The sequence below is a fragment of the Corvus cornix genome, chromosome 3 (assembly GCF_000738735.6).
Source record: "Corvus cornix cornix isolate S_Up_H32 chromosome 3, ASM73873v5, whole genome shotgun sequence".
In the NCBI taxonomy this organism is placed as follows: domain Eukaryota; kingdom Metazoa; phylum Chordata; class Aves; order Passeriformes; family Corvidae; genus Corvus; species Corvus cornix.
Genome location: NC_047056.1, coordinates 27,388,824 through 27,460,912, shown reverse-complemented (window position 1 = coordinate 27,460,912; position 72,089 = coordinate 27,388,824). Strand labels below are relative to the sequence as shown.

The 72,089-nt window shown below is 41.9% G+C and overlaps 1 protein-coding gene across 3 annotated transcripts; it reads right to left on the bottom strand.

Annotated features, from left to right (window-relative positions):
* Positions 1–28,915: 28,915 nt before the first annotated feature.
* On the bottom strand, positions 28,916–63,267 carry SOCS5 (suppressor of cytokine signaling 5). Of its 3 annotated transcripts, XM_039568517.1 has the most exons (4): positions 41,268–46,284; positions 40,226–40,320; positions 39,050–39,141; positions 28,916–36,668 (listed from the first exon to the last, which is right to left on the bottom strand). In XM_039568517.1, exon 4 carries the CDS (start codon positions 36,654–36,656, stop codon positions 35,046–35,048), a length of 1,611 nt encoding a protein of 536 aa, XP_039424451.1. In that variant the 5' UTR covers positions 36,657–36,668; positions 39,050–39,141; positions 40,226–40,320; positions 41,268–46,284; the 3' UTR covers positions 28,916–35,045. The 3 variants fall into 3 exon arrangements, with proteins under 3 accessions (XP_039424451.1, XP_039424452.1, XP_039424450.1); XM_039568518.1 differs by lacking the exons at positions 40,226–40,320; positions 41,268–46,284 and adding an exon at positions 63,168–63,267; XM_039568516.1 differs by lacking the exons at positions 40,226–40,320; positions 41,268–46,284 and adding an exon at positions 62,871–62,957.
* Positions 63,268–72,089: the final 8,822 nt, after the last annotated feature.

Below are 72,089 nucleotides of genomic sequence, written 5' to 3'. Positions count from 1 at the left end.
ACACCTCCCTTGCCTTCCCTGTGCAATCTCATCCCCAGGCTTGCCCTGGAGGGGAGAGCAGTATTGCCCCTTGCCTCACCTGATGTAGCACAAGCTTCGGCCCTGGACTCCCCTGGGGCTGTTCAGCAGGGCCCTGGCTCTGGCCTCTTGGAGGGCTGCAATGCAAACCTGCACTTCAGCTGCTGATTTAATATTCCACTCCTCTGCTCCCTCTCCTTTTTCTGCACATCAGCTCCACTCCTCCCATGCATTTCTCACTTTCCAGCTCTGTCTTTCCTTTATCTCCTTCCCATACCTCACCTTGCTATTCACCCTTTTTACCAAGGCAGATCACAGTTACGTAGTCATGGGAGTCACCCTTCACTGCCAGATCCTCTCTATGGAAGTGCAACACGGAGTGTCACCTACATTTCAGCGACATGTTTTACTGCAGCTGCAAACTGCAGTCTCAAGATCAAGGGCTGGGGTCCGAACCGCTTCTTCCAACACCCATCCAACCTGAAGTTGTTTTAAAAATGTATTTCACTGGCAAGAGGTATAATACAAGGTAGCAAAATACCACTTCCTCCATTAATGCCTGTGGAGTTGTAACATTCTTGCCATAATCTGCCAGCAGATGTACCATAGGTATTGAGAAAGAGCTCAGAGACTCAAAAGCATCAGGAAACGACCACTTTCTGGGGTACAGAGTCAGCTTGTTTTGTACAAGCCGTCTGGCTTACTAAGACAGTCTTGTCTTAGACTTGCCAGCCAAGCGATATGAGCTACTGATGTACGTCTGGAAAATATTTATGATAAAAATTATGGTAGCAAAAAGAATAGCAAGTAAGTAGCTGATCCAGCTGGCATGCAAATTGTGCATAATGTTTATCAGCACAAATATGTTCATCAGCACTACCACCTAGTCCTTCTGGAGAACAGTAGGTACTCAGAGATTTTCATGACCATTAAGCAGTTGGGTTTCCTGTAGCCCTGATAATAAATTTATTCCTGCCTTCAGTAAAACAGGAGAGGGTGTTTAACCATCTATCATACTGTCTGTCAGAGCAGCATCAGAATTTTTTCCATCTCAGAGTGCATCAGGGCAAGTGAGGCACTTGAGGCCTTGGACTTCAACTGGTATTTCACCAAGATAGTGCAACATCTTGGGAGTTCATCAAGCCCCTGGCACTGGGTAGAAGAGTGCTCAGCAAAGTCAACATTGTCAGAAAACAGAGCAACTGGGCATCACTTTAAAGTACGTCCCTCCCCTGACATCCCTCCTCTGCCTAAGCAAGCTCTACACACTGCAGCAGCCAAGTTGCACTGCAGAAGGGACTTTCCCAGAGCAAAGGCAATGCCAGCCTGCGTCAAGTGAGCACTGTGCAGGTGCAAAAGGCTGGAGGGAATTGGAAAGCAGACTGACGCAGCATCATCTGGTAAACTTATGTTTCCGTAGGAAACCAGGCTAATAACAGCCCCAGTCTTCCATGTCTGTTGAACAAAATAATTAGTCTAGGAACTGCTATATTAGAGCATACCTTAATGTTGCTGAGGGAGGAGAAGCCAGCTCCCAGTCACCTTCCACAGTACTGTGGAAAGGTTTGAAGGCAACATTTAGTGAGATCTAAATCAATCAGGATCTGCTTTAGCATCTGCCCCTTCTGAAATATCCTGACACCCACTCTGTCAGCAAAGACCGGCAGAGCATTCGTTCTCCCTCACCAGCACAGCAGACCCCAGCCACACTAGTTTTTCACTGTAGGCCTTTCCAATCCTCTGACAGTCCTAGTGTCTCAAAAGACTGTTTTAAAAGGGCCAGATAAGTATGAGTCATGTCACCAAAATTATGATTTGGTTTTAAGTCCATTAATTCTGTGCTCAGTTCCTCGACGGACAAGGTCTGCTAGTATGACCCAGTTCCTTGTATTCCCCTCTCTTCCCATAATAAAACAGGAATAAAACCTCCCTTTCCACCTCATTTCATATAAATGTTACATCTTTGTCTCAGAACAGCTTGGTCAGCTTTAGGATCCAAGACCAGTTTTGTGCCCGCCCTGCTCAGGCTTTCTAGAAATGACTTTGTTCCAATGTGGGTCACCCAGACTGTGGGATAACTGGAAACTTCAGTGTTTATTAGTTTTCATTTTCAGTGCTGAGTGATTTTTAAAGGAATAATTGTTTCCAGATGTCATGCATATTTTGCTCTGAAGGAATACTACAATCTCTGTTAAGGTAACAAAGCTGAAAAGGTTGTTTTTCCCCATCCAAGTGGCTCTCTCAAGAGGATTTGGGAACACTGTGTCTCCCATGTGGACCCTGCAAATGCAGGTAAGAATGAGACACAAGATCTCTGAAAAACACTCTTGGTCGTATGACACACTTCATAAAGCTGAAATGTTGAATTTGCATCTGTGATACCATTTTTGGGTTGCTCTGTAGGGAGATCATTGTACTGGGGTGTTACAGCAAAGTCCAGTCAAAACCAGCCAACCTTAGAAGATTTAGATCTCCACTTCTACAGGAGCATCCTCACACTAGATGAAAACACACTTCTGATGATGCCAAGTCCTTTCTGACTTCAGAGTGCAAATGCTGGAAAAGGTAGAAGCACTTGAAGAAGAGGCACAAGTTAAAAATAAAACTGCCATTCATTCTCAGTCTTGACTGGTTTAAAATGCGTTTCTTTAGTCAGATGATTCTGTGCTTTTACTCTTAAAAGATGTGCATGCCTATGAGTAAGTATAGAATTTATGTAGTATCAGTCAAAGATAAGGTCAGAGCCCAGAAGAAATACAATGTTATACCTTACAGGAATGAGCAGTTACATTATCCAAACTTTGAGAGGATGCTCTGAATTACTCCTGAGCAGTTGCAAAGTTACATCTGTTTGGGTGCTCTACTTTCAAGAGCCTGCTCTATCACACTAGGTATTACCTAACGAGGGCTCCTGACTCTGTCAACCTAAATTTCCAGTTCCAGACAATATTATTTCCATAAACATAATTGCTTGTTGAAAGGCAGATGTGTTCTACACATCTGACACAGCACCAGTGTGAGCAAGATTTCACGTGAGGCCCATGGAAAGAAGGATGGGAAGAGAGCACTTTCTCCAGGATACAACAAAGGAACATATTTTGGACACAGGTAGACCAGCTAAAACACTCATACCAATATGGAAATGACTGATGAAGACAGAATAATTCCATTTAATTGTCTATGAAGTGCTGCAGGTTTGCTTATGTGCAAGGAAACCTTGTATGACACCCAACTAGACTCGTAAATTTCTGAAAAATGCTGGACAGCTGAGAGTGAAATGTGGCAGCTTTGGGAAAAAAATCAGTATATAAGTTGGTAACAGAAAGCTTTAGTAAGACTTAAATGCACTATTTGAACCTTTCTGCAATCGACTGATTCATTTTCTATTTTTCAAAACATTTTTTCAATCCTGTGGAATGCAATAAATGCATCATTTGATTAGTAAAATCTATGATTTTTTCTCAGTTTCTTTTACATCTTGTATCAAGAAAAAATTCAAATGAAGTCCCCACAAAATGAAAAATTAAGTTATCTCTCTGCTTTACAACTGAGAGTAGGCGGTGTTGAAAACTATCCTAATAACACAGGACAAGACTGACAGCACTAAAAAAGGGGCTAGAAAAAAAATAGAGCTAGAAATAAACTGGCCTCTGCATCACAGCATTCCATAAGAGGTATGAAAATATGTTCCTTTTTCTACAGAAATAGATTATACAGAACACCATAATTTTGAGTACAACACCTACTTCAAAACAGCCCAAAAAGCTGTAATACCTAAAATAAGAAAATGACCAAACTTATGTCCACGTTCAGCAAAACTCCAAAATTCATTCCAATGCAGTAACACATGAATAGTTAGTAAGTACAAGCTAAAATATATTGAGGATGGCAAAGAAATATGGGTCTAGCTTAAAGGCTTGCCTGGGTAAGTCAGAAGGACATCCAGGAAAGTTTAAGTCTGTGTTTAAGAGATTCTATGAATAGGAATAATTGATTTTAGTTGAGGGCATGCAAATCTGAAGCATCACAAAATTTGTAGTACTGCTGGGAACAGGCTGTAGCCTCCAAATCTGCACCCCTAAATGCACTCTAAACAGTAAACAACTCAAATATTAATAGAGTTTGGGAGATGATATGCTAAGTGTTCAACCAACTGATTGTATCAAAGAATTATTGCAGATGGTGGTAGGGCCACCTGTTAGCACAAGCTGTCCCTTCACATTCTCCTCTTTTCAGCTGTTTATAACTTTGTAAAGATATAGACTATTTTTTGCTAAATGTCTGATGCAATTAGATGTTTCTTTGCAATCAAAGAAGACCTCTGTATATTACCAAGACAAGCTTCTGAAATGTACTGTTTTGCCCAGGTTGAAGTTGTGCACAATTTCACCAATTTTGTTGAAAAGTCCTATTGATTCCAAAATATTAAAGCCTGGGAGCAGGATTTGGCACAGACTACCATAGCAAAGCATGCCCTTTTTGCCATCTCCACACACACTGTCCCAAACCTGACCATGCCGTGGTGAAAGTGATCATAGTTCATGCAGGGCCAAGAGACCCTTGTCTCAAGGTGCAGGGATAAATCTTCTGATATCCAGCTGCACCAGAACGATGCACAGCTCTTCTCCATGTAAAGGGATTGAATTTACTTTTATTAATTTAATCTGATTATTTTCATTCTGATATTCCAAAGTGCTCATGTGCTTCAAGCTCTTTAAATTATGTTATGACATGATATAAAGGTCATCGAACCACCCACAAAACCTTCACACACAAGCACTTAATAATAAATACATAAAAAATCACTGTGCCACCTAAATATTCCTCTAAATACTTGCATTTTAACTAAAAGCAATGTAAGAAATAGCCTACAAAGAGAAAAAAAAAAAAAAAAAAGAATTTTCTTTTCCTTAACAGCCAAAAGGCCCCACATTAGGACAGTCCATGGTGACCACAACTCATGCTTGTGTAACAGGCACTTGCTCTGCATTAGATTTGTTTCCACAGGTCCCATAAGCACAAGCAGTGCCAGGAGAAACTATGCTGTGGCTCAGTACCAGGGATACACATTGCTTTTGCACATTTTAAACAATACTCAGCACTTTTTTATCTGTAGCTGCACTAACAGGTGTTATTGCAGCATCTGGAAAATGTACTATGTAAAGATCCGATTCAAATTCATGGTTAGGCTAATTTTAAAAGTAAGTCTCCACTTTAAAACAGAACTAAGTCTTGTCAGTGCCCAAATCCTGCAACATGGTTAATTTTAAGAGGCAGAAATCCTATGAGATCTGATATTTTGCAAGATTTCCCATCCACATGCCTTCCAGCTTGAGAAGCAATTCACTACCACAGCTATGGGCACGAATCCAAGCTTCAAAGATACAGCGTGGACTAATCTCTATTTTAATCCCTGCTCCTCTTCTGCTGGGTATTACAAAACACAAGTTTCTGGTTTTGAAGCTTCTGACATTATCACTCTAAGTTTGGAGTTGATACCAGCTCAGCTGGGAATGAAATACTGAACAACCTTACCTGGCAATTAGCTTTCCTTGCTTTTCTGATTTCCATGAAGAAGGCAGCATTGCCCTGCCCAGCCCACATGGATCAGCAATGCTGGCAGCTGGTGGAAAGAAGAGATCACTGTCCTGCAGGGGTGATGTCCCTCTGGGATCTCCCTCTCTCCAGCTGTGACTTCCAGGGTTCTCTTATCACTACAGTAGAACATCTCAGAAATGCTCTAAACCTGCATTTGCTAAGGCAGAAGCAGTGCCTTGAGCACTGCAAGACTGCCAGGTAAAACGGCTGACATCATCAATATCCAGACACCTGTTAAAACAAACAGTGATGAGTTCTGTATGCCGGCACTCCATAGGCCAGATGGAGACTGATAGAACATCTCTAAGTATCCTTTGATACAGTATAATAGCAGCTTGTTCAGATTGAGTTCCTTTGCAATGGAGATGAGACCTTTTTTTATAAGATGCAGGGCACAATGGGACTTCAAAAATCTCTTGTAGCTTCTAAGTTTTTCTGCAACACAGTAGATGAAGTTGTGGAGGAGCAGAATAATTCCAAGAATGCATCAGTGATTCAGTGCCCCATGCTCTGAGCAAACAGGCCCCTAGAGATGATGCAGGCTAGTGGTCTGACAACATCTCCAGCCACACAGGAGTGACACAATGCTCATTTCCCTGAGGACCTGGCAAATGACATTTCCTGCAAGGCTCTTTGGATTCCCCTCTGGGCAGGGACAGGTTCTTCTAGCACAGAGGTTTCTGAGCCCAAAAAGGAGCCCTGCTTTGGCTTCCCTGACTTATTCAGCAGCCCTCTGGAAACATGTGGCAGGGAGGGAAGCTGCTTTTCCTGACACCATTCAGCTGCCAAAAGCAGTAACCCCTCCACAGTGCTCCTGCAGCCTTGCGTGGCCCTGGGGCCACAGAGCAGGAGCCTTGTGGGCATGAACCTGCCCCTGATTCATCCCCTGAGCAAAACCCACTAGTGAAAGGTGGTGAGAGCAACCAGGGCAGGGGTGGTAAGCAAATCTATGACCCCTTAGGAGAGGCCTGTGCCATCAGAAATGTAGAAGGGTGTCTTTCAGTTAAAAGGGACATGCAGTGTTCATCTAATCCAGTTGCTTCACCAAACACGCTATCTGACATACAAAATAATAAGCAGAAACCTTATTTCTGATATTTCCTCACTTCTAAGTCTCAGAACTTGCAACTAAACCTACTCAATCTGTAAATTTGCGTATGTCATTTATTAGATTATTTATAATCTTTCTCGCTGCTGAAGGGTTAACATGGTGTCCTTATATCCTGATGCTTATAAATAATTAAGGACACAGCAGAATTCTTCACTAAAATCTACTGTAGTCTTTTCCAGAACTGATTTCTAATCTTTTCCAAGACAGCTGCACAATTTAATATTTAAAAAAAAAGTGCTGAACCATATTTCACAACTTGCCAGCTGCCTGCCAAGGCAGAGGGGTGCATGGTTCTGGCAGGGAGGGCACAGTCTCAGCACCAGCCTGCTTGGAGAACCTAGCTCTGCTCAGTGCCAGTGCCTCAAGCAGCAGTGCCTCAGGAAGGACCATTTCCCAGCCCATCCAAAAGGACATAGGCATTTACTGGTCTGGCCACAGGGAGGGGGTGAGTGCTGCAATGGGGAGGCTCCTGCACAAGTTTGGAGTGGGCAAAGAAGGCACAACTGAGAAGGAATGGCCACCTCAGCCCCTCTCCTTCATTACAGCTCTGCACCTTCCCCTACCTGTAGGTCATAGGGAGAGGTGACAATGGGCACTGAGGGAATTAGTTGGCTGAGCAAGCTGGTGGGCAGAAGGTCCAAAAAGCTGACTTGTAAAAAAAAAAAACCAGCCTAGAAAGGTTAATCATGAGACCCACATATCAGAAATGCCTTCCTCTCGAATGGTAAAGCCACTGACACACTTTTTCTTCTCCTGCTTTGTCATTTACCTCGCAAATCAATCCATCTGCTTTCAAACCAAATGTGCCAAGTAAATATGAAGATTATTAGGAAGCCTTTTTATTTCCCTAGAGCAAATTAAACAGCTGGAGGTTACATTTTTTTTAATATTGCCATGCCGTTACCAGGCGTAACAAAAGGCAGTTGGCTGCACACACAGCCCCGCAATGTTTCACTGGGCTGATGCAGCAAAATCAAGGAACTTGTGCCTTGCACCCAGCTGCAAATGCCGGAGACGCACCGCTGATTTTATGGCAACTGTCACACCAGGAGAGCTGATCCTCCCAGACAGTGGAAGTACACAATTAGGTCACGTTAAACATCGAGAAAATGCCACAGCAGTTCCACATGCCAACTACAAGTGAGTGACACTGGAAAACAGTTCCCAGCTGGCAAGAGCCATCCCAGCATCAGTGCATAATAAACTGCTAAAAGTTTACAGATGAAGTCTGAGGGTGCAGAAGCATGAGCAATCACCCAAACAGAGGGATTCATAACATTTTCCCACAAGGCAGAGAAGTGAGACAGGCAAGCACCAAAGACAGGTTTATTCCCCCTGGGAAGCCACCACTACCTCCTGTTCACAGAAACAGAGGGGCTGGATACCACATTCCTTCAGGAGGGTTTTCTTTAGGGCCAGAATAACAAGATGAAGCAGTGATGCTCACAGCAGAAGCTTCAGACTTGTGTAGGCTTTTTTTTCCATGTACAACACCAAGCTCCTTGCCCTACCACAGGAGCAAAAGTGTTTGCAGTGTCCTTACCATTGCACCCACACACTACAAAGTACGTCCTTGGCCAGAGGTGGACTAGCGAGAAAAGCACAGCCCAGTCTGCTTACAGAAAGCCTTTTGCATCCTGTCAGCACCACCTACGTTCAGCTTAGTCCAGTCTTGCAAACCTGAAATCAAAGGTAGTTATGAAAGGCAGATGTTGTCACAGATAACAGACATTCTGTTGCACAATATTTGGTGCTTGCCACAAATTGCACTGAAAAGACTTCTATGCCATTGCCACAACAGTGGTAATTACTTAAAACATGAATAAAAGGGCTCTGTACAGGAGGGCAGTGCTGCATGGGGAGAGAACACACCACACCATGTAAACTTCAACACTGTGAGAAGTGTCAGTCTATGTCTTTTTACTCCCATATACTCCCATGTATCTTGAAACTACTTGTGGAGTCTACTGATTACAAAAGCATGCTTAATCTTGCCTGTGATCAAAGACATAGCCATGATGCAGCAGCAAGCAGTGCACCTCAGGGAAACGTCACACAGTTTTTGGGATGCTAAGTGGGCAGCACAGCTTTCTCAGCACATGAATTAACACCTCAACTCTTTAAAAGTTTCCATTTTACCAGTTTCTTCACCAGGCTTTTTCAGTAGAAACACTAGTTGTCATGATCAGCAGTCCTGTTGCAATATCTCCTCTGCATGCATCCTCACAGAGCATCCCCATGGTTCTCTCCCAAACACAAGAGCAAGGCTATTCTTTACACTTTTAGGTCAGCCCTTTAGCACAGGCCAAGAGCAGCATCTCATCCCAAAAGCAGCTGTTAGAAAGGCACAGGCAGATACGGATGCAGGAAGTAACCTCCTGAGGTACTGCTGCTGCAGTGCCCATGGCCAGGGTCTGAGAGCAAAGCCATGCACCAGCACATGCTAAGAACAAAGCTGAGGGCTTAGAGGAAACAACCAACCTCCAAGATATTTTGAATTGTGAAACTTAATTTGAGTTACAACCCAGAACAAAGACGTAAAAGTTATGACACCCTCATAAATCAGATTTAGTCTGGTCTGTCATGGCACAAGATTACAATGTCACACTTTCACAGAATGGTTAAAGATTGGAAAGGGACCACTGGAGGTCACCTAGTTCCCGGACATGCAAAGGTTATTGAGGATTGTGTCCAGATACCTTCTGAATACCTCCAAAGAGGGAGACTCCACAACTTCTCTAGGCAATCTGTTCCAGTGCTTGGTCATCCACACAGTAAAGTTCTTGCTCATGTACATCAGTTTCTGTCCGCTGCCTTTCGTACTATTGTTGGGCAAAACCCAACCAGAACCTGGCTCCATCCTCTTGGCACTCTCCCTTCAGATACTGATAAACTTTGATGAGGTTCCCTCTCTGTCGTCTCTTCTCGAGGCTGACCAGGGCCAGCACCCTCAGCCTTTCCTCACACATGAGATTCTCCTTAACCATCTTTGTCACTCTAAGCTGGACCCTCTCCAGAGGCTCCATGTCTCTCCTGTCCTGAGGAGCCCAGAACTGCACACAGCACTCCAGCTGTGGCCTCAGCAGGGCCGAGCGAAGGCGCGGGGTCCGTCCCTCCCGGGGAGGCTCCGGCGGCCTGTGGGAGGGCCGGGCAGGAGCGGGGCGCGCCGGCCGCTCCCTCTCGCGGCCGCGGGGCCGCGCTGGGCTCGCAGCGCTGCGGCTGCCGGGCCCTCGCTCCCGGCAGGGCCCGGCCTGGGCCCCACCGCCCGTGCGGGAGCACCGGCCGCCGGACCCGCCTCCCGGGACACAGCCCCGCTCCCGCCCGACCCCTGCCCCGCTTACAACACCTCGAGCCCTACGTGACAGCTGGGCTTCGCAGGACCGAGCGCGATGGAAAAAGGGAATCCAGCCGAAATACGCACGCCTCACACTCCCAAGCTGTAGGGTGGGGTCTGATGAGAGCAAGAGCTCCTCAAGACAGGCCCAGCCTAACCTGGGGGAGACCTGGGACAGAGGAGCTTGAATGTCCCCTACCTGGGAAAGCAACAAAAAGCCTTAACCAAAAATTATTTAATTAGTTCCTAGTCAGCATAAGTTTTCCTCCCTAATTCCCCATGCCCTCCCCACGACCCCAGCCAGCCTGGGTTTTGTAGAGTAATTTTAGGGCTCCGTGTTTCTGACCAGATCTCATCTACTGTGACATGTGACAGAGCCCAGTGAGTGGAAGGCTCCAGCCCACAGATCCCCAAGAAAATCTAAGATTTCCTTGCTGCTCATGCAGTTTTCTCAGACTGTTTGTCAAAAGTTATTGGTGGCTATTTTTTAAATGAAAGGAGTAGAGAGAAAATAGCTTGGAGGCATATTGGGCTAGCAGATTGTTCAGACTCTGTACAGGGACAATAAAGCTTTTAGGATCCTTTGATTGACATATATAATGAAGGTAGCTGTCAAACTTTTGTGCAGCAATTTTATTTTGTATTGACAAGCTATTTCACTGGCCAGGGTTTTGCATCAAAGGAATAATTCACATTGTTGTGGTGCTGCTATTTACAGAGCCTAGAGGACAGTGGCATCACTACAACATAAATATTAATATTCAAATTTCTTTTGAACTACATAACTCTGTATGCAACCTATCCTACGTGCACATCTTCATACGGGGAGAAAGGCATTGTTCTGCAGAGAGGAGGGGGCCTGGAGCTGCTGGGGGTTGTTGTTCATTCACTGATTCATCATGTAGCCTTTGAAAAGCCACTTAGTCACTCTGCAGTTGAATGTTTCTCTCTGGGGAGCAGAGAACAAAGCCTCAACACAAACTGCCATCACTGTTACCAGTCAGAGTGGCAGAGCTCACAGAGCCAGCATGGGGTCAAGGGGCTGCTCTGAGCAGCCCTTGTGTGCACAAAGCCCAGGACAGCTGTGCTCTTCCCAAAGAAGCTTCTTTCTCCTGCCAAAGCAGTGGCAGGGTCAGCTTGGGCTACCTAAGACAGCAGTTGCTGCTTGCCCACTACCTTTCTTTGATTATGAACAATAACTTGCCAAGAAATCACTAGCCTCAGAGAAAACAGGCAGAAAGCAAACGAGAGGGCAAAGCAAAACATAAAGGAGAGGGGGGAAAAAAAACCACATAAGCAAGGATGACTCTCACACTGTATTTGCTATGCAGTCAAGCCCACAAGTGGGTTGTGTATCTGAAGGTGGAAATACAAAGACATGTCCTGCTCCCTGGGGAAAGGTAAGCAACTTCTCAAATGATCTTTAGAGGCTATTATTAGTCTCGCACTAGCACTGACATACCCTGTGCCCAAAGCAACAGCATGCACACACTGTGTCCATAAAAAGAGATATTCACAGCCCTGCAGCTCATAGAAGTGCTGTGCCCGTGCTCTGGTACCAGTATCATTTAAAACGAAACAAAACAAAAAAAAGTTTGAGTTGCAAGTGAGCGCATGGAAGAACTTGCACGGCAAGAATTTGGAAAGAGCACGGTAATCCAGCTTGGTCAATGGGCACACAATTTTTTAAGAGTGTACCAGGTTTGTTTGTTCAGTCATTCCTATATTCATTTTCAAGTCCAGAGACAGGAGCTTCATGTCTAGCCCCAAAATAACAGCATTGTCTGAGACAAAGCCAACTTGGTAAGGGGTACCAGAGCTTTTCCCAGCCCGTTTATGTAATAAAGCATTATATACAACTGTTGGAAAACATACCAGTTTAAAAATCTTTTATCTATGACTTTAGCCAGGTTTGCTCATCTTTGCCCCAGGGGAAGGGAACTGAAGCTTCTTTCCAGGGCATTGTTTCTCTAGGTGAGGCCTGATGGGCTTAGCACTTCAACAGATTGGGAGTAGCCCCAACAAGATAAGGCCATCGATGGAACATCAACAGAACACGTCAGCGGCCATCTAGGAACATCTACCCCAGACTCTGCCTCCGGCAAACGAGACTGATAAGAAAATCAAGCAATGAAGATCTAATTAACATCAGAAGCGGAAGAAATCCGGATCTAATAGGAGAGCAGATACTAGGAACTACACAACTTGAGACCAATGAACACTGACCCAATTCGTTTCTATGAGTTTTGACTGCAAAAAAGATCTGAAAATTCTAGTAAAGGTCATGTGTCATGGAACGATTCTCTCTGCACACCCGGGCTATGTGCGGATGAGATGATTTCTGTGGTACATCCTGGCCAGAGAAGAAAGTAGTGCCTTGACTCTCTAACATTAAAAATGTCGTTGGAGGGCTTTTTGTTTTTCCTGCAGTTTCAGTGACACAACCAGGAAGCAGAACAGGAGCTTTATGTCCCTGTTACTTGGGTCCTAAAATACAGAGAAAGAAGACAGGGCAGAGAGCAAAGAAGAAAAACAGAGCTTTGTCCTCATTCACATGATAGCCCTGTAAGGCTTTAACCCAAAAGATAGAACTGTATAGTGAAACATCTATGGGGGACTCCCTTGCCTGGCACAGAGGGGTTCTGCAGATAGACTTCCAGGGTGGGGAAAGAGTACCAAGTCGGCAACACAAATTACTTCAGGCCAAACTCCAACACATAACTAGAGATTCCATAGATACATCCAGCCTTAAGCCCAGGAGCAATACAGGTGGGGAGAACGGAGCCTGGGGGATTTAAACTACCTATTTAAGCAGTTCAAGGTAGCTGGAAGTAGCACTGGTGCCTCTGGGTTTCTCTGTTCATTATTTAAGGTGAACATAAAAACACAGAGTGCAGGAGCCCAAGGATGTTCCTCACTGGCTTCAAGCTGGCAGTTTGCTAAAAGCAGCGCTCGTTGGTTTCCTTGGTTTGCCGACCAGCAGTGCCACCTCCCCTCCCTGCTGCCACGGTGCTCAGCCTTCCCCAGTGTTAACAAAAGGGCACGTTACTCTGCTTCGCCAGATTTTAGCTCGGAGAATTTCATTCTGAACAGTTCAGCATCTGCTTTAGCCAAAACAGTTCCGCTATTTCCAGGAATATTATTAAAGGAAAAATATACTGCTTGGCACATGCTACCTAAACTCAGGCCACCTTTTATATGAGGATCTCTAGCTTCGGAAGGGAAATTTTGAAATCTGGCAGAGAGGTGACCTTTGTGGTAGAAATGTGTCTATCCCTATCAAAACCTACCTACCTTTGGCCAGATTACAGAGCAGGGAAATACTTGCAGTTAAGGGCGCAGTAACGAGTTCTGAGAACTGCAGTTACTTGCTGTTTCTGCTGTGGGCAAGAGGTCCCTTATCTCCTGCAGAGCTGCAGCTTGTGCTCACCCACTGCCTTGGCCAGTTATGGCTGCACAGGTCCTCCATGGCTGGATGATGAAATTACAGAGCCAAGGGTGAGCGGAGAGACCAGCATTCCATCTGACATCTACATATATTCCCGTAACTTTTGGATACAGGACAGCCCCATCTGCCACACAGCCCAGGTTCAACGTCAGCATCATGAGTGCTGTGCAGGCACGAGGGCACTGCAGAAAACAAACTGTGACTAAAAAAAATCAGGGAAATTACAATACATAGATGCACAGCTGGAAGAATTAATGTCAAGCAGACAATGGCATTGCAGACGTCCCCTAATAAAGAAGGCTTGAATCTGCTGTCTCAGTAAAACTCTCTAAATGAGGTTTGTGTGCAGCATATGGAGAGTTTCTGAAAGAAATATAAATATAGGCCATCATTCTGCAAAGCTTCACAAACCCAAACCCTTGCATTCAGGTGCCACCTCACTGACTTTTGCTGCAAAATCAAGGCCATTCACGTTAAAAGCACAGACAAGAACATCTGCTCAAACTGATGTGTTTTAACTGTATTAGTTAATTATCCAGACAACTCTTCTTATGTCATGGAAATGCAGTTTGAACACTGGCAGATAAATGCTCTTGCATTAAAAAGGGAGAAATCAGTATTTGCTGTTGTATCTCTGGCATGAATGGGAGTGACATGAGAAGGTGGGCTGCAGGCTCCCATTCATCTCTTACAAATAGGGGTTAAGAGGATTTACAGATTTACAATGAAAGCATTCACCCGATTGATAGCTGCAGCATTTCAGTAATTCTTCAGTCTTGGCTCATGGAGAAAGGACAAAGCCAATCAACCTCCACCTAGACCATGCTATTCCTTCAGGGATTTACAGCCCAGGACACCAAGAAAACAGTTTCTAGACAAGGAAAGAGATCTATGGAGGAAACACTCGAAGCAGCCATTAGAAGAAACAGTCCCGCCTTTCACCCAAGCATACCTTCTCCCCGATCTTCAGCACATTATGCAGTCCTTTTGTGTATCCATGTGTGGGATCTCAGGACCCATACCCATATACCGAGAACTGGCATGTCATCATCATCCTAGAGAATGATTTTAGTTCATGAAGTGCTGCTAGGAAAAAGATTATAATTCCTCTCACCAAAAGCCTCAACAGGCTACAAAGGAAGAGTACAAGGAAAAGTTAACTTATTTCTTCATGATATGTATGCCATCCCCTTTCCTTATCCATAAAACAGGAGCAACACAGAACTTATATACATATAAAGAAGTTCTATAGATAGATAGATAGATTATATACTTCAGTACCTATATATATGTAGATAGATATAGATCTATGTATTATTATATACATACTTCAGGTCTGGTTAAAAGCACAGTGGCGAGCAGAGGGGGTCTGTGGTGCTTTCATTCTGTGAGAGAAGGAAACCATACCTCCTGCAGAAGGCAAGCTGTCCATGCAGAATGCAGAAGGCACTCAACAAACAATTTTGGTTTGTCACTCAAGTGCTTGGTTAATGATTCACCCTGAACAACCAGGCAAGGAAGAAGCGAGCTTGTCCTCCTTCTGTGCACTGGCTGCATTAAGAAGAAAGAGCTCAATGTGGAGCCAGTGCAAGAGAGGAACTTCCCACCTGCCCTGCTGCAGGAAACTCTTCCCAGGAGTGTGAACTGGGATTATGTATCACAACAGCAGGTATGGCTGGAACTATGGAACCAACCCAGCCACACATGGACCTTGTGATATATTTTTCATTAGCAGAACCCAGATCCTTTACACAGTAGTTGCCTCCCAAATGAGGAAACTGCAAGATAAAAAGCACATTTGGGTGACTTCTTGATGGGTGACTGCAGAGCCACAGGCTCATCTCAGCTCTTCCACAGACCCAGCCTTGGAGTGCCTGCAAAATCCTTTTTTCCTCTTATGCTTCTGAATGGTTAAGGCAGCATGGCTAGCCATTTTACAGGGGATTTCAAGAAAATGACACGTTTGATGTTTACATGTTTTTGCCCATGAGACAACTTTGATACGCCTCGTGAAACACATGCTTTCACAGAAATCTGAGGAGGAAAACCACATAACCAAGAACAGTAAAACATTGTTCTGTTTGGAACAGACAATTTTAACAAGACTGTTTTAACGGGAAGAGGATTTGGTAGATATTTTTAAATGTTGGCAGCAGTTTTTGCTAGACAAAATTTTATATCATTCATTGGATAGATTGCTAATCTGCAAAAACCCATAATTTGAGACCCATTCTAATATTACAGAAGTCCCTTGATTTCCATGTACAGCTTTGGAAACCATGACACAAGGTCAGGCCATTTATGAGTGTAAAGTGTCCCCAGTACTTAAGTTTTCCAGGTGACACTCGGTGCCACTTGGCTGTTTGAAAGACAGTTTGAGCTATTACACTTCCACAAAGGACTGCACAGAATGGCCACGTTCTTCTTCCCTTCTAAGAGTTGCAGAAGCAGATATAAATGTTTCTGTGTTCAATAACTAAAATTAAGATTCCCTTTGCTTGTAGCCTCCTTCAAGAATGTCACTATTCTGTTTGAGAAACCACATCCTGCTCTGCATCCTATGTGGATTCATTCTGTCAATCCAGGGAGATCAAGTTCAGCAGCCTCCCAGGACTGCTGATAATCTCCTGAAAGTCCACAGTAAACATTTCTTTACACACTGGATCAGATCTGATGAACTATACAACTTCACACCAGCCAGGAAAGTGTGTGGGACTGACTTTTTAACCAATGCAGACGTGGGGGTACACTTACAGGCCAACTATAGTTTTTCCTAGAGAATGCTGAGTATATATTTTTTCCACTCAGAGCTATTGTTCCATGTTTTCCCAGGACTTCAGAGTGTGTCCAGCAGTGACTGGAACCCGCATGCAGTAAACCCACTCAGGCTTACCAGGAAACTGGGAATCCAGAGTACATATATGCTATAGTATATGTACCCTGTTACTGCTAAGGGTATTACAAACATTTTGGAAAGTCTTACTCCACATATTGCTCAGGGCTGCACAGCGGATTTGCCCAAGTCGGATCCTGCTGGAAAACTATTAATTTTCTTCTTTTTTGTATTCTGAGTTCTTTTACTCAGAGTTTGAATTAAAATGCAGGACATGGAGAATTCTTGTTTGGACTTAGTTGTTTATTATATCTTATGAGTAATACAGCTGCACGGTATGTGCCTCTTAGTTGGCAGGGTGGGAAATGGCCGTGAGCTCTCATTTCCAAGGTTTTTTAAAGTCTAAACTAACCAATTATGAAATGCTAAGTAATATGTTTTTACTTACAACCCAGTTACTGACTTTTCACGTCCTGCAGTGCGGAACTTTTACCCAATGACAGAGTACTCAGATTTGTGAAGGAGAAAGAAGAAGACATAAATCCACACCCCAAATCCTCCATATTGTAACCTATTATTACCTATATCCCCTAAACCTAATTTTCTACATTTCTACATATTTCACCCAGTGACATAACTTTTAATTACACAGCGATAACCTCAGTGTTATCACACAGTTTAGGAAGCTTTTCCCAGGGTTTTGGATCGAATAGAGTGTACTTCTGAGGATCACTGCCTCTCAGCACTGGCAAGCTGAAATTCTCAGAACCAGGGTTCCAACAGAAAACCATCCTACTCAGTTGGTACAATTCACACACATACGGTCAAGGACCTCCCAAAGCATCAGATAATCCGCACAGCACCTCGGCCATGCTCCCAGCTTAGGCAAGGGAGATTTGACATTTCTTGGACAAAGTCCTGTATTTGCAAGTTCAAATACATGCTACAGGCAGTAGTAGCACTATGGAGTGTATTTGCAGACCCAGCTCCTTAAGACAGCTTCAAACAGCTCTCTCCCCACCTCCTGCATGCCCAGCACATAAGGAAATCAGACCCAAGTGCCCAATTTCTCAGTATGGCCACTTGGTTTGCACACATCTAGTGCTTTGACACCAAGCACCTCCCAGAGCAGAGCACGAGCAGCTGGCCTCCAGCAAACCTGACACAGACAGATCCTCTGGCCCTCACCACGCTTCACTTAGAGGATGTCTCACAGCTGCTTTTACTTGAAGGCAATCTTCACCCCACCTGATGAGACCAGCAATAGGCTTAGGGCCAGGCTGAGGGCCAAAGCCTGTGCAAACATCTGCTGGGAATCAGTCAAATGGCCTTTTGCTATGGAGAAGAAGTCTGATTTTGAAGTCTACCTTAGAGATCAGTAGCAGAGGGTGCCTTCGATGCACAGGCTGAGGCATCATGTCACGAGCAGTCTCAGCTGAACATGCCTATTTATGGTGGCAAGCTAAAGGTGCTATGAGTCAGGTGCCTGAACAGGGATCTCTAATTATACCTTCCAGCTACATGTAATATGTAAATATGCTATGTGGGCAGGAAACGTATGAAATAGGAAGCCGCTTATTATAATTATTTTAAAGGAATTTTAAAAATATTTAAGTATTTGAACTTTATTTACAGCATGTCAAAAGCTGCAGGGACAAGAGCTGGAAGTGAACAAACTCATTACCCACAGCTTTCTTACTGGCCACTTGGCAAGATGAAGTGAATGTCACTTTTCTGCCTCAGTTTCTTTACTTTTTACAGCCACAACAGGCAATACTGGGCTATTTAATAAACTGATCTGAGTTTTGCAGATGGAAAGGAATTTATAGAGCCTGGTATGATTTATAACAATGTAATACAAGAACATTTAGACTGTGGCTTCTTCTGACAAAGTGGACAAATTTCTGGATTTCTTGGTTTATGTTTATAGCAAATTAACATACTAGGAAAAATGCTGAAGTGACAGCAACAGGAAGCAGAACAAAGAGTCACAAGGGGGCGAGCAGACGCCCTCAGGAGAGGATCCAGGATGACACTGGTGACTCACTCAGTGGCCCACACATTTTATCTGCTATGCTCTGAGATCACCACATGTGCCCATCCCTGGCCAGGCCACTGCTCCTTGGGGACAGCCTGCTCCTCTGCTCCCAGCTCTGACTTGGGAGCCTACAGTGTAGGATATGCCTATGCAAACTCCAGGAAAACCATCTAAAATGGCCACAACATAGCTGCTTGTCCAGAAGGGGCCTTCCCAATAACGGAGAGGAAGATACTCAGGAGTATTTCAGAATCATCACTGTAAGAGCCGTTTGAACCTAAGGGATGGGTTTGGATGTGACTCATGGTGCCCGGTGCACAGCTGGTGCAGGACTGCATATACAATTACAGTTATTAAAGTCAGCCAGCTACAAAAACCCGCTGCTTCAAAGTGGGGTCTGAGAAACCACAATTATTTCCCGTTCAAACTGTAGAAGAAAAATGTGGTATTTTTTGGTACCAGCATGCAGCAGTGTTTGCAACAGCTGTACATGTTCAACTGAAAGGGAAATGATGGGTTTTGAGAAATTTAGGTTCCAATATTAAAAATCTGTACTATAAGATTCATCAGCCATGAATCATATGTGTTATAAATGCAACTTTAAGTCCTTCACTGTCAGGGCAGGCTTTGGACCTGTGATGTGGTCTATGCTAAATGTCCATTTAGCAAGCCCTGATGTCATCTGTCTCCTCCTTTCTAATTTAAAGGGGGAACAAAACTCACTGATAGAATTACAATTTTCTAAAGAACAAAATAAATGCACAAAAGTTGGGAAGCAGCAAAAAATTTGAGGAAAACAACTGTTGAAATAAACTCCTAAATCAAGCTGAAAGAACCTTTGACAGCAACTGTGGCACAAGGCTCCCACGACACTGAGAGCAGTGAAGCAAAGTGTTGTGCTTGACTTGCTTCCCGACATGCATCTGGGAACTCCTTGGATGGGGCTGGCATGAGACCTTCATGGCAGGATGATCATGCAGAGGCTTACAGCAGGCACACCACAGAGCAGAAAGCTGTCCTGTACCTTTTCTATGGGTCAGCTGGAACTGTCATTTCAGAGGAGGTATCAAGGGAGAGGATTAAGAGCGAGGAACAATTGCATCTGATGTCCTTGGGCCAGCTAAGCTGCAGTGCTCCTTGTCTAGTGGGTAACTGCTCCAACATTTTGGGGTTTAGCAGTTTTAAACAGTCAGTTAAACTGAGGTGGGGCAGGGAGGAATAGCCTGAAATAACAATTGTGTGTATATGGTGATTTCCAGTTTCCTCTCATACCAATATGATCTCTTTGGAGGGCTTGCTACATTTTCTACCAGCCCAAAAAGCTGGCTTAGGTACAGGCTTGTTATAAATGAAATTGGTAATTCGTGCTTGTGTACATAAATGTAGATATTAATTATACAAATAAAAATGCCTAAGCCCAAACCCCAGGCCGGGGACAGAGAAAATTTCACAAGCCTTGGCAGCAGCAGAGAAGACAATACGGCCAGGCACTAATCAGCGTACAAAAAGTCTATCTCCAGGTGGAGGTAGACCTTATTGGAGCCATTAACACCACACCTGGGTGATGATCTGGACGATGAGGAAACTGATTAACATCTCAGAGTCGTTAAAGGAGTATCCCATTCCAGGCACTAAGAATAACTGTTCCAGGAATCAGGGATGGACCATTCATCATCCAAGATGGACAATTCATCAGACCCAGGAAATGCTTTGTACAGTCCAACTTCGGGACAAGAAAACATCATGAATATGCTAAATTGTGAGAAGAATAGAATTAATTCGGACTCTGCCCAAGAACTGTATAAGAAGGAAGCAGCCGAAGCAGCATTTGTGAACTTGGGAGGTCTGATGCGATAGAGGTCAGATCTGTGTTCACCCAGCACCGATCCCGGGCTCGGGGCTGACCTTTTTCCGATCGTGGCTTTCTGTGTGACCGATCTTTCGGCCGCGGAATAAAATCTATTCCTTTATTAAATTTAATTTGGCTGAATTTCTTTACCTCAGGCTGGGCCTATTTCCCCCATCAAATTTGTCCAGATTTTACCTTGCTAGAATCACACAGCCAACAGTCAAAGGAAACTTGAAGCTTTGAGAAAGGCTGTTCCAAGGCACCAAGGGGAGGCAAGTTCCCCAGAGCCTCTGAATGTTGTGGTAACAGATTGACTTTGCTGGAGCAATAAAATCTGCACCCATTCAGCAGTCCCCAGCACCTGTTAAAGTTTCTCAAAGAAGCTTGGGTGTTTGTGGATTTGAGTTATCTCTGAATTCAGAAAAACAGAAGAAAGCTGTTGACAGCATTTAGCTCATGTAGCCACCATAAGAGGGCCAGTGGCAATCCTACACCAGCACTACATCTCTGCTTATCTCACACTTAACAGAATATTTTCTCCTCTACATCAAAGCATTTAGCCAGTCTCTAAGGGTATCTTTTAGTTTCATCAGCCAGATTCTGCTCTTTAAAGTATCAAGCCTGGAGATGAATATAATTTTTATGTGATGAAATCAGTGTTTTCATGCCTCTCTGGCTTCAGGAGAGACTTCAAAAGTCTACAAATCATGCAGATTGCTTTAATTTTTAATTTTTTTTTTAAAACCTCTCAAATTTGAAAAACACACTCTTGGGGCTTTTTGTACTCAGAAGTAACTAATGTTAGATCAGTCTGACTTCCTTCATTATCACAAACAAAACTTAATGTAAATATGATGCATATTATCTCTAGCTCTGACAACAGAAGAATTGTTTGGTTAATAGGCTTTTCTTTATGTTCTATAGCTCAGGGCACTGCAGTACTCACACTAATTTTAATGTGTCTCTTCACACATGATAGACCCTCCAGGTGTTGCCATTAAGGGACATTATTGTTTCACATAATAAATTGGATTTATGAATAGGAGAGTCCATCCCAGAATGAGTAATCCCATTATGAATGGGAGCGTGGGTATGTCCCAGTTTGCAGTGCAAAATGCTAATGCCATAATGTATACTAATTTATAATATTAAAAGAACAGTTTCTGCAGGTTTTCTATGTATCCATTTAACAGTTTCAGGCAAAGTAAATTCTACATAAATCTAAACTAAATAGATTTAAAAACAAACAAACAAAAAACCAAAACAAACCCCAAAACCACCCAGAAATCCCAATGACCAAGCATCATCACCAGAACAGCAGGTCTGGTCTGTTTAAATTGCAACAATCACAATAGGAAAGAAAAGGCAGAGAATTACTTACAGTTTGTCTCCATGCCAGCTTCAAACAAACAAAAAAAAAAATTCAAGTTAGTTTTTAAATACATCTACATTTTTAGCCACAATTATACACACGAGGCACAGAGACACACAGGACCTGGATCGAGTGACAACACGTGTAAGTGAATTACCATGCTCCGTGTTTGCACAGCCCATCTTAATCATCTCTGAGACGCTGAAGAGCCTTTCTGTTGCACAAGCAATTGCTGGGATCATGATCAAAACTCTCTGGGGTGTGTGCTGAGGGGAACACTTGTACAATGGACAGTTACCTGTGACATCCCTGCAGCTGGAAGTCAGCAGGCTGAACCTTTGGCCATCTCGACATTGCCACAGCACGAGCTGAGCGTGAGGCCTTTGCCATAGCCACGTAGGACTGCTTTTGGCAAACACGCTCCAGGATGACCACGTGTCTCATCCTAAAAACGTTTGACTGTAAATGCACATGGAAGACCTGGGAACAACAGGGAACGCTGGCGCGCAATCATAGCAGCTGGCTGCTGAGGACAAAGAGCGAGCTGAGTCAGCCCACACACAACGAGATAATGTGACAGAGGGTGAGTACACAGGCGGTGTAACAGGCCACCAAACAGTACTGGATCCCAAGGCAGTTGCGGTAAGCAAGGAGTAAAGGAGACTCAAACTTTCTTTCCACAAATACACAACAAGAAATCTCTTATTTGGAGCAGCAACCTAATGCCAACACGGAACAAAGTACAGCTGTGTTCCTGGAAGACCATGGCCTTACAGAGAGGGTCCAGTGGAGCAGCTGTGGCAAAATGTGCTGTGGGACATTTTGAGGAAAGAGGTGAGCCTGCACTATCTGTGGCCACCTTCCCCATGTTGCAGCTTCCGTGCAAACAACATTCAAACACACAGCTCAAAAGCTGCAATAATTTGACAGGCTGGCTGAGTGGGGAGCTAGGGCTGGGGGGTGCATTCCACAAGGTATTCCATGAACACTTCCCAGTCCCCCCACACACAGGCAGTGCTGCCTGACCCAGTCCACTCTTTCTGAGTCTACCTACTCAAGTTCTCACAATGAATCAAAGCAGGCCTCCACAGCTTTCCCTTAAGTCCCCATTGTAAACCCACACTAATTTCTCATCTCAAACTACAGCATTTAATCACTGTAGAATAAACCAATTAAATCAAGACAATACACGTAAATGATTAAAACCTGCAGCTTCAAATTCTGTACTTCTAGATCTACAAGCTAACCTACAGAAAATCACAGGTGACATGCTGATCCAGGTCTGGATCTCACACAACTCAGGAGGAATCCCAGCCCTGTCATTTTTAACACAGGTTCCACTACCTGTTGACCTGATCAGGAGTTGGGACACGATAATCCTGACGGGTCACTTCCCTCACAGCATATTCCATGATTCTATAACCCATCACACACATGCCAAGCACACCTTCTAACTTTCACCTAAAGTCTATGCTGACCAACAAAAACTGCACAGTAAGTTCTGGGGGGGCACATGACAGGTATCTATGCACAAGGTAAGTAAGCTGTAGAATGAAAATACAGCTTTGAAAGGTCATTCTGTACATAAACACGTAAGAAAGTTTTAAACTTCTTTTGCATATTTACTGATTAGCTTAAAAACCTTTATGTGAAGGCATTTGCCTAAAGTTTTTCAGTCTTTTCCTCATCCATGCAAAGAGATTGGCTTGGCACAGAGAAACATCCTCTCAAAATACAACTTCAATAAGATTGAAATTTTTCAGATAATTAACTAAAAAAAGTATTTCTCTGTTAAGGTACATATTCACTACACAGGAGGTCACAACATCATTTTTACAAGAACAACATCCATTTCCACAGACTCTTCACCTGGTAGACAACCCTGCTATCCCTGTAATCTGAATAAATGGCGAGGTGCAGCATTTTGCAGTCCCCAGGAGAGAGGGGAGTAGGGCACTGTTCTGCTGAAAGCCCACCATTCCTGCAAGCCCTCACATCAGCACACTCCTTGGTAAAGATGCAACTGATGCCTTTTCCTGGTCTTAAAATCAAGAGTCAAACACAGTTAGAAGGGGAAAAGGGATTTTACCTTGGTATTTATTTTAAGGATCCTTAGGTGCACATGGCCAGGTCATATGCATCGAAATGCACCCCGCAAAAAAAAAAAAAATGCTCTCCCCAAAAGATCTGGTATAACATTATAGGTTTTATTAATTAGCATATCTATCAAAGATTCTTCAATGAGAGGCTCAAGCGAGACTCCCTCCCCAAGGAGCCTTCCCCTGGATGGTTCTATCTTGGTTTACAGAATATGTTCTGGAGAGGACCTTGGGGTCTGGGGCACACTGATCCCTAGCTACGAAGCTTCTAAAATGTTTCGTCTCTTAGCTGAACAAACAAGTTCAAGAATTTAGGCAAAAAGCACTAAGAATACAGAGGTTGTAAAAAGGTGTAACAGGGGTATAAAAGAAAAGGCAAAAAATCATCATGGCATCACAACCACACTTCAGGTAGCTGCTTTCATCACCCGGTTCCCCAGAGTGGTCCAAGCTTTGCTGGGTGGCATTTTAACCACATTTAATATTTTCATCCTCTCACTTTCATTATAGGTGGTGTCACAACCAGCTCTTTTGTTCCACAACTTTTAAATGAAATAGGCGAGACCTGGACTTACATTGTGGGAGGTGGTCCCAAAAAATTTCATGCTGTTCAAATAGAAAACCAAAAGGTTCCTCAATCTCCAAGATAAAATTAGATGATTCAGACATGTACATCTGCAGTTTTGGGAAAAACTGTAATTAGCACAAACAAAACTCAGATCAAACAGTAAAGCAAATTGCAAAAGGCAATTTTGTCAAGAGAGAGACAGTGCAGGGAGGGCCAGCTGTAAGGGCATGCATTGTTCACCCTTGTCATCAATTTGACAGCCAGCAGAATGGTTGCTATGGGCTCAGCGATCTGATCTTCATAGATGTCAAATCCAGTTTAAATATCTGATAAGGAAAGAGGTTTTAAAATAACATATGGAGACAAAAATTAAAAGAGAATTAAAGGAAATATTTCTAAATCCATAACGTTTCTAACCACTGCAGGATGGAAGAGAAAAACAGTGTTTGAGTAGCAAAGATGGCCACAAACTTACTTCACTAAGAAGCTCAGACATCAAGCAGTGTACCAGAACGAAAGGGAAGAACATGTCCCTACAGAGAAGTGATGACTAAACTTGAAGGAGAGAATCTGATTACTTGGCTTAAGCATTCATTGCTGCTGTTAATTAGGGTATCTCCCAACAGGAAAGCTAAGTCATGATTTAACACTGAGGACCATATGACTAAGGGCTACGAATAGAGCTTTGAGTGGAGATGCTGATTTAAAAGACTGTGAGCAAGTCTGAAGCATAGTGTTGATCAGTGTCTAATTGATTGTTAATTGCTTCGTTATTTTTGGCAAAACTCGCTGTACCACAACAAATTATAAGCTGTTACCGACTCAAGTTAAAGTGGACAGGGTAAGACTAGACAGTGTCTTGAGAAAACCAAGAGGAGCCCTTTGGAACAACCTGAAGGGGGCAATTATACTGCAGAAATTCTCCTTACACAAAACTGAAGGCAGCTCACTGCTCAGAATGCAAATTGCTCATGATATGGGTGCAGACATTATCTCTGTACTCCAGGAAAAGGCAGCCTGAGGAGAGCCCTGTTCCATTAACCAAGGCAGATGAGCACAATCTCTTACCTTGTACATGACAAGTGGGATGCCAGAACTGGCCCTGTTAGGATGGAGGGATTTGGTTTGTAGGCTTACTCAGGCAGGAGCCAAGCCAGATTCTCTCCTGTGAACCCAACACTTCTGGCTAAAGGAGAATAGTAAAAGCTCTCCAACCACAGGGCATGGAAAGCAGGGTTGGCCACTAGATCCATTCTCTGCCCGGTCTGAAATGGGGATCAACTCTTGTGCCTAACCCCCTCTCTTTCCACCTACAATAGGTAGCCCCAAAGAAGCAAAGGAAGATTGAGCCACATTCAGAGCCTCAGACCATCTCAGGCTGCTTCACGAGGTGTCACTGGTCCTGGGAGGAGCACAAGGATCAGAAATGGAACCTTTGAGAAAAAGTCTAAACTGCCAGAAAGCAGGACTCAGGGCAAGCTCTGGAGGGCACCAGTGCCTTCGAAGCACATAGTGCAGCAAGTGATGACCTGCTGGAAAGTGACTTCCGAGGCATCTACCAAGGGCTGCAGCCAAGTAGTGCTCAACTTCTCTGGGCAACTGTATCTCGGGAGCTGGTGCCAGTCTTAATGTTCCAGCCAGACATACCAGACACCTGAGAATTTAAGGAGGTCCTAAAGTGACGCAGATACCAGTCTTGGAAATAGCTCTTTTGAAGTTTGTGCTGAAACTATTTACAAGCACTTTTTCCTTTCTTTTCCTTTACCCGCCGATGTAACAAAACAAACAAACAAACATGCAAACAAAAATCTAGTTGAGGTGACCCAGCACATAGATTAAGACTTCTTGAAGTATGGAGTCAAGATGAAACAAAAATCGTCAAAAAAAAAAAAAAAGCTGAAGCTGTTGCTGTTTCTTGCAAACACTTGAGTTAAAACCCTCCTCACAGAATGCTTCCCACTGGCTTTTTCCTGAACAGCATAAACACTGGCAGCACTTATCTGATGGTCAGCATTGGCTCCACCACATCTGGAACAGTTTAAAGCCACAGCCTTTATGCAAAGCCATACCCACAAAGTCAGGAAAGCAAATCTGCAGTTTAAAAGAAAAGCTGGATAGCTCTGGCTCAACTGGACATTTAGAAGAACAAGGATGAAAGTGTCCTTCAACCATGAGTGCACAACACGTGGGCCAGGCTGGGGGGGGAGGGAAGGAGAGCACCCTCACGAGCACTGCTAGGGCAGAAAAGTATTTGGCTGGAGTACCAAGGCGTCCGCACGCCCATAGTATGAATGGTTATACAAGCAACCACTTGAAGGGAAAGTCTGCCTTTTTTCTTCCTCTTGGCACATAATGAAACTGAAGACAAACGGTGTATAAATAAAACAGGGCGCTCCTGTAGTACAGAATGATAACAATCTCAGCAATTCCTCAGCTCACGCCAGGAAACGCTCCTCTCGCACTGCTTGCGGGTTTAGCAGCCTTATCAGACGGGACACAAAACATAGAATGACAAAAGCGAGGAGGCAAAAGCCAGCGTCTCCACAACAGCACTTCTAAGGCGCAAACACCACTTTATGTGGGAAAACCCAAACTATCCTTGGCAAAGGCTGCATTAGGCCATACAGGGCACTCAGTGCTGTGCCACTGTGTACCTCTGTATCCTGTACGTCATGTCGGTCGTCCCTGAGCAAAAACAACAAAGTGCAAATGCTGAGGGTGGACACACACCTACCTCAGGTCTACCGCTCGCCGAAGGGAGAGTGTCACACACCTGCTGCTCCTCACCAGAGCACTAAGTGTTTCACAGATGAATCAAGTATCATCATTCTTCTTCCACAAAAGGGAAACCCGAGCAGCAACACATCCCACTTACCCCATGGCCAGCAAGCCTGATTCCAAGCAGCTCGTTGTGACCTTGGGAAGTCTTTGTCCCACTCGAAATTAAGATGAATTTATGTATTCTTACTAAGGTAACAGGTGAGATATAAAACTAATGTTCTTCTGAAGATTAGAAACCATATAAATGGCAATTCTTATTCATTTGCTAACTTTTTAGGAGAGGCTGTGGAACCCCTACTGAAGGTTTACAGCCTTGACTTCCCAGATACCCCAGGACACCTGACGGGAGAGTGAAAACAGTCTCACAAGCAAGTCATGCCAACATAATTTCATCCACACCCAAGCTATTGGTTGTTGGGAAGCTCAGATGTGAGACCACACTAACACTCCTCACACCACCAGATGCTTCAGAGGTGAAGTGACAACACAAACCTTTCTTATGGATTCGTTTGTCCAGGTCCTCTGTGTTCGGCGGCAGCAACGTCACTTCAGCAATCTGTGCTGTGCTTGGAGCTCTTGCATTCGACCTAGGTAACCAAATAAATGCTTACCAGACACTTAGAAGCCCAAGAGAAACCCTGCAGGTATGTGTTCTCCTCTGCACAACTTGTGCTAGTGTAACAGACACGTTCTTTCCAGAGCCTCTCCTACACTTAATTCTATATACTGACACGTTCTATTCTAGATACCTGCCAAGTCACAACACAACAGCTTTCTAAGAGACTCCTAACATTTCCTTCCCTAGGAAAGTGATGCAGAAGATACTGATTCTAATTTAGGAATTTTAGCTTCAGATCACCTGGTGTTTTGAAACCCTTTTTAAGTATTGTTGTGCCTGCATTTTCCTTAGCTAAACACATAAAATACTTAATATAATATTAGGATATCTGCCGTAAGTTTTACAGAATTAGAGCCTAATATTTCAAACCCACCACTACAACAGGAAAATCAATTTCCATAACTTTCATTTCTTAATCAATTATGGATTTATTTCAGGTGAGTTATTTCAGGTGAGTTTAAGACACATAGGCTTCCGAATGTTCCAACGAAGCTAAAAACTGCAAGGGCAATCTCCATATAAAACAGCCAAAACCACTTGGTTTGTTTTCAGGGTTTCAGTTTTCTATTAGTTCACCAATGATGAGATATAAATACTCCAATGGAGCCTAGACTAAATGTATTTTTAGGAGCAGTGGTCTAGAAAATATATAATTAACAAATTAAGAAGCCCAAAATAGTTCTACAGAGCAGCCCACGACACTTCTTCAGCTTGTCACACGGCTGTTGCTGTGCCCTGCTCCAACTCCTCACCAGCAGCATTTTGCTCACTTTTCATAATTAGCTTTAGGGTTTGCACTAATTTGCTTTCGGAGCAGCTCCCATCAGGCACAGAGGAGAAACCCTTCCAAGCTCACAGGATGACATTGACATCTGTTCCTTAGTTTGTGCCCATGGGGGCTGTGTTCTAGAAGACATGTTTATGTCACAAAAATATGTCCTTAGCCCACAGCTAGAGAGAAAAACACTTGAGATTTAAGTGAAAACTCGCTAAACTTCAGAGAGCGATAAAGCTTCTGAAGACAGTAACTATCAGTCTGTGGATCTCTTCACTCAAGCATTTTAGATGAAACAGAAATGGACTCTAACAAACATCAGTTACTGATTACTTTGATTTAACTACTTCTCATTTTTGACACGTGCAACTAAATATTTGTAAAACTATGCATTTACAGTAGGGACTTAAAATAAACTCATTGAACCCACAACTTTTTGCTCCCAAAACAAATATAAAAAGAAAACAATATGGCAGTTTACACCCCGTTTATTAAGACAGAGCCATCTATTACTTCATACACTGGTTGGGTAGCCATAAATCACATGATTTTCTTACTCTATTAAGATGCAAGACAGTTTGGCAACCAAATAACAAAGACGAATTAGGCAGGGTGGAGAAACACTTAAGCTGCAGCGGGTTAAAAACCACCTAAGCTGGGGAGACCTAAAGCAGCACAGTTATACAGGGTGCTGGCATCGGGTGACGCTTGGCATGGCGTGCTTGCCAGCCAACTCCTCGAGTGCCCAGCGGGCCTGCCAGGCCCCGTCAGCTGGAATGTCAGAAAAGGTCCAGGGACCGTCCGGATGCTGCTGTTTTGGACATCTACCAAAGAGCGCACCACCAAAGCTACAGTTTCTGTGCAGGGATCGCATAGTTCTTTGTAAGAATGAAGGCTTCTGGTAAGAAAGTTTATAGTGCAATCTGAATTAATTTGTGCCCACAGTGTCATTATTCATTTCCCCAAAACAGTTGAAACATAATTGTGTAGGAATTTGCTGTCTCTGTAAAGATGTTACAAAGCAGTGCTTCTACAGTTGGTAACTACATAGGTTCAATTTTAGTAAATATACCTCTTCAAGCTTTTGCAAAACTACAAGTACGAAAAGCAAGAAGTGACAAAGCAGCCAAGTGCTTCTGCATCTTCCAAACACCATTAAAATTCTCAGGGCTCTAAGGAGTTCAGATACCTTATCGCACAGGAAGCACACCCCGTGTTCAGTTTAACAGCAGCTCAGTGAAGAGCAAAACCTACTTCTGCTTCCTCTTTGCCAACGTGCCACCAAGTTACAGCTCCTGCTGAGAAGTCAGAGAGGTTGCTTTACTCCAGACAAGCAAGTTCAGATATGTTTCTGCTTGTCAGCGTAGCAGTGTGCTTAACATGGAAATTTGTAACACGAGCTGTATCGCACAGAGCTACACACTTTTTTTTCCTACTGAAGACACAAAAGGGTCAAGCACCAGGAGCTTCAGCTCATAAATTCATTGTGTTGGCCCTAGGGAACCTCGCTGGTAACAGCTGTAGCCTTAATGCAAATTTACAAAGTGAACACTTACTCAGCTCGAAAAGCATACACACAATAGTTACCTTGATAACAATAAATACAGTATCAGGTTAACATCCTGTTGGTAGACAGTTTTTGTAAATGGAATATTTTATAAAATAATAAATGGCAATGCTTCATTGAAATAACAGATTTAATTTGCTTCTTGAAGCAACTATTCTTAAATCAGTCTGGCAACATGCAAGCAAATTAAGTAAAAGCACCAGATTTCTTTTCAGTTTTTAAATGATTGTAAGGTTTTAGTCATCAAGAGATTGTTTGGGTTTTGTTTTTTTCTTTTTTAAAGAGTCTTGATTTAAGACACAGTGACAGGGGAAAACTTCTAAAAAGCATCTTCAAGAGATCCTTATCTCATTGCAAAACATTCACTTTAGGTATCTTGACATAAAAACATCAAACCTTTTTCTTTTCAAAGCCCTCATCATGAGCACTTTCAATAAAAAAAAGTGCTTAAAATTCAGACATTTTAAGTCAACTACATTCAGCAGATACAACTCATGGTCAAGCTAAATGATTCTCTGTACATTAATACTGCAAAAAGGGAGAGCAATTAGCAGTGTTAGATGACGCTCCACAGGAATTAATACTTTTAAAGCCAACTGATTGGATTTCTATTTAAAAATAAACAGGTATGAAAAATCTCTTTTGGTCACAGTCCGAAGGCAACTGTTTAGGCAAGTGTGACAATAGCAGGAAAAAACATACCCATCAACTGGTCATAATATATAAGTGCAGGTGAAGACACAAATAAAATAGTCTTTTTAACTGCAAAGCATGCCATGCACAGACAGAAAACGGAGAGAATTTTTAGAATTCCAATACATTAATGCTCACCATATTGGTGTACTTCAGTAGCTTCAAAAAAGACCATGAATGTAAACATGCTTGGAAGCATCTTATTAACATATAAATATACATGTGCCAGATACTTGCAGACTAAGGTTAGGCACATCCATGCTCACTTCACAACAACAGTTTAGGAAAATGAGGCTCAAAAAGCGCTTTCAATAACTTTAAATGTGAATTCTAAAAGTCTTAAATGGAGAAATGCTATTTTAGAAAGAATCAACTAAGATTCAGTTCATATTTTTCCATTAAATACTGTATTTCAAGATAGCTTTGAAAAAAAGAACCATAATCCCTGCAGAGACATCTCGCTGGTATTCAGCAACTTCTGACAATGACAACTTCTGTCTTACATGCAGCTCTGCAGCAGAGACAAGCTTTAAAGCATTCTGCAAACATTTTGGCTTGCACACGGACACTGAAGCAATCAGGTTTTTTATCACAGACATCCAGAATCTTTGCTTGTTTCTAAGTAGTGCAGAACCTTAAAGTTAAATATGGACCTAAGGATCTGAATGACTTCTGTAAGGCTTGACTTCATACTGTCAAACACCACAGATACACAGACACATCCTTTCACAATTCTGTGCTTCAGAGTTAAAGGCTATCATTTTGTAAGCAGCAAGTCTTCAAATGCACACTAAAAGTACATAAATCCAAAACATGAATTGGTAACTTATTTTCTTCAGAAGTTCCATTCTGACAAGTAAATTACAGACAAGTGTCTATTTGCCTTATGAGTATTTTCAAGAGTTACGCCTTTAAAATTGTTAAACACCATAGACCCGATAAAGTTGATAAAAGATCCTAAACTCAGAGACCCTCCTGTATACTAAAATATAGTATATTTTCCTTTCTCCAATTCCAGGGGATATACAATATCTTGAGATTCCTCACAGAACCCTCCTATGGAGTAAGCCCTTTCTATAGCTCTTTCTGCAGAAATGAGAATCACCTCAAAAGAACACTTGACAAGACCGAGGCTCAAAAACTCATCTGTCACATAACCAAATTAGACTGGAATAATACAAGTGTACCTTTTTACATTGAATCCTACTGTTAAATTCAAAAAACCAAATCTGTGGTTTGTGCACCTCTTTAAGACATGTGTAAGATTTTCTAAACAAAACCAGAATGTGGAACACAAACCAGAAATCAACTATTTGTGTTCTCCACATACTAGCATTTTAATGCCTTTAGAACTGAAAATATATTCATTAAGAAATACACCGCAACTGGAGTAGCCAACACTCAAGTCCACCATAATTTAAAAAGTGATTCATTTTAGCATAACCACACTAGCAAATTATTCTGTATATTTCAGTGAAGCAGAGCTTTAAAAGAAGTTGTAGAGAAATAGATCATTCCTTTTTTGTGTGTTTTAAGGGAGGAAATCTCTCCATAAAGATTATGTACACAAATGCAAGAGCAAACTTTCTGTGATAAGGGTTTGGGGTTTTTATTTTTTTTTTCCCAAAGATTCCACCACATGATAAAAAATTAGATGAATGTGTATTCCTGACCACATTGACAATGTCACAGCTAGTTCATGACAAGCAACTGTAACGGGTGTAAACGAAAAACAGGTCCCTAGACTGGGACAAAGCTTGGTTGCAGGCTGACTGTATGACACTAATATTGAAAGCAAGAATTTAGTAAACTCGTCTGGCATTCAGATCTGACTGAGGGAACAGCGAGAACAACACAGTGAAGGTACACTTAGGTGCAATTTCATGCTGGTGACTTTTTCCTCTTTTTATGCTTAGAGCAGATTTTTAAACCAAGAGTTGCATATCCAATGACACACACACAATTCAAAACTTAAAGGGACCATTAGCACAGTTGTACACATAATTACATAAACTTAGTATTTACATATTCTAAACAAAGTTCCATTTTAACAGTTGAAGTCTTTTAACACATGAAAGAAGATAATCTACTACAAAGAATGCATAACGGGATCACAAACTTTCCACAAGCATATAAACACATGTTTTAAAGTGCTTTCTGGGTGCTTCAGATTAACCCCTCGCAGTACGAGCTTTTATGTAGTGCTGTTCCAGTCATTACAAAATTACTTAAATCATTCCTCTTCAGGTGCATTGTGAATTCAGGAATAATGACGACACCATTGATGTAAAAAGCTTTAGGCTCTACCAACATAAATGTACATTACTTAGGTTCAGATGAAGTTGTCAAATACTTTGGTTTATCACAGCTTGGGATAAATATTTGATAGAACAAAAATTGCACCTCTCCACTCTTGAGTTTGTTTTTTTTTAACTAAAAAAATACCCCAACATAAATTGACAGTATTCTTTGGTAAAAACAGGACATTTGGCCAGCTTGTGTGTACGTCTATTTATTAAAATAGCCTAAAAGTGAACAAATGTCGCTGCTGTACTGTCAATTTACAGGAATAAGCATTCCTTGCTCAGTGGGGAGTATCAAAATATTAACCTTAGCAGTTACCTATATAACAAGCTGAAACACCTTCAGCAACCATTACAGGGGATAAATAATACTTTAGAACACTTTTTGCTTAACGTTTATCCTTTGCATTACAAAAACCTGTAAAATGCTCTATGCCTGCAGACAAGTCCATTACTTTGCAGTGACTACAGAAACATTATTCAATGGTGTACACTGTCAAGTTGCTGTAACAAAAACCAGGAATATGGTGTGCTGACCAACTAATACTCAACTGCACAGTACTTGTGCATTACCTATCCTAAATACTAAGAAAAGCCTATTAAAAATTCAATTAACTGCTACAAGTTATGTAAATATATAAAAACAGAGCAGATATACAAGTATAACACTGAACATACTGTACTTTATTAGCACAAAAAGCCAGAACAAGGCACAGCAAGCAGAAAAATACATCAATAGAAGGGTTAGTGTAGCATACAAGAATAACGTTTATTGTACTTGCAGCCAAAATGTTTCCTACCTCGCACAGGTCACTGCCGTCGAGAAGTAAGAAATAACACACTGTAGCAGCTGGTAAAGAAACTAGGGAGCACTCAGAATCGGTACAAAACATTAAACAGGGGTCAGGGCATTCCAACAAAATTTTAGTGCAAAATATCTAAGACAGAACTACTTTAAGTTCCATCTCCAATTAAATAAGCAAACAGAAGTTAGAATCTTGTTTCTAAATAATCTGTTGAAACTATCATCAGTGCATATTACTTAAAAACATTTTTAAAAGCGCAGATGGCAAGGTATTTACAAATAAAGTGTAACAGTACCTTTGAAACCTGACATTTGTTTTGGATATGTCAGATTTTGTACTCTGATTATAATAATTCAACCACTTGTCATGTTCCCCATGAAAATATCAGACAACTTATAAATAATTAAACATTTTTTTTCTTGCTACTATTACCTTCCATTGTAAGTTACTAGCAGTCAGGCCACCAAAATCTGTTTTGGAAAAACCCACAACCTTATGTTTCATGGCAATAATCTAATTCTGTGTCCTGCCACAGAAGCAGCAATTCACACTGGAAGGTATTTTTAATTGTCTCAGACAGTATTACTTTTGCTAACAATGCCACTTAAATCTCCAAGTGTTTGTAACAGAATTACAGTACTGAGCAGGCATATTCAAGTCTTAATGGTTAGGAAACCTTATACACTGTGAAAAGCATGATTCATCTGTTAGCATCAAAGCACCATTAACTCTTAATGGACTGCTTCTAATGAATTGCTCTTCATTAAAAGAAAATATTCCCTAGTATTTGGAAACCTGTTTGTGAGCTAAATTATTACTTTGAGTAGAGGAAAGTTTTCAAGAAGAGAATTTTAAAAAAATACTTCAAATATTAGCAAAAATGCTCTTCTGATAAAGCCTTTCTTTATTAGCATTACATGAATGCCCCATGGGAAATGCCTCATAGTTTCTTCATCCAATTACTACAGCTATAAAAGGGAAACAAAGTATTTAGAAATTAGCAAAAATATTTTCATTAGGCCTTAATGAAAAACGTGCAGAATTGTGTCTGCTTATTGTTTCCAAGAGGCATCACAACTTAGTTTGATTAACAGCAGGCAGCATCTGACAGGATACTAACACTCAGCTTAAATAGGACATTGCAGAAAAGCCAGACATCGTCGGTGCGCTTGCTGCAGTTAAACTGTAATACACAAAAAAAAGCATGTTCCAGAAGCTTATTTTGATTTCCATTTACTTTGTTTTAATAGGTTCCCGCTCCAGCCATCGCACCCTGACTTTTTGTTTATAGTGATACTCCTTTAGAAAGTCTTGCAACATGGAGGGTAGAGGAAGGTCATCAATTCCATCATACGTAGTGCACCTGCAGATTACTGCCCGGCAGATATACTGCAGACTAAAGGGGAAGGTCCTGTTCAGAGATACAGTAAGCAATGGTTCAAAGAACATGCAAGAGCTGGGGTCTTTGTAGTGTTCCAGGAGCCCTGTAACGGTGGAGGAGTGAAACACACAGGGGTCATGGGCATCAAAGCTGAAGTTGTGGTTCCACTGCTCAATGCGTGCGTGCAGCGAGCGGTTGTAGCGGCGGAAGCTCACTGAGAAGAGGTAGTCCTCCTGCGCAGAATCCCTGAGCAAAAAAGTGCCTTCGGGCTTACCCTCCAGAAGTGCTTCTGCTTCGTAGCGGTCCATGACGCCCCAGTAGCACGGGTTCCCTGTGATCTGGAGCAAGTCTGGCACGAGGCAGTGGATGTAATCGATCTGAGTATGCACTTTCCAAGCCCCCTGCCTGCTGATATGGCCGTGGCTCTCTCCCGACATCTGACGCTGCTTCTGCCGGCGTGACTGCAGGCAAAGCGTTGTTGTGTCCTCTTCGGAGTCGCAGCTCCCTGGAGGTGTTACGGTTTTGTCCCCAGTCAGCTCAGTCATACCAGGGGCTAACTTTGGTCCCAGTTTATACAATGGATTTACCTGTGCTGTAGCTTCAAAAGTGTGTATTTGGGCATTGGGAGGGGGGTCAACCCCTTCTTCAATACTAAGCCTACGTCTCTCTCTCAGCCTGTCTTCTTCATCTTCTGTGGAAACCAAGGAAGGATCAAACGTGTCAAAGAAAGTTGAATGAGGGCTCACAGGCGCTGTGTGTTGTTTAATCAGATGCCACTTCTGAGCCAGATCTGAGCCTGCAGGGAAAGGGCATTTCTCAAGCATTAGTTCAGAGAGATGGATCTTTCTTTTGTTAGAAAATAGAGGTTTGGACTGTTTGCTGTAAGTTCTCATGGGAAAGCACAGCCCAACAGTATCTTGGAGACGCTGTCGCAGAGAACGGCTGCCTACTGTCCTGCTGGATACCGCATCCATGTCATGGACTGAGCTCACCCCATACCTTCTCTCCCTCCTCTGCATACCACTTCGTGTTCTACCAAATCTTTTTTCAGTATCCAAGGAGCTCTGTGTTTTGGTAGAGCAGGAATGCTTCTTCTTCCCACCCCAAGGAGCATGCCGAGAATAAGAGTCCCTTCGAGCAAGCCTGGCTCCTGTGGTGACACACGAATCATTCTCTTTCTCAATGCTTATTTCAACAATCTGAGGAATTTCTGTGACACAGTTTTGGTTCCGCCTTGCCGAATTCTTTGAAGGACTTAAGCCTAATTGCAAAGCAATGTTTTCTCTCAAAGGGCTGCTGGGTTGTTGCTGAGCCAAGTCAGTTATCTGGATAGCTTTCTCTTTACCAGATGAGCAATTACTGGAGTTCACAACTATATTCTCATTTTGGCTTCCACCCTCATGACTAAAGAGATTCTGGCACCTGTATTTGAAATTGTTCCACATCTTTCCCACTTTATCCATGGATTATGTTATCTAAATTCAAGAGGAGAAGAAATATTAAAATAAAAATATAGTTTAAAAACACGAGGATACATCTTCAGTTATCAATTAAGTTACAGACCCAAGATGACTATTAACTGAATGCAATACATTTTAACAAGTGCCCTAGTCTTTGTAGGGTTATGTGGAAGCAATATGCATCACACCTTTTTTATATTTAGAAAAATCACCATGAAGAAAGTGTTTAGGGAATTATAAATATTTCATTTACAAACAGGCCCACCCTTTTTTCTTTAGGCACGTAAGTAGGTCTGCATAGTTATATTTGATGGAAACACACAGTCTAAAATTCTTCATTTTAGGAAGAATTTTTAAGTCATATGTAAGGTATGACTCCCTGATAAACTTCCAATAAGCAGCAGTAAAACAAATCCTGAATAAGAACTGTTCAAGTCACTCTAAACTACAAGAGCAGTTAGTAAAATCCAGCAAGTACACTGCAAATGTCCAGATACACCATGTAAAAGCAAAAGTTCCAGCTGCAGGCCAGATAAATTCCAAGATATAACTTCGCAAGATTAAAAGAATTAGCACAAGAATAGAAATTTAGGGGGGAAAAAGGCATTCATCACTATTAGATGAGACAATCATCAAAAGACAATTTTAGAATTATAAAGTCTCTGATACATTAATATAAGCCATATGAAACAGCTGAAAAAAACCCCACCAACCAACGGTCTGGCTTTATTACTTAAGATATAAAAGAATGAAAGAGCCCAAGGAGCTTTTCTATCTTTAGTAAGAACACTTAAAAAGAAAGCAGCTCCACAGCAGAAACACGATGACAGTGAATCATGAAGATACAGTAAAAAGATAAAAACATTAGCAGTGTGTATTCTGAAACTGCATCTTTAGAAACTGAGTTTGATAATTGGAACAAGACTGCCAAAATTACAGGACTGCCCTAGGACAGAGAGAAACAGGCTAATTCTGTACTAAAAAAAGTCAGGCAATGCCAAGCTAAATTAGATCTAATTAAGTTCTGAGAGAAGTGCTAAACTTAAAATACTAAAATACGTCATCTAATTTAACTCTTTACGGAAACGGCTCTGTTCTTTGGAAACATATTTTGAAGCAACATTCCTCTGCTGCTGCATTTCTTTTCCGTTCATAACTGGAGAAGAAGCTGAAGCACTGAATGCACTGGGGCTCATGACAAAGTGGACAATAAACAAGTAAGCAATACTCTGGTGATCCAGCCTACAAGTCCTTAAGACAGGAGCACACCTGTAAGCCCACGACCTTATAGCAGAATCCTCTGAGAGTGGGCAAGAGTCAGAGGCATAGCTTACATGAGAAACATGCAAGAGAATGAATGTGTAACACCTGACCGATAGGAACAGAAAACAAAAGCTTTCTTTCTCACTCTGTCATCAGATGATCCAGCAAACCCAACGAGCCAAGTATCTACATCCAACTGCACTAAATAAGACCTTAAGAACTGGGTGTGGATGAGGGAGGTGGGGAGAAGGGGGAAATCAGGCCTTCACAGTCTCTGGAGGTTACTGGTACAAGTTACCTACAACACAGACAATCTGCACAGCACCCAAGTAGTTACTAAGGAGGGAGACACTTGCAGAGCAATGTTACACACAGAAGATGCTACAGAGTTCCGTGTATATGTAACGGCCGTAAACAAATGAGCAAGGAATGTCTTCCTGATTAAAATAAAAAAATCTTAAAATTGTTTTTCTTTCTGGAGTTGTCTGGATCAAGCTGGAGAAATTCTAGTAGCACCAGAACTACTAAAGTAGGCCACATACAGATCTGCAGGAAGCATCCAACACATATCATGTCATTGCAATGATCATAGCTGTTTGTGGTGTCTCAGAATATCCATGCTGACTATGAGGGAGCACATGTTTGCTAGCTGCCAGCCTGTCAACACAATATATATAAGGTGGACTTCTACACCTTTGTCTCAAGTTGTAGGTTTTTTATTCTCTTCCTAGTCAGAGAGATGTTTAAAATTCTTGGGAATGAGAGATTATATAAACTCCAGTCCTTTGGCAAGTCAGGCTAGAAAAGGTACACATTTTTGTTTCAATGAACTGGAATTACATTTCTAACCAAACAATCCTATGCTGTTCAGCAGTGTCTCTTATTCTGAAATTGCTCTTTATTGCTCTTCCTTTGCACTACTAGTCTAAAATGTCTTAAGACTGTTAGACGAGTGGAAAGTTCTCTACACGTGCCCAGAAAGCTTCAAGAACAAATAAAAATAAAAACCAACAAAACACTCCACCCACAAACCCCCCACCACACTGGCTTGACAGACTGTACTTTTCAAAAGTTAAATTTAAAAGGTTAAGTACTTTTTGTCACACTCAAGAGAATAAAGATACCTTTCTTACCCAGAAAAGCAAATGAGTCACTGTTTCTTGTCTTGGGAATATACCTCAACATGAACTTGCTAGATTCCTTCTTTGAGTTGTGGACATGATTACTACAAAGGGAAAAGCAGAAATTTTGTTAATAGTTAGAATATTTTTTCATTTAGACATTTACCGTTAGTCACTGACATCAAAGGGATATTTTACTATTTATTTCTGAAATGTATGCATGGAACTGCCTGCTCATTATATGTTTTTAATGCATATTAACATAAACAAAAAGCTTCACAGAACTTTTTTTTTATACATTAACAGCATTTGTCAAGTACAGTCATGGGGAGGACTCTGAAATAAAACTCTTGACAACCAAAAGCAAAGCCACAGTATCTGGATCATTGAAGTGCCAGGCACAATGGGCATAATCAGGCCTACAAAATGGTTTCTCCACATTTTGGTCTCAAGTCCAAAACAGTGGTTCCCAAGTTGTGGTTGGCAGTGCTGTCAGATCACCACATACTGTCTCTCCTCCTTGTTTCCAGCTGCTACATCAAATCAAAAGGCAGCTAAAAATACACACTTTTCTAATATTACTTTTCCAGGTAAGCAACTGCTGTACTCTCCACAAGGATGTTAAATGATTGTGAAGCAAGAGCAATATGAACCACAGTTCTAAAAATGGGAAAGTGGAATACAAGACAAGCTCTTTATTAAAACAGTAGGTCAGCACTTCCCTAAAATAATCATCATTGTTTTTCGGAAATCCAAGAAGAGTTGAGGGATTTAACATGCTCACACCACTGTCAGAAATCTAACAGTAGCAGAACAGAGGAGAATAATTTGCTTCTCCATGCTAGAACCAAGCCCAGGAAAGCAATAAGAGTTAACAGAAAACATTGGGAACTTACATTAAAGCTTTACATACAGAACAGAAAGAAAAATACTGAAATGTGATGCATATGTACTTCAATGAAAAGCTACAGGGTTGGGCAATCACTAGGTGAATATTAAAAGTTAATATACCTAGGTAGGAACTCCAGAGCAACGACAGAAAAGCACAAGTATTACCAGTTTCCATTCACCTCTGGAAGCACTAGAATTGCTGGAACATTTTTAAAGTTAGGCCTCACTACTGCTATTGAGATTCCATAAAAGTAACCTTTTCAGAGAGCAACAGAGTGACAAGTACAAAGTACTTACTTATACCAAACGAAGATCAAAGCACAAGCACAGTTCTTCTGCAACTGTAACATTTACTCTCATTTCTTTTGTTCTGCATTATGTTCCTAGCAAGCCTACAAACACAAGACAGTCAAACCTACTAGAACTGGTTCAGTGCAAGGCCTTAACAGCACAAACACAAGGTAAAGTTGCTAGAATAAGGGCTATCCAACTTTAAACTAAACCTTACTTGAAACATTAGCTCCTTCAGCCCTCTGAAGTCTGTCTTCATTCCAAACAAAACCAGTGATGCTGTTTTACTGGGCACAGGTGGCAAAGGGGCTGCATGCTAACCATTTTATCTCATTAAAAATACAAAAATCTCACATGGGTGCTTATCCTGAAGTGTCATGCTTAATGGTATTAGCTTTATATATCACTATTCTTCTCAGTTCTGCTCAGAAACACAAGCAGTCAATGCACCACCTATCACATCACCGTTGCCAGCCAGCTGACATGGCCTGTTGGACAAACTGCCAGGTGGCTCCAGGAGGGAGTCTCTTTGGGAACCAGCTTTCCCTAATGGAAAACAGTTTCTTGAATTTGGGCAAATTGTCTCAGTTAAACATCTCAGATTTGTGTTAGAATAAAACTTGAGTCACTGGTAAAGTATTTAAAATTCAACCTAGTGATTTTAAATTAGTTTAATTCAATGTGCAACAGATGTGTGGTTTCACAGATTTCTTGTGGCAGCACTAAGCTTGACAAAATAAAAATTGTTTCTGAACTGGTTCTAAAGCCATCCCAGTTTCACAAAGGAGCACCGCCAGTGGTTATTCTAGCCTAAACAGGAAATCAATTTCATTCCATCAAAATCCACAAAATGAATTCAACCATTTGTAGATTTTCTAAGAAAAAAACCCCAATTATTTTTCTACGAAAAATACAAGTTCTACTGATGTTCGCAACAAAATCTCTTTTCAACTAAAAATTATTTCTACTTTGAACTGGCATAAATGATCTTAAAAATAACAGATAATAAGCACTCTACAGGGATTACAGAAGCAATGAGCAGTAGTACCTTAGTGCTATACTCCCATTTGCAGTAAATTTAGACATTCAAAGGCTTGAAGTTTGCAGGAGTGTAGTCTTCAAGTATTCTGAGTGCACAAATGATGAGACAACAAAAATTTTGAGCAACACAATAAAGCTACAGTTACAACCTGTTTGTAGTTTTAAAGTACCACACATTAACAGATTACTGTGAAAACTCAGACCACTCTTTCCAGAAATGTTACAAGTTCTAGCTAGAGTTTTCTGCCTGTGACTTCGTAGGATGACTATTCAAAGTCAAGGCTGTGCTCTGTCTGAAAGAGCACAATCCACTCTCACAATTCACCCAATTTAAAAATTACTCAGTATGGTTTATTATATTCAAAGTATTAACTCCTAACAATGCACCATCTTCACAAAGATGATACACTGCACAAAGTATGATACCTTACAGAACGGGTTCAAAAACAAAAACCTACAAGATGATTTGTTTTGATTTTTTTGTAAGATGATAGCTTCAAAACATTGAAAGATAACAAGGTCAAAACATTGAAGGAATACAAAACCAGACAATTCTTACAAGTCAAAACCCAGTAACTTGACAGGAGAAGGAAAAGAGGAGAGGGAGAGAAATCGGAGTCTCCCTGCTCCTTGCACACTGTTCAGTTCAATGCTAGCAGGAGCTGGCACAGCTAAACCAGCTGCCACCTTCCATGACACTGGTGCATGCCCCCACGGACCATAGAGGGACAAGACTGGAGGGAAACTCTGCTTCTATTTGTATCAGTCCTTAAAATGATTTGCTTAGCAGTGACAAGAGACTTATTAAAGACATTTGCTTCCATTAAGGGATGCTTGCTGGAGAGGTCACTGCCCTATCTGCACACTGCCAGTGCTCACTACAGGCTCCTGCTGTAGGGATGCACTGAGGGAGCTGGTCCCATCAACACTCCTCAACCTTATCCAAAGTGAGGAAGGCTGGCAAAGCCCGACGTCTGAAGTAACGCACTTGAGGAAGGAAGGGCAGTACCAAGGATTACAAAGCAATTTCCTCCCTGCCAATGCACATTCCAGAAATAATGAACTACTACTATAATACTAGAGATAACGTTTCTTGAAAAACAAGGAATGTGTTGGCTCGAGTGGAACCATGCATTTTTCTACACACTCAAAAATGTGCTCACTGCAGACAGCTCAAAGAGCTGATTTAGAGGCCTGGAAGGAAAAGGTACCTGCTATTTTTTTAACTAAACAAGGTAAAGGGGCCAAGTGTCTCAAGTGCTCATGAAAGCCTTATTAGGATAAAGTACTACTGTTTTTTTCCTATTAGGCTTTGATAAACTGGAAGTCCAGTTGTGTAGGAAGATGAATATGAAGGTTTTAATCCCCAAACCAAAACTCAAACCTGCCAGAAAAGAAGTAAAGGATACTGAGCTGCAATTCCAACAACACAGAATTGGCCTAAGTCAGCACTCACTGCAACCAAAAGAAATGGCGTCAGCCTCTTCCTGGCCACCTGTGCTGGTGCAGGAGGTGGTCTGTACACCATATGGCTGCTCAGTCAACCAGCTCAAGGAACTGATCCAGACTAAAATGAATTCTCAGAAAAAGTCTCAATCATTTACTCCATCTGGTTTATGACTTCTCTATAAACATTCAAGTTAACACATGGGAGGAGCAGATGAGGAGGGAGGAAGCAGCAGCCAGGGCAAGACTGCTTCCTTCCACAGCAGCACGGGTTAGTTCTGCTGAAGTTATTAAGTCCTTGGATGACTACTTTGAAGAGAAATCTCCATTTGAAGCCTATATATATTAACCAGCTGTGGGGCTCTGGCTGCAAAGAGAGAGATTAGGACTCTACTCAAGATGCTGCTTTGAACATTTGCATTGAAAGTTCAGCCACTGAAAGAAAACCTTTACCTCGAAAATAAAATTCTGAGTTGGCTTGATGCATTCTGCTAAAACACAAGGAAAGCTGCGAGTTTAAAGGACTTAAGCTGGCAAACTGTCAAGTCAAAGTAAAATAATGATATTTTGCCATTGTTCCAACCTGGAGTAAGAAGTAAACGCCTCCCCCTCCTTGGTGCAAATTCACAATGACCAAAGAGCAGTCTTAGCCTGGACAGCTGATGTTCTGCCAGTTTCTTTCCAAGCAGCTACACATTGGTAACTTCAGTTCAAAAGTACTGCTCCAAGATTTTGAACAGTGGGAACATTCTTGCAAGCCCCTTACTAGGCTTTGGGTTTCCAGAAGGACAATTTTGGGACTGTATGTGCTCACCCCGGATTGAAAAGTACTGTACAGTTCTACCCATTTCTCTTCTGTTCAGAAAATCTAAAATCCCTGAAGCAGACAAGCCATCAATGGACAAACAAAGTAATGGCACTGAACCAAAACTAAAGACAACTGTTTTTTAAATACTCCTTTCCCTCTACTTACACAAGTCTAGTAGATAATAACAAAACCATCATGAACAAAGCTAGTATTTCTAATTATGCAACAATCAGAGCAAACATGAGTTTCAGATATTAAAACAGAAATAACACTCTACAGATTTACCAAGAACTCCACATAGTGGTAGATCTCTACACTAGAAACTGCAAATTCAAGACAATGGTGCACATTAATTCCAAGTCAAGAAACCTACAAATCATTTAGGCAATATCCTGATGGTGGCCACTCATTGTAACAAGTAAATCCACACAAGCAACATTAAATGGAAGCGGTTTCCTTTAAACTACCTCCATACACCCTAAGCAGGCAAGTCAATTTCACCTTAACATTTGAAAAAACAAAAGAACAAGCATTAAGTTAGCAAGGTAAAGTACCTGCTATGCAAGAGAACTTCGTGTGACCTAGTGTAATGTTTTGCATATTGCTATGTTTAACTCTTCTCACACAGAACCTGCCACTACACGTTTTTAAAATTCATGTGGACAGAATAAATGGTTCCAGTCAGTGTTCAAGTTAAGTACAGCAGCCCTCTTGATGACCTCTGCAAAAGCCATAAGTACCCTGAGAAAAGTTATGGAGCTCTCCCTTAGCAGAGAAGAATTTGTTTCCACTTCTAAGAACACTAATGAAGCATATCTTCCTGTATAAAGTTCTAAAATATAAATAGGTCTCAAATTGATACAAAGAGTGATACAATGGTTATTTGTATGTAATTCTTGGGAGCTCTGAGTTAAGAAAAAGCATACCTTAATAGCTGTGCCTCACTAAAAGCAAAGGAAATTGGAAGCAAAGTTGAAAAGATGAGTCAAATCACATCCCACATCCTTGACTAGCTCAGTAAAAACATCCAATTTAATATATTTTGTAAACAGAGCATTTCATTCAATTGCAAATGGCCTGTTTTCCAAACACATTTCTTCTGTTCTGGGATCAATTTATACTGGTTTAGCAGCTTTATTTCTTCTCACTACATTTTTCAAAACCTCAACAGCCTGTCTAATACCTCTCCCTCACCACTGTACCTGTGCCCCCCATCAGCTTACAGGCACTTCCTGTACACAGAGCTTTTCTCATGCACTCAGCCACTTCCCATGTGTCCTTTTAACCTGACCAAGCAAAAGATCATATTCTCCAACACAAACTAGCTACCTGCCACCCCCTACCAACTGATAAAACCGAAGTTGTACTGGTCTTTCTCTAGTGATGTATCTACAGTCGTGACCACATAGAAAAAAGCATTATTTCTATTCATGCAATTAGCAAGAAAAATAAAATAAAGCACCCCTTCTCTAAAAGTTAAGTGAAATGGACCCAAAAGTTCAAGTTTCTAGAACCATAACAATTGAGAAGAGTAACAGCCTAGGCTGTCAGCCAGCTGCAGATATGCTGTACAGCAAGTAGAAGGTGGCCTGAGATGGACTGTTCTAATAACATCCATAAACTTAAAAAGTGACCTTCATAATGACTTAACTCCCAACTCACCTTCTTTCATGCTAGAAGTTTGGCAAGTAAACTCTATCACTACAGCATCACTGGAAATCTTAGATCAGCTTCTGTATAGAATATACTTTCATAAAATAGAAGCCTATTTGAATAACTGCAGAATGAGACCAGGGGATTTAACCTGTGAAGCATTTGGCAAGCAAGGAGTTAAAATCCTGCCTAAGACTACCCCACAGCTGCTGTCAGCAGTCAGGCTTGTCAAGAGAAGCTCTGGGCTGTCTTGACAAGACTAATTGGCAGCAAGCACCTGGTTCCCCAGGCTGGGCCTGGGGAAGGTAAAAGAACATAAACCCTGCAAAGAAGGAGGAGAAGCAGCTGGAAGGCTGCCAGTAGGTCTAGCCTGTTTCATGTTTTCACTTCAATCCACAGGCAACTTTATCCTACACTATACCCAGTTAGAGCTATTACAAACATTTCTCGGCAACTTCCCAGCTGAAGGAAACCTGTGCTTTGTGGTTCTGTACCTGCAAGTTCTGCCACTGAGCACCCACCAAGCCTTTGCTGTGCAGGGTCACACTGCAGCACAGCCAACTGCAACATCACCACCATCACTAAATTGCAGTAGAATTGAAATTTTGGTTTTCTAATGCCACCAAAAATTCACTTAAAGGTGTTACTGTAACTTTAAAATTATGGACTAATATGCCAGAAAATCAAAATGAAGACTGTTCTGGATATTTTGTACATTGCACACATAAAGCATGTGCAACAAAAACTTATGAACATAGCAAATTACAGTGCATCTTTAAAGAAAGTAATAATAAAAAAAAAGGTTTAAAAATCCCCAACATTCTGGAAACTAGCTAGAAGTAGGATGCATGTGGAATTTTAAGTGGGATTTCCAGAAAAATTTTAAAAATTTAAACATATTTTGACCTCTGCTAAGAGTCATGACCAGTGAACATGAAGCTTTCTGAAATTCTGCCCTCATTTTTTTCACACTATTAAAACTCAAGTTAAAAAAACTTAAAGCATTAGCCTTGCAGGTTCAGCCCTTGAGGTAGGCAGATCTTTCTTAGGACTAAGGGACAAAAAAAAATTCCTTTAGTATGTTTAGCTGAATTTGTATTATTGAACCAACAAGTGTCTAATTATATATAAACATACACAAAAATTGATATATATAAAATATATAACATCAACATACATCAGAATTTTTTTTGGTGCAAGATAGTGTAAGTATAAACATTAAAAAGTCAGAAGTAAATTTCTTCAAAGCAAATTGCTCAGCAAATACATTGACTATGCCTCTGCCAAGTTTCACATTTTGGGCGTTTTAGCTTGCTAGTCAAGAATTCTAACAATGTAGAGCAGCACAAACGTTTCCATATCTTAAAACCCTGGAAATTTGGAAGTGCACTTGTACATAGTCTCAGTATGAAAGACATTTCCATCAATAAGCAATAATGCCAAATTATGGTGCTTGGGGGAACAAAAAATTGCAATGGAACCGCTTGCTAGTTAAACCACTGGTATCTGTAGAACAAACTCACCCCGAGAGCCACAGAGTGTGCCACTCTGCTCCTGGCTGGACACACCATAGAAACGACTGCAACATTCCTTTAACTGCTAATGATATTAATACCATATCATTGTACCAATACAATGATCCATCAGCAATATTTAAAAAGGAAAATCCTCAGCGTAGCAAGATTACAAGCTACTGTGTTTAGAGTTACTGCTCTAGCAATAGCAAAGGAATGTTTCTCTGCCTGACAGCAAAGGATCCAGCCCTTTACAATACCTGCTCTCCATTTATATTCAAAGACTACTAATGAGTAAATCTAGAGGCTATCTTGGTCTCTACTCATGAGCTTCATGACTCAGTGTTTTTTTAAAAAACCCAACAAAACCAAACAGAAACACCCAATCAAAAAACCCCACCCCAAAACCAAACCAAGACCAACAAACAAAAAACCCCACCTACACCACACTTCCCCTTGTGCCATGCAAAACATGAATGCCCATGATTCAAAACACAGGATCAAGGTGTACCATAAAGTCAAGTAGAACAATCTAACCTTTCCCATGGTCAGAAATGTAAGACTATGACTATATGCACAGGACATGCATTACAGAGACTGACCAATCACTGATAAGAAAATCAGGTCCTGCCTCTTAAGAGCATGAATTGCCTCAGCCCATTATAACTGAGGTGCTAACTAGATTATTACACTACTATCTTATCTTTAAGGAGCTAGACTCTACTGCATAGTAGGATGAAATAGGACAGCACGATTGTCAAGATGTGGCTACATCTTCTTGGTTTTACATAAAGCAACCAGTTAAATAAAAACTATTTGAATGAAATGCTTATTCTAGCAAAGAAGCACCTGTGCATGTTAAGTAAGTAAGCCCCCACAGGATGAGAATTCTCTAAGAAAAATATATGTATTGGGTTAGCTCCTAAATTCTTCTGAAAATAAAATATATAAATGCTTTGTCTTTTGAAGTCATCTATCCAATCCAAAAGCTGACTCCAGTTATCACTAAGGATTGTTGCAGCAAGACCTAGTCACGAATCACTAATCCACTGGCTAGCTAATGGGCATTCCTATTAATCAATAGGAAAACAGACTATCTAAAAAGACAACTCACTAACCTATGATACCACTTGAACACCTACACACCAGCTCATTCCGTACTGGCAAGCTGCTTAGTATCCAAGGGCTCCTATCTGATATGGATGAATGTAAGTTACAGGCTGCAGGAGCTCCAAGAAGATGCAGCAAAGGAACAGACTGGCAAAATGAATCTTTACAACAGCATTACCAGCTGCATGAGACTAATAAAAGCAGTAATGCTCTTTTGCCCTATGAAAGCAGAGATTCATTTGTATGAATGGTTTACCCTGCCTGAGCAGGGAGGTTGGACCAGATCACCCACTGCAGACCCTTCCTTCCAACCTTACCTATTCTGGGATTCTGATTATAATGGCTTAAGAGGCTGCATTTCATTCAGGAAGAGTCTGCAGCACCACATAAAATTGAGCAAACATGCATCAATGATAACTGAGTGATAAACTTGTCAGAGGGCAGCTATTGAAGAGTACAGTTCTTTCCAGGTATTCTCATTAACAGAATTTAGCCACAGAAAGGGCACCCCAAGGATAACAGATAGTCCATGATAACTAATCTACCACTGTTTTGCTCCTATTAAAAGGGATATTCTTGCTTCCCTCCCATCCCTTTGCATCAGTTCCAACACCCATCTGACCTCCATTCTCACCATAAGCTAATTGGTGGAAGCACCAGACAGACAAACAGCACTTCAACTAGGAAAAAGAAGCCAGAAGAAACCAGTGATAGCATGAGGGCAGGAGAATCTCCAGAGTTTTATGCAAACAGAGAAAGGGAAAAGAACCATGTCTACCAGTAGCAGTGAGGTGTTAATACAGGTTTAGCCATTTCTGTGAAACCCACTCCTTAATGTTAATCCACACTGCCCTTATAACCAGAAGCATGTTTTATTAAATGAAAGATTAAATCAAAGTCATAATTGTAAAGCAAAAATAAAAAATTTAGCTTCAAGACTAAGACCCACCTAGAAAAACACTGTACCCTTCAGATCAGGAATTGTAACACTGTTAACAGGAAAAACTTTAAACATAAAAATACAAGAAATATTCATCTTTATTTTTTGAAAAAGATGGTTCAACTGCTACTTGAAAGACCAGACATTTTCTGGTATTTTCATAAACATTCTCAAGACACAGGAACAACCTGTTCAATAAATGATTTCAGGAAGTTGTGATCCTTAATTGTCCTCCATGACGAAAAAGAATTTGATTCTTGATGTAGAAAATAATAAACCCGTCATTATGAGACATGGCAGTTTCCACATCTAGCTACTGTCACACAGTGGCCAGGAACTCCTGAAGAAAAACATGCATGGTGATCACAAGAATGAGAATTCCAAATTCTAGATTCAAAAATAGATGAAAACTAAGAAATTTTCTTAAGATACTCATGATTAGTCACAGCTTGAGCACACTTTGAACCATTATATAAAGTTGAAGGGTCCAAATAACTAAAACCAGTTGTGCAAGTTCAGAGATTTCAAACTCTTCTGCTACAGATTGGCAGGAATCTGCCACTTAGGTAAGGGGAGGGAGGGAAGGAAAACCCCAGAACACTGCCTCATGTTTGACTGTACACAAGGCTACAAATTTCTGGTTGTACTGGCACCAGTGGCACACAGACATACAAAATTAACCTGTACATAATTTAAAATCTGTCATGACTTGAGGAAAAATTATTTATCTTCGTAAGAGTTCTGATAAGCAGCCAGACTGGAACATTCTTTCTGCAAAATCTGTCTGTTTGCTCCTCTACTGAATGAGCATGGAAAAGAAACACCTGATCCACCAGGTACCAATTTTCCGAGAAGTTCACCCTGCCACAGTGGGCTCTGCTGCTGGTTCAGAGAAAGCACAGCAGTGAAACTCAGGGAAAATTCTCTCACACAGCTGCAAATGGCTACATAATTGACATGGATTTTGCTACAGGGGAAATGCATTTTAAAAAGAAAACTTTCAGCTGTACTGTGTCAACAGGCAAGGCCATCCTTCTTGAAGTTTAAACTAGCCACCTCAAAAACAGCAAAGAAAGTCAGTGTACTTGCTGGCCCCTAAGTCTTTTCCTAGTAAGAGGGACATGCTTCTGAAAATATTTTTTTTCTTTTACCTTTTTAAAAAATAATTTATTTACTACTATCACCTAATGCTTCCCATTATCAGACACATTCAATTGCTTTCTGATTTGGTCAGAATTTCATAGGCTGGGTAGTGACCTAAAATAGTTCTTCAAAGTCTAAGTCGTTGTAGGAAAAATGTCAAAAAAAGTTACATTTTGGCCATCTTTAAAAAGCTACCTCCTCATTTTATAAATTCAGGAAGTGCAGCCTTTGTGCGGAGTATCTTCTGCTACCCTTAAAAAAGTTCAGCCGAACTTGGTCCAGTTTGGAACTCCTAAAAGAAAAATACCTTTAGGTTCATCAGCCCAGTAGTCTTTTGAGATTTTATCTGTGAAGGTCTGTGAAGAACCACATTGAGCTTTTTTTGGCTGTCACAGCAACCAGTCCTGACCAAATGCATACACTCTGCTTGTGTGAAGTGACTGAGCACCCTCCCTACAACCACAGTTACACGAGTGTGAGGAGTGACATCCTTGTTATGCCCAGAAGTAACAAATGTGTTCAGATACAGAAGAGGCCAAGCTTTAGCCCAGTATGGATACCTCAACTTCTCTGAAAAAAAATTCTTAACACAGTCAAAGTCACGGTCAAAATACCAGCATTGCTAGGAGTCTGGAGATACTGTAGAGCTGATGGGACAGGAAAGGAGGAGGAACCAGTGCATGATTCTGGAGCTGACACATGTCAGGGCTGTCTCAGAGATTTCCCAGTTGGCTTTGTACCATAGGACCCCCACTCAATCCCCCCAATTAACTTGGGACAATTCTGGTTCCCATGCTCTGCACAGCTTATTGCAGTCCAGAAATGTACTTGAAAGAAAAATCCTGCTGAGCATACAGAATGCACACAGTCTCCAGGGTACCCCACAAAAACAAAACAAAACAAAAAACTGCCATGTCCAGATCAGAAATTTTCAAGAAGAGAATTGGCTTAATTTTGACAGATTTTCATGTAAAATTAAAACAATACTGCCCACTGACAAATTTCAAGTGGATGTTCCAGTTCAGAGGTGCAATACAATATTTCAAAGTAGAGACTGACATAAAAAATGGCACAATTATTCTAGTTTTGTTTCTGAAAACAGATGACGAATTTTGGCAAAAAGCTTTAAACAAAATTAAACCCAAGGCAAAGGAAAGGCATAAAGTATTTTGGTCCAGAAGATGAGAGATCAGGAAAGTTATAAATTATCTCTTAACATTTTTCCAACATTTTCTATTATCTGTGGAAGAAACAGATGAAGGAAGAACATCAGTGGGAACAAAGACTTGTGTGAACTCCCATTTTCACTTAAGCAGCAATGCTCTTTGTTACAGAAGTTTACAGCTGCATAACAAAATAGGATGCTTTGTCAATGATACAAAATCAAACCATTCAAATTGTCCATTCTGATTATGCAAACTGCTGGGTGAACAGCTAGACACTCTCAGAGTTATCTGTGTGATGACCAGTGTCAGGTTCAGTGAATGACAGCACAGGATGGAGCCAGCAAACACAAATAAAACATAATACTATCTTCCTTCCTAAAAATTCCAATTACTTGTTTACTCATTGACATCAGGTAACATTAACACTCTATGCCATCTTGTTTTCTCCAGAAGAAATCTGAAGGTAAATCAGAGTGACCTTTGCAAGCCTCAGAGACAGACTCAACTGGAAGACTTCACAGCCTTGATCTCATACAATGGCATACTCTATCCTAAGGGAGCAAACAGGAAAGTGAAGCAACAGGGGCATATACAAGGACAAGATTCTCTTAATACTGAAAATAGAGGACTTTTAGGCCTAAAGTAAGCACAATCTAAAGTCCATAAGGACCAGACAAGACCCCTCAAAGAGTCTGAAGAGGGTAAAAACCCCACCTCAACTGTAAGAAAATACAACAACCAGGAGAGGTTTTTTTCACTCTTCTGATTCTCCTACAAGCAGTCCTGGACATTCTCTTTAAATTCAAATCATATATAAATAAAACCAGAAACACCCATGGCCACTAACTCTTTACAACCAGTTACCACTGTTCAACTCCCACTACGGGCAATTGTAAGCTATTTGAAGTATCATGCCAGGAGCAATACATGCACCAGCCTAAAACTGAAACACCTTTGAACACAGCTACACTTGGTACAAAGTTACCTTTGTCTAAATACTGGTTGGTTGTTGTTGGGGTTTTTTTTAGCTTGTTTCTTCTATAGAATAGAGTATTTCAGTTGAGAGGGACCTACAGTGATCACCTGGTCCAACTGCCTGACCAATTTCGAGCTGGCCAAGTTAAAGCACATTTTAAGGGCATTGTCCAAACGGCTCTGAAATGTTGACAGGCTTGGGGCATTGACCACCTCTCGAGGGTGCCCTGTTCCAGTGTTTGAAGAAATGCTTCCTAATTTTCATTCTGAACCTGTCCTGAAACAGCTTTGAACCATTCCCACACATCCTATCTGGATCCCAGGGAGAAAAGCTCAGCACCTCCCTCACCACTTCCCCTCCTCAGGGAGCTGTAAAGAGCAATGAGGTCACCCTCAGCCTCCTTTTCTCCAAACCAGACAAGACCAAAGCCCTTGGCTGCTCCTCACAGGACATTGCTTCCAGGCCTTGCACCAGCTTTGTTGGCCTCCTCTGGATTCAAGGACTTAACATATTCCCACGGCAGACTTCCACAGTCATATGTCCTTTCTACCTGATGAGAAGGGAGAAAGATGCAAAAGCAGAAATAATTCTTTTACCAGGCTGGCACTATGTTACAGAGTAGGGATCACACACAAGTTTGGCACCACAGCACCTGCGGCTGTGCTACTGCCAACACACTGCCAACTTCAGCTCGGCAGGGATGACACAGAATTCTGCTTCCCTCACTCCATGATACACTCCTTTGCTGCTGCTCCTCACCAAGGAGGCCCAAGTCTGTCTTCCTTCTGTGTACTCCCACACAACAAGCAGAGTGCATGAATACACATAGGACTCTTGCACACATAGGACAGGTATGCTTGTGCAAAGCCTTTTGAGTAGCAACTTTCTACATGTACTTGTTTGAGCCCCAGGCTCAGCTCCTGCAAAGAGGTATCACTTCCCATTAGAGCTAAATAAATGGTTCAACTCTAAAATTAGTAAAAAGACAAAAAACACATGCAAAGCTAAATAAGTAGGAACCAAAAATAAGGAGCACTGGATTCAGCAACACTTAAGGGATTTGCAAATATCTGGTAGGCCCACCTAGTGAGATTTTGTAACAGTTACCTTCGTACATTGACATTCTTTTCCAGATTTGGCTTTCATCCCTGTCTCAAATCAAAAACCAGAATATTTTCATATGTAGCTGTATCTGTAACACCACCATAATTTCTGCTATACACAAATCACAAGGGTTTCCAACAGCAAAGACCAAGACTATTTTTCCATGCTAACAACAAACTCTGCTATGTTTGCAAAATGTTTCCTTTGGATGGTTCCTTATAGCAATACTATGATGTTTCTAGAAAAGAGAAAAGCATCCTGAGCATTAGGAAAACTTACAGTGATTAATGAAACCACAGAACTAAACATCCTTCAGAAGAGAGGCATCAGCTGAGTACTCTCAAACGCTACTGAATGACTAAAATACGTCATCCTGCTGCTCAGAGCGCCACTGTTGCCTCTTCAGCCCCTCCAGACACTAAAGGAAGGCATGTAAACAAGCAAGGCAGAAGAGAAGAAGGTATGTCATCCATGATGTCAGCATACTCTTAAATCAACAACTGCTAACTTACTGTCCTCTCTGAATCCAGAATAACTTGAAAAAAGACAGGGTACAGTGCTTTAGCAATGACAACCTTACTGTTGACAGGAAGCTCAGAGGCAGTCGGTTTTAAAAGTATCTCAACATCGATTTGCACATAAGAGTGAAAACTAAAAAACTTCAGAGAATTGCTATCTGTTTTACAGGTAAGCTGTACTCCAGTAACTTTCTCACTAAATTAAATCAGTTTTATACTTCTTTGGGCAACAGCTCACACTACATCTACAGATTACCTAGGTAACAGAGTTTTGAAAACCTTACTAGCACCTACTCCTATATTTGCCTTTGGCAAGAAAAAGTTTTTGACTCATTTTTACATTCAATTAATCCACAGTCACATTCTTCATAGAAAGACTTCTGGAAAAACTCAACTTGCTGGAAACAGTAACTATAATTACTGACCCTCTTCAAGTCAGCCAAAATTAAATTGCAAAGTAGATTTTCTGGCATTTGAGCTATAACTTAATAGTACAAAGAAAAGCAAGTAAAAGTGTAAGTAAAAGAAGAAACCAAGCCCAGGATTTGAGAGAACCCAGAAAATGAGATACGAGTGGTGAGTTATAGGGAAAAATTGAGAATGGACCCTGAACATTCTCCTTCTAGATTTGTACTGCAAAACAAAAAGGGCAAAACTTCTGCTTTGCTCATCTTTTCAGTATCAAACTTCTGTCAAACAAAGCATTAAGACTAAAAAGGAGAAATATGACTTCATGAAATTTCATAGTAAAGAACAAATCATAAACTGTAACTGTATGGTATTTTATCTCCTTATATAACATTATTCTCTTTTTGCCACAGTTTTCAGGTTTGTTTTACTTACTGCTCTCTGCAATTATGAAGAAAGTAAAACCAAAAATCGTAGTGTCTCTGTATTTCTCAGGAAAACAGAAAACACCATTGCAGGTGTCCCATTAGGAAACTTGTGTGCAATTACACATGCCACTGTCAAATCAAGATTCTTTTCACTTATTAGGGGCTTTAAAGCAAGTACAAGGATCACATATTCATGGATATACTATTAGTATACCATGTTAACTCTACTAGCATTGAGACAATTAGCTTATCTTGGTGCAAAATTGATAAATATTTCATATTTGACTAAAGTTTAAAAAATACAGAATTCATGGGCTATGTAGAAATTCTTCAGGTTTTGCTTCTACCGAATTATTTGCACAACTGAAAACAAAAAAAAAAAAAGTGGTTTCATAATGTGATAATTTTTGAGCCTGTAAGCAAGAACTTCCAGGACTAAAACCAAAATAAGTTCTATCTTCAAAACCATTTACAAAATAAGCTGAAGATTTGAAGTTACTACTATCTATTGTCATCTGTGATACTCCAGGAGAGTATTTTCTACCCAAATAAACCCTCTTGCTGAAAACAGGGCTATAAAGTTCTTAGAGAGCTCACTATCAACAAGGATTCCCATATATACTTAAATATAGGTACCATCAAAGAGATGACCAATGGTACATTGCTATTTTTTTCCATTCTTAAAATTCTGATCAAAACTAGTTGTGAAAAAAGCTAAACACCAGTCACCAAAAAATACAGCAGGGGTCACCAAATGTAGGGAAGGGACAAACCAAACAACACTCAAAGCAAGGATATTTCAAACTTGCAGGCCACTTAAGCGTTAGCCCCTAGAAACCAGCCCCTGACCTGAAAACAAGTGTTAAGTTCAATCAACAAGAAGTCAGTTAATCCTGAATTATACAGAACTACAGAACAAAATTTTTTTCCAAAACAAGTGCCATACTGAATCTAAGTCCAAACCTTGATCTAAGATACAAGATGCCTACTATTATTTCAGACACCAATTGCTCTACTGGTCTGGACCTTAAGGCACCAAACCTCTTTTATTCTGTCCACAACCGTTAGACAAATATCAAAATAGAAAATTTGTTCAATGCAGTGGTCATCACTCACCCACGTAAGCAACTCTGAGCTATAGATGAGTGCAATTACTTGATAGTTTCGAATATTAGTAACAATCATTCTGACAAAACCGCTGAAAATCCCTTAACAGATGCTTCACTCCTTTAGGAGTTTGAGAGAACAAAACCATGTCCTATGCACATGGGGACTAACAGTTCTACTGACAAAAATGCTAAATCCTCTAACAAATGCTTCAGACCCCCAAGGAATTTGAGACAACAAAACCGTATCATCCTCACATGAGAATTGATACTGGGCAGCACAGACTCTTGAGGCAAAACAGCTTTCTCACTTCTCACAGCACAACTATTTCAGTATTATAAAAATTAAAACTTCTGACTCATTCCCAGATTTTATCTTTTTAGTTCCAGTAATGAGAAACAGGAGATCATCAGGTCAATCTGAAAGAGTCTGTGTATTTATTAAAATAAACTTTTCTAGAATACAATTCAATAAAAATACCTCTATAATATAGACTACTGGATTAACTGAACTTGGAAATAATTTAACTGAGACATGAAAGCACCACAGAAGAGAATTTATTTTGGGATTGTCATACTGGAAGACTAATTGCTAAGTTATCTTTCTCATAAAGAATAAAAAATGAATTTTCCTTTTCAAACAGATTAGGTGAATAGGGGTTAAAAAAAAAAAAAAAAAAATCAGTATTTCTACTTTACCAGTGCACATTACGCTAAGTGTCAAGTATAAAGACAGATTTTCTGAAAAAGACCATTTCAAACATTCTCAACTAAAGACAACTAAGTTATGGAAAGAAACCAACAAAATTTGTTAATTGCCAAACCAGGTTATATGCTAATTATGTCAGCAAATACTAACAGGCAGACGACACACTCCTGAAATACAGTAATGGGATGTAACATAAGAATAGCCCTGACCATCACAGGGTACACCTAATAAAAAACCTGTCTGGCCAATACATGCTGCTCAGCAGAGAATACAAGAACGGGTGAACTATTTATTAACACATTTCTGATATCCTCTCCCAGGGTCAGTACTCTGCAGTTCAGGGTTTTAAACCCAGAAGTAGTACTTTTGCATTCTCCAAGATATACTATACTATCAGTAATTTCAATCTCATAATTTAAATCTAAACTATGACACATAATCTGTTTTACATCTGTAAGAACCAGAGCTCCTGCTGTCAGAGTTCTTGCTTCCATAAATAAGTTGTCCAGATCTTAAGAACAGTAAATATGAGGAATTTCTTCAGTGGATAAACCACACATATTTTTGAAGATAAAAGCTGGTTTGATATGGAAACTTTGAATCTGATTTATATTCCAATCTACCATCACTGTGACAATCTGCATTAAGGCCTCATTGTACTATTAACAAATAAAATTAAAGCAAAAATCAAAGCAGATCAGGTTTGTTGCCAAAGTTTTAAATAATGTCAAATGTCCAAATGAGTTAAACTGCTGGCAAGAATCTGCAGAACTACCCAGTGAGATCTTGGCAGCAGAAACTTTGCTCACTGGATTCAAGACTTTTCTTACATTAAGAGTGTGGCTTGATGAGACAGACTTAAGAGAGAACAAGTCACTGCAGTCTGAAGGGACAACATAATGCCATCACCCCTCTGTACCCCCACGCCCCATCACACACCCCAGAGTCAGTCTCCCTTAACAACCTACTACCAACTAACCCAGAGGAAAAAAGAAATTAGAACAGTGTGGATTGAGTGAACCGGTTGAATAAAAATTGAGAAACTGTGTCAGAGATTCTGAGGACTCCAAGTGTGTAATAACACAGGCACAATTTAAGACAGGTCAAACAGAAGCTTTATTAACTATGATCACAGTGAGAGAACATTGAGAGCATCTTTCCTGATTGTCTGCCAGGCGATTGAAGAGACCCAACCCATATCCTGTTTCAGAAAAAAGGCAAGGAAAAGCAATCATATGAATGTTAATAAAGCCAGGTACCCTTCCCCTGGAGGGATGGACTCCTTAAATCTGTTGCTAAACAGCCACAATTCTAATGAAGACTCAGGCAGTAAAGAACGTAACAATAAGAAGATGGCTCTTGGTGGAGCCCAAAGGGATGGCCTGGCATTATCCTGTCTGAGGTGCAAAGTTGGAAGCAATCAGACTGCTGGCTTCTGGTTGAATGTTCTTGAGTATAGATAACCTCTTAGCGAGACCTCTCAATTTTAACTGTAAATAATTTTACCACCACAACTGTTTCACAGCTTAAAAATACATTGTTATTTTCTTTTTCCCGGCCACAAGTAAGACCAATGAATGAGAAATCATATCTATCAAGTCCAAAACACTGCAAGATACAACTGAATAGAAATTTTAACTTACTGAGCAAATTTTAAATTTAAAAAAAAATAGTTTTGATAAAACTGATGTGTTAACTACTCATCCTGCACATCTGAACTGATAAAATACAAACCAGTTTTAAAATGCTTTTTGTACATTTGACTTCCATTTCCTATCCAAGTGCGATTTAACACATTTTTTAAAAATACTTAATTCACTATTCCCCAACAGAAATGTGAAAATTAAAGACTTAAGAAAACAAAGCATCAACTAAGCAGTGTGTTTAACTGAATTTATCACACAAAGATACAAGCCAACTGAAGATTAAAGATAATTTGCAATCTAAGATTAAATCACTTTATCCATGTGCTACTTCAAAAGAATAGCTCTCAGTGCACTAGTGGAATGATTAAAATACCTCCTTCTTCACAGATGCCAAATGTAAAAACTCCCCAAAATCAAAGTTTAGTAATAGGTACTTTTTCCACAAGCAAATCAGTCAGTAAATCAAACAGTGCTGCACATGTCTTACTGCAAAACCAAAAACCCAAGGTACAGAGGCAGAGTATGTAGTTTGATATAAAAACAGATGTACCTAACCAGATGAAATTCTAAGTATCAGAAGTTAGAGACACCTTAGAGATGGAAGTCTCCTGTCCCAAGCTCTTTTCAAGAAACAGGGTACTTGCAGGTCTACCCCATTAAATACGTTCATCCTTAGCTAGGCAAGTTCCATTAAGAAAATTAAGTCAAACTGGCATAAGCAATCACTACAAGCTAAATTTTTGTCATTAGAGGCCAAAAAGTCTAAGGGATTATCTCTATCAGTTTTTATCACAGTCTTGATCAAGCCTAGTTCATTCAGCTGCAGTCCTTGAGTCTCTACAAGCCTAATGGGAATATTAGGTAGTAAGTGCCAGACATTTTTTATCCCAGAATTACAATTCTTAATCCTATGATTGACATTTGAGTCTTGAGCAATGAGGCCCAAGTTATTTCATTTGGGAGCCCGGCTGACTGTTGAATTACTATCAGAATTCATTCTGCTGAGGAGGAACAAAAATGTCATCAGATTTAGTACTGGAGAAAAACTATTGCTCCAACTCAAATTTTTAAGCAATACTTCAAATTTCACCTCTGTAAATGTGCTCCAGTCAGAAATCACTGAAGCACTTATAAACACTGTAAAAGTTTCTGCCTCTAAGAAGCTGGTGCTCACCATAAGTATTGCAGTATGTACTGCAATACAACAGTATCTTAAGGAATGCTCCATGCACCTTCAACAGCAGCGAAAATATTTGTTATAAAAACCTTGAGTTTACACAGAGTAGTTATGTACTGCACTGAAATTGCTCTTATTCTGCTGCAGAAAAAAGAAAATCAAATTCCTGTCCTCTTTGATTCTTCAACTACTGTAAAGACTCAAACTTCCACAAGAAAGAAGTACTGGTTTAAATACTTCAGTTGATCACGCAGTACATAATCAAGTAGTCTCCAGCTAGCCCCGAACACACCGTATACAGCTACATAAAGAAAATACTTCAGAGTCCTCAAGAAGTATTACTTATCTGGGCCAGCCTCCATCTCCCCCTCCTTCTTATCCCAATCTTTCAAAGATAGGCTTTAAATGTTTTGCAGCTGTCCAACATTAAGGCTGAAGAATTCAACAACCACTGCACTGTAAAAGCACAGGGTGAAAAGCAACTACATTCAGGACCCATTACAGAGCCAGAAGAGCTTCCTGACTGCAAACTTCTTCAGCAAAATCTGGATAAGGTCCCGAGAGCAGATAAACCTGTAAAATTATTCTTTCTTCCTTCCAGATAATTCTCCAAGTGAGTTCCTACCATATAAACTAGTGCAGACTATGCATAACTGCACTGAGTTTTAGCCAACCTCTCTCACAGCCAAAAATATCAACCACCACCACTGCACACATTTTCTTACTGAGATTTTCAGAAGGTCTGCATAATCTTGTAACTATGAAGTTAGTGAGCCATTTCATATTTCCTGAAACTAAACTGCACATTAGATGATTCACCAATTAGTGTATTCATGAAGCTTTAAGAACCAATCAAAATTTCATTTTTGTTGAAAAATTTAACAGAAATGTCCAGCTGTATGCATGGAGAGAGCATGTGGGCTCTTCTCCTTTATTTAACTTAACTAACAGCTACGTTAGCTGGTGAAAAATATTCAGTGTGTCAAAGTTAATTTATCAAGCTGACAAAGTATAAGGGCTCCAGAAGGTATAGCATACATTTACTAAATTTTAAATACAACATTTTAACTAGATATAGCTCAAAGATTAAAATAAGCTGTCCAACAACCAAACCACACAAATACATATCACTCCAGGGCACTTCTTATTTAATGGAGCAATTGCATGCTCATTTCAAACTAATGCATAGGTCAACATACCAGAAAAGCTGATCATCCTTCAGACCCCGAACCCCACAAATCAAAACGTGTTTTTTTAAACTAGGCGGATATCTCTGGAAGACAGAGGGCTTGTCAGTACAGTGCGGGCCATGATCAGATGGAGGGGAGGGACTGCACGTTGCTCAACACAACCAAACCTTGTGCCTCCCCGAAGCCTCTAGGCACAAATACCACACCGTAAAACTAAGTGCTAATTTCCCCCTACGGTTGAAACTATGAAGTACAGCTCTTGGGGAAACAAGAGGCAAGGAAATCAGCCTAAAGTAGATGGTTATTCAAGAATTACTTAACTAGCCAACCTATTCCAATACTTTGGAATAAAAATCAGTATTTTAGGAGTTTATGATGGTTCTTTCATTCTACAAAGTCAGGAATGTACAATTTAGTAAACAAAAAGGTATCCTGTCTAGATTTTACATTTAACTATTTGCAGCAGTAAATAAAATATCACCACCTGAACTAAGTTTTAAGAATAGATAAAATTGCTGTACGGAAGTCACATGGAATGATCTGAATCCACGCAGTATCTATCAAAAATTGAGCTATTTGGCAAGAGGCTATCACAGGACAAGGTGGTTTACAACTATTAACAATCATCACTACTGTTTGATTAAACTAAAATACATCTCTAAACATAATGAATGAGCCCAAAAAATGAATGTTATACCATCTCGGGTTATAAGTCCATCACGGAAACACGTAAATTGCCACATCTAATTTGATGAACAGTCACTCATCTCTCTAGAACCTTGCTGCAGTGACAGGTTTCACATGTTTCAAAGAAGATTAAAAAAAAACCCTTTCTGCTAGAACACAGTTCATTTCTAATCCCTTCCATCTGCTCCCTCTTTCTTAGATGTACCTGCCATCATTAAAAGAGCAATAGAAGAGAAATTCTACATATTCTTCCAGGGACGAACCCAGGCATTTTCCCAATGCTCTCACACATATGAAGTCATGTCAACCTACTGCTACCCAGCTGTCTGAATTCACTGCCTGGCTTGTATTGTTAATGCAATCCTGAAAACCAGAGGAGAAGCAGGACATTTAGACCAACTGGAAAATCAGAACTGATTTCATCAGCTCAGTCCACCAGGTCACAAAATCGGTTCATTTTCTCTCCTTCTATAGTTTGCTTTGGACTGACAAATAATTTGCCCTAGTAGTATAGCTAACTCACTCTGCCATACTTAGCCATGTGCAAAAATGTACAGAATTGAATCTGTTCTGACAGAGACTCTACTGCTAAGGCTATCGCTTTGATACGAGGTCCATTTGAGTACCTTCGTTTACAGACTGACAAGTGAATGAAGTAGGAGGTTGCTAACTTGGAAACCTGCCTCCTTTCAAATGCCTCACTGCAGCAAACTCATCAGCTGGGGATATTCAAGGTAACAGGGGTTATGCTCAGGCTGAAAGCTGCACAACATCTTCAACGGGAAGACTTTAATGGCACAAACCTGCATGACATGAGGTCTTGAGGTGCATGGATCGCACCTCAAGATTCCTATGGATGTAACATTCCCAAACCATACTGAAATTAGCTTGAGTGAAAATGCATCTTTGGTATGGCCAGGGATCACCCCCCACGTAATGGGCCCCATATGATGAATAGTATAAAATTTATAGCTTACAATCAGAAACAGTGTGGAAAACTTCAACAAGCTTTACAGGAGAGGGAAAAAAAAATAAAAGAGGAGAGCATTCTGTAAGTATTCAGGGAATGGAAACCTGACTATTGTACATGCTGGGTAAGACTACATGATACACAACCCTGATGAAATAAACATTCAGAGACAGAAATGTATTCCATGCGATGAAGCTACTGTGATTCAGTGCAAGTACTGGAGTACAAAGTTAATAACAACAGCAAAAATAACAGGATTTACTGCTCCTACAATTCTAAGAAACTATTCGTAACTCCGAGTCAGATGCTTATAAAGACCACTTGCAAACTTTTATGAGCGCTCACGAGGGAAGACGGCCTGATGTTTAGCGCTCCCCCCCAGTCCCCGCAGAAGGGGTTAACAGGAGGCTGTGCGCCCTGAGGGCTCTTTAGTGGCAATTCTGCCAGGGTAATTTCCATACGGACAAACCGTGCGTGCAAACTCGTACATAGGACACCGCCGACCACCGCGCTGCTCCTGCACCAGCCCCACAACCACCCCGGGTACCAACACCGGGCACCCCCGCCCGGCCGGGGCAGGTTCGACCCTCTGCAGCCGGGGCGCCGCTGCGAACCGCCAGCGGGACGGCCGGGACCGAACGGAACCGGCCCCCGACACACCGCTCCCCGCCTCGCCCGCCCCAGGCGCCCTTCTCCCGGCCGCGGGCACAGCCGAGCCCTCGCCGTCCCTTCTCCCGGCTCCCTCGGGCCGGGACAGGGCGGCAGCTCCCGCCTCCCTCCCGCACGGAGCCGCGGCCTCGGCGGGCGGCAGCGGGGCTGCGGCCGCCTGTGGCCGCCGGGGGGCGAGCGGCGCAGGCGGGTCCCGCCCGCCCGCCCGCCGCGCCCGCGCCCCGACCGGAGGCAGCACCTACCGCTGCGCCGTCCCGGCGGGGGCAGCGGCGCCTCAGCGCCGTCCCGGCGGGGGCAGCGCCCGCAGCATCCCCGGCCCGGGCCCGCCGCCGGTGCCGCTCCCGGAGCGACCGGACCGAGCCCCCTCCCTCCCTCCGCCCAATGGAAAATAGTTCCCCGGGCCCCGGAGCGGAGACACCGGGAGCGACACCTCGCCGGCCAATGAGAGCCGGCCTGGCCCCCCGCGGCGCCAATGGGAGCGGCGGGCTGGCGGGGGCGGGGCGTCGCCCAGCCAACCGGGGCGCGGCGCTCGCACTGACCCGCTAGGCTGTCTCCGGTGGCCTCCATTGACCACCATCTTGGAGTCGGGCGCGATGCCCGCTCCGGGAATGGGCTCGCTGGCCGGCGGCCATCTTGGATCCGGGCGGAGTCACGTGCGGGGGCGGGCGGCAGGAGGCGGCGGGGCCGCGGCGGCCGAGCGGAGCCCCCGCCCCGCCCCGTCCCGTCCCGCCCCGCCGGGAGCCGGAATTCCCCGCCACACTCGGCGTCACAGGCCGAACGGCGGTGCGCGGCTGGTGTCTCCAAGCGCGGCTCCCGGGGCGGCCGGATGCGGCGCAGGCAGGGACCGCCCCGGCACTGCGCCTGCAGGAGTCAGGCGGCTCCTTCTACGCTGAAGGTAGCAGCAAAAACTTGGAGACCCTTGGAGACACGTCGGTATTGTCTGGAGTAATACCCCATTCGAAGCAGTTTCCTCTCCCTTCCTCCCCATAATGGGGAGCGAATCCATGGCTTGGCCTAACTGCAGGTGAAGTAACATCCGATCACGTCGGGCAAAGGAATCGCTCGCTGCAGCGCAAAAAAACAGCTGGTATTCCAAGTACCAGAACGCATCGCATCTTCCTGTAGCTGGCAGACACACTGGGACGCTATAGTGCGGACGGTGGACACTCAGATGGGAAGAGATGCATCGATGTCAGGCTCGGAGGGAAGGGTCCATGGGTTTACTCTACTGGAAGGCAGCAGCAAGCAGAGAATGGCAGGGGTCGGTTCTCTTTGACATCTTTCTCAGAGACTTTTGAGGAGGAGATGGAGTGTGTGCTCAACAAATTTGCAGGTGGTGCTGAAGCTGGAACAGTGGGAGTGCTGAAGGACAGAGCTGCCATTTAAATGGATCTAGACCAGTTGGGGGAATGACCTGACAGGAAGTCTGTAAAACTCAGCAGGGACACATAGAAGGAAATTTGACAAGTCTAGCGCTTGGGAAGGAGCAGGCCTCTGCAACAGTACAGGGTGGGGACTGATGGGCTGTGGAGCAGCTTTGCAGGAAAGGATGTGGGGTGTCGTTGGACAGGATGTTGGCCATGAGCCAGCAGTGTGTCCTGGCAGCAAGGAGGCCAAAAGCATCCCAGGTCATACGATTGGAAGCATAGCCAGTAGGCCAAAGAAAGTGATTATTTATTTCTGCTCAGCTACATGAGGAATAGTGTGTCCAGTTTTGGCTCCCAAAATGCAAGGAAAATCTCAACAAACTGAAACAAGTTCAGTGGAAGCCACCAAGTGGTCCAAGGGGAGGTGCAGCACTTGCCCTGTGAGGGAGAGTCTGAGGTAACAACCCTGGATTAGCTTGAAGAAGAGACAATTTAAAATACTTCAGCATACAGAACACAGCCTAGCATATACATTGCCAGCAAAAAAACCCCAAAGATTAAATAATACACTGTATAAGCAATTCTGCACCTTGGAAGAGGATGAAAAATATAATGAAACACACATAATTGATGTTAGTTGCATTCAAAATGATACTGATGAGGCCAATGTGTGAATTTACATTTCTAGAGCAGGGTAGCACTCACGAAGGATTCATGTGCACCCTGCACAAATGCAGCTAAATTGCCACTTGGCAGTCCTACGTAAACAGTGCAATAAAGAATGTGCTAGCACGTAGCAACAACAGGGAAAATAAATATAGAGCCAGCATAGCCAGGATTTAGTTACCAGTTCAACATGGGGAAACACAAAGTCCTGCATCTGGGGAGCACCAGCCCCAGGCGCCTGTACATGCAGGGGGCTGCCCCAGCAGCTTTGTGAGAAGAACCTGAGGATCCTGGTGGGCACCAAGTTGAACACGAGCCAGCAACATGCCCTTGATGCAGAGAAGGGTAACGGTATCCTGGGCTGCATGTTGCCAGCAGGTTGAGGGAGTTGATTCTGCTCCTCTCCTCAGCACTGGTCAGGCTGAACCTGCTGAGCTCCTCACTACAAGGGAGATACAAAGCTGCTGGAGAGTTCAACAGAGGGTTGCTAAGATATTAGGGGATTGGAGTACCTCTCCTGTGAAGAGGGGCTGGAGGAGATGCAGCTGTTCTGGCTGGAGAAGAGAAGTCTTAGAAGAGGATCTCATCGATGTGTATAAAAACCCAAAGGGAGGATCCAGAGGATGAAGTCAGGATGACAGCAGTCTTTTCTGCAGTCATCCAACACTGACTCCACTTGTATAAAAGTTCCATAAGTCAGTTTTAGCCTCAATTTATAAGCTTTTTCACTTTTTAATTAATTATGTAGCAAACTGTAGCATTTTCATTTCCAGTATGCAGTAAATATTTTTATGCTAGATATCTAAAACTTATCAGAAGTATAAAGTTTTAGTAACATAAACCCTCAGATTTGCTATATCTCTTCATAATTGTAGAGCAGGTCCTCTTGATGTTACCATTTTTGCCAGGATTAAGGTTCAGCAAGTTTCCATCTAATGAAAACACCTGCCATTCTGGCCTGCTTCTAGGGCAAAGAACTTGTAACTGGGTGGAGGGAAATAATCAACTGCTTTGTTTCATTTTGAAGATCTGATGATAGGATGGAAGAAAAGAAAGGAAATAGGCTGCTACTTGGTATAAACAAGAAGAAAAATTCCTAATACCAGCAGAGCTAGGCTGTGGCCAGAGCTCAGCAGGATGGAGACTGTGCAGCTGGTGGTTATCATGCCCGGGCTTTACCAACCTGACCCACACAGCTGTAGGACATACTTTGATTTTGTGAGGAAGCATTGGTGCTAGGGACCAGCTCTGAGCCCTCAAAGCATCATGGAACTTGCTGTGGTTTTTCTGTAGCAATATGTTGGACATCTGAAGAGCTCTGTCAGTAAGACTGAGAAGGATATGAGAAAGCCATGGACTGGTGTGGGTGCTCCAGACCATGAGGCTGCAATGAGCCTATTGGTTCCTTTTTCAGGGTGTGCACACACTCTTGAATGAAAAGCAATTCCCTGGGGAAATTTCTGGGCAATCCCTTCTTTCCTAAGGCAATCAGTTTTCCGGATGGAGGGCAATGATCCGTGCATTGTAGGAGAACAAGGGGATACTGAGAGGAAACACCACTTGGAAGAAGGTGATCAGAGGCTGGAAACTGAGCCGGCTGCTACCTCCCACATTGGCTTGCTTTCATCTTTCAGTGTTTATTTCCCAGGCATGCCGCCAGCCTGGGGTGTGTGCTGCCAGCAATGCAGCGCTGCAGGGCATGCTGTGCACCGTGCCCTCAGTCTGCCACTCCTGGGTGACACTGCCCACTTTCTGTGCTATGGGCCACCGTGGTTGCTTCACCAGCCCCGAGCTGCCACATTAACCATGCTGCCTTAGCCCACATCTGCGGGATCATTGTTTTTCCGTGTGTCCCTGGCTGATCCTACTTCTGTGTTGCAAATTGTCTGACCCAGGCAACCTCTGCAGCTCTGGCCCCGAGCACTCTCTTCCACTCCCTTCTCCAGAGTTTATTCCTCTCTGCAGCCTAGAGCAATTCTGAGAAAGCAAATGCAGGCATAGACTTTAAATAAAACTTTTTAATTCCAGATGGAACTTAGTAAGGTTTGATGAAGTTAGTCAACTCCCCTCACTCCTACCACCATCAGCCACATACCAAACCTCAGTGTCAGGGGTTGTAAAACTGAATTGGAGTTCAGCAAGGCAAAAGGGCACCTTTCAGTTCTGGCTGATGTGGCAAGCAGTCTTCTCTGCAGACCCAGCATCTGTGCCCAGAAATCTGTGTGTCTGTGGAACTGAGGTATAGCTACAGTGGTAGGAATTTCCTGTGCTAGGGTGCTTTTTCTAGGCCATGGTGACACACAGCCAGAGGATTGCCTATGGGAGTCAGAGCAGTCATCAGAAGTGTGAGCATTTGATGCTGCTTCCTTACTTCCAGGCTTTTTCCATTCTGAGTGAGATGAACACTACTCTCTACTTCAGCTAGGCAGAGAAGAATAATAATTTAGATGGAAAATCTAAGATAATAGCAAGGAAAGAGAGCAGGAGTAAAACAATAAGCACTTTCATTATCCTGCTGAGGAAATCTTGGTGTCTGTGGATAAATCCTGTCAGCAAAGGATACCTTGAAGCAAAAGGCTGATGAGCATGTACTAGATAAACCACAAGATTTGGCAAGAGGGACTTGCAGTAGGGACAGAGACCTCTGCAAAGCAGAAGTGGACAATCCTGGGAATGGTAGAACAAATGCAGGGTCTTGCCTGGTGTCTAATCTAACAAAATAATCCCAACATGGCACATCTCAGGATTAAGGATGAAGGAACCCTCATCAGCAGGCCAGCCAGCTCCTGCTGGGCACCTTCACTTACCAAGTGCTCCCTGCTTTGCCTTCACTGAACTCTGGCAGTTTTGCTTGCACGTGTAATCAGTTGCAGCATGGTGATCTGGTTGTTCACAAGCAGACTCACATTAATTTTACAGGGCCAAAAATTCTATCTTGCCTAAATAAATAGAAGGCAAGTTTGGTCTTAAAAATGCAAGAACCTCAGGTATCAGAAGAGAAATACACTTTTGAAATGTTCACCTGAACATCCAGCACACCTGCCCTGGCCACAGACCGCCCTTCAAAGAAAAGGCAAGGCTGGTAAAGTGACTGGACCAAACTGGAAGATAAGGTCCAAGTATTTTTAATCTGGGCTAACTGAACATGACTAGAAATAGAGGGGCATGAAATAAGGATACCACAGTGTTATCACTGTGGTGGAGGAAGAGCTCTGAAAGGGTTGGTTATTTGCTTTCTCCTTCAGTCCTTTGCTTTCCTCTGCCTGCTCCACTGCAGCTGAGCTGGGAAAAAGACCTAGAAGCCTTTCTGATTTTTTTGGAAGCTGAGTCATTTGGGTGGATGAAATAAGAACATCTATGATGCTTCTTTCTCCATTGTTCTGTACCTTGAATAAGCATCGACATCAAGGCTGAAAACATCAACTTTCTGATTTGGTTGCAGGTTCCCCACTTTGCATAGGTGTTAATAGTCATTCCTCCCGCCAGAAAAAGGACAGCCAGGCTCCAGGACAGCTTCAGGCAGGCACAACACATGCAGTGACTTTTAAAAGTACTCTGACATGTCCAAGCACCACCCAAGACTGTAGTATGCGTTCTTGATCTTTCCTTTACTGAGTAATACAAAGCAACTGCTAGAACCGGTCCCTAGCCTACCCTCTTTTGCTTGTTTGTTTGTTCATTAAGTAACTTCGAATCATCCCAAGAGTCGAGAAGTCTGTTCTTGCAAGGAAGGTATAATTTTAAAATATTTTCCTTTGAAATGGATTTATTTGTGATCTAATCTGGTGCTCTGTTACTAATTTATGAATTGGCATACTTTTTGTCACCAGTATACAGTATCTACCATGGTCTTAAAATGACAGGGTCTGAAGGTTTTGAGAGGAAGCTGGACCATTTGCAGAAAATCAGTGTTTAGCATTTTCTGAAAACCAGGTCCCTCTTCAAGGTATTTCAAACTGAATACATAAAAGCAAAGAAACCCCAAATCATGAGTTACTTTTGAAAATTTTAGCCAGGGAACATTTTTTTTAGTGCTGGTTGTGGAATCATTAATTATCATTGCACAGAATGTAATAACAAAGCAGAGCTCCCCAATGGATGAAAGCAAACCACTTCTCTTGTAGCTTTTCTTTTTTTTTTTTTTACAGCAATAATAAAACATATTATTATGCACTTCCAACCATGAATGTTCTCCAAAGCAATTTGATATTAAACTCCAAATCATCTGACTGGATGAGTTTTTACAGATTGTTACAGCAGAGCAAGCCAGGAATGTTATTAGAGTGGCCTGAGGCACAGTGCTGTTTCATGGAAAACGAGGAACAGTTAAAAATTTAAAGCGTCCCAAAATTCCTTTTCTCAAAGGGGATTTGTGGCACTGCGGAGATTAGAGCCATTCCTATCCAAGCTATATTCCTGAGGAGACCTCCGTTTGTGCCTATTTAGTCTAGAGGATCTGGTTTATTTCACCAGGGCAGAATACTAATGTGAGCTGGTGGTTCTGTTCTCTGGACTTGTTTCATTTTCCTTCCTTTCTTCAGCAGCAATGCATTTGCACAATTTTTCAGGCTACAGCAACAGTAGGAACAGGTTGGGTTGAAGCCTAGTTAACACCACCCAGATGCATGCCAGGTTTGTATTTTCAGTCGGTCCCTCTGACTGTCCACTGTATTGCAGGATTGGCAGACCATGCCTTCCATGATTCAACATGCAGGACTGGCTTTCAGCACTTACAAGAGCACTTTTAATTTGTAGAAATCACCATTAGTTAGAGAGAGGTGAAGCAAAATTGTGACACCTGACAACACCAGCATCGACAGGGTTGTGTTACACCGACCAAGGTGTTTTACCGAACAACCTACAAAATGGCTCTAAAAAAATCTCTTTGTTCTACAGGTCACTTGATTGTCAGCATAATTTGAGTATAGATCAAAGCAGCTGGACAGTCCCCAAGAATATCTGTGCAAGCTGTATTCTTCTGTGGCAGTGCCTACCAGGAGGTGGTTTGGGAGACATTCTGGGTGGTGGCTTCACTCCACTTGGAGATTTCCACACTTGCAGAAAAGAAGTTTTAAACTTGTTCCGTGTTTTCAAAGCACTGAAGACCAGCAATATAGGATTTAGGATTTAGATATTATATTCTCTTAAAAATCTGATGATAATCAGTATTGGTTGGTGTTAGTGGCTACTAATGTGATTTCTGAAGGCTGGCAGCTAAACACTGCCAAGCACCTCAATCAGGCCAGCAGCACTATGGTGATCCCCAGGGAGCCCAGGCTGTCCGAGGAGGAGAGAAACAGGCTAGGTTGGAAAGGAAGTGGGACAAAATTCAGGACAATAGACAAATTAAAGAAGTTGGGAAAGTTTTAGACATGAATTTTAAACCTAGAAGGAATTTAGATTGTCTTAAATGTGCTATATTTTGAAAATTTTCACAATAGTTTGACTTATTTTTTAAATGAGGGGCAACTTTTATCACATGTTCAGCTAACTAAATAGTAGCTAATAACCTTCTAAATTAGTTTTCTAAGCTTTGTCTCCTAGGTTAGAACAGAATATATTTATTAGCCTACCTACCTTGCCAGACACAAAGAGAGCATAGGTGTAGTTTAAGTGAATTACCTGGTAATAGAGCCAGGTAAGATAACTCCTGGATCGCCTCCTGCCTCACACACACACACACACACACACACACACACAGAGTGGTTTGGCAATGTCATTAGCAATGCACCAAGCACATCTGTCAAGCACAGTCCTCGTCCCAGGCCTGCACAGCTGGGCAGTGTTACACCTCCACTGGGCCTGGGCCAGGCACTGCTTCTTCAACCTCCATGTCACCCTGTTCTGTTGGGGTGACAAAGAAAACAGTGAGCTTTGGGGCACTATTGTTGCTTCCCACAGGCATACCACATTGTTGGGGATCTTTTCCAGGTGCTGTTCTGGACTTCAAATGCGTTGTTGGGATGGACTTCGGTTAAGTCACCCAGGTTGCCAAATGGGAACAACAAACGGCACGTCCCATCAGACCTTCACTTCACCAAGTACTTCCGAGAGTGCCACGCTTCATTGCTAGCCACACAGTCCATTTTTGCATCGACAATGGAGTCTGCAATGTCTACCAGGACCAACATGGGCTCCAGGAATACTCATAGACATGTCTGAGAAAGTAAGCAGCAAGCTATGGTTGTTTTCAAGCCTCTTCTGAAGTGAGAGGAGGCCTCAGGGGTACATCTCAAAGTGTAAAACCATGACCAGATTAAAGGAGATTTAAAGCACAGATTAAAAGGAGCCCTTATTAGAGAACACATTAGAAGAAGTAGGACAACCAGAACATTTTCTCAGGATGTGCTCAGAACCACACAGGAATTGTTTCAAAGAGCAGTGGCTCATGACTAAAAGAGACAGTTTAAAGTGTTTTTGGACATCCATGTCTCTCATCTTCACCACAGGTTTAGCCTTGCATGGGCAAACAGTCCAATTCCAGCACAAGGGGCGCCTCATTTATTACTAAATGATGCTATTTAAATGTTGGCAGTTTGAAGCAAGGGTGCCATGCTAGATTTTTATGCTCTTATGATCCCTTTTCACCCTTTTTGGGATGAAAGCCTATTGGGGTTAACCTGCACATATTGGCTGGGTGTGAGCACAACTTACAGTCAAATGTTACTGGTTCCAGTGCTTATTTACCTAAGCGATTGTATTGTCTCCAGTCAGGCTATTTCCACTGATAAAGACCATTCTTGTCGTAAAGGAATGTACTAGTAGGGTTTCTTGTTTGTAACTAACTAGTAGATGGCCTTTTAGCTGACAATATCCCTAAAGTAAATGTAGCCGTAGGACTAGAACAAGATTTACTTGAAGAAACTCAAACATTCACGTTGAACTTGCCTTAAGATTTAAATGTCAGTTTCCTATCTTTGAAATATCTAACTCCCACTGATTCCAGTGAAATAGCTAATAACTACCCTTGAGGATTTGAACCTGAAGCATAACAGAAGGCAAAATATAACTCACAGAAATGCATAATAGAAAAATAATTATATTGTAAAAATAACTCGTAGTGCTGTTGCAGTGAATATTCTGCACTTGGATGTTTCTTTTAAAGGATTTACAAGATTTATAAATCTGGTTCTACAATGTTTTAGAACTCAAATCTGAGATAGACCATGGTTTTTTCATTGCTACAAACACATGAATTTAGTTTAAAATGGTCCAGCGTACAAGAATAAGTATGATTTTCTTGACAGGCTCTATTTTCTCCTATATGCATTTGATAATGTAAGCTACAGAATCACTCAGTTATTCCTGTTAAAGACTGTACCTCTGCAAAATTCTAAAAGTAAGCTCTCAAATCAGTGTGTTAGAGAAAACAAGCTATATTGACTGTTATAAGAACAATATATGTATTAAGCTTTGATGTTAGCTACC

What these genes read in the sequence shown, in the direction of transcription:
- SOCS5 (XM_039568518.1), bottom strand. Translation starts at nt 36,656, where the DNA reads ATGGATAAAGTGGGAAAGATGTGGAACAATTTCAAATACAGGTGCCAG.